The sequence below is a fragment of the Lactuca saligna genome, chromosome 4, assembly GCF_052625555.1.
Source record: "Lactuca saligna cultivar CGN05327 chromosome 4, ASM5262555v1, whole genome shotgun sequence".
Classification (NCBI taxonomy): Eukaryota; Viridiplantae; Streptophyta; class Magnoliopsida; order Asterales; family Asteraceae; genus Lactuca; species Lactuca saligna.
Window position 1 is genome coordinate 337651593 of NC_136420.1, and position 71355 is coordinate 337722947.

The following is a 71355-nucleotide window of genomic DNA, read 5'->3' on the forward strand; positions in this document are numbered from 1 at the left end:
AGGGGACTTCCGTCCCGACTGGGTAAACCTTCCGGTCCTACCACGTCAACCTTACGGTCAATTTTACAACGCCTTCCGGCCCATAACATAATGCCTTCCGGCCCATATCAAGCATATCATACATGGCACATATAACGATTAACTTATCACACATAATGCATATATCTCATCTCATATTCGACCTTCCGGTCACACAGTCAAACCCTTCCGGGTACACTATAGTGAGAAGACTCACCTCGTATATCTCGATAACTCGCGAACCCTGGAAATCACTCGTGCTCGAACCCCCGAGCTATAATCCTCCTATAACATCATATATCTCTAATTAATACTTGTACCACTAAGGTTGACCATCCTTATCAAGTCAACACTGGTCAACTCTGGTCAACAGTCAATGGTCAATTTGACCGGACTCGGCGAGTGCACTAGAGCGACTCGGCGAGTCTAAGCGTTTTCACCAACTCGCAAGGATTTCCCTTTGACACGTCGAGTACTCCCCTGACTCGACGAGTTCCACCTGGTCATGAATCGCAGGGCCACCGCGACTCAACTCGCCGAGTCGCAAGGACAACTTGGCGAGTTCCAGCTCAACTCAGTCCACCTGTCAATCCCTCTGTAACTCCCCGTGACTCACTGAGTCAACCATAACTCGGCAAGACCACTCACTAAGTGGTTAAGGACAATCTTCATGCTACTCGCCGAGTCTGTTCTTCAGACTCGGCGAGTCCATGCCATGCATCGACTCAAACTTGCTTCTGAGGTCAGATCCGCTCCATAAACTCATAGATCTGGCCCTCCTAAGCTCATTTATCACGTAAAGTCACAGTCTTGGCCACCATGCAACACATACAAGGTTCTTTTTGGAGAAATGAGTCAATGACCACTAATATGGCAACCCTAGCCTCCAACCCAAAAGGAAGGACATAAAGCATATCATTTGGGACTTTCTGGACCTGCTAAGGTCCAGATCTAGGTACCATATCTCCATGGGACCTCTCACACTTCAATTACAAAGCAAATAAGGCAAGAAGAAACCCTAGATTTGACCATATTAACATAAACACGGAAATAAGCTCTGAAAGATACCTCAAGAAGCTTCCCTTGGCGAAATGGAAGTAGATCCAAGCTCCCAAATCTTCTAGCTTGACTTTCCCCCTTCCTTTCTTGCAAAAACACACAAATTTGGTGAACAATAGCCTCTTATCTCATTCACAAGAGCTCTCAGTTGCTTTGGTGCTCTCAAGGATCAAGGTGGCCGCAATGAAGGGCCATAAGATCCTTTAAATAGAGCTTAGGACCGGAAAATTAGGGTTTCATCAAACAGCGCGGACTCGCCGAGTTCGAGCTCCAACTCGCCGAGTCCCCTCACAAAACACCAAAAATATGCGAATAAAAGATACCTGGAAATCCGGGCTGTTACCATTCTCCCCCACTAGAACTAGACTTCGCCCTCGAAGTCTCGCTCTGCAAATAGCTCCGGATGCTGCTCACGCATCTCACGCTCCGGCTCCCAGGTCATCTCTGAACCCTTCCGATGCTGCCACTGGACCAACACCAAGGGTACCTCCTTGTTCCTCAAAACCTTGATCTTCCTATCTCTGATGGCCACTGGTCTCTCGGCATAATTCAGGCTTGCATCTACCTGAATATCCTCTAATGGAACCACTACCGATTCGTCGGCTATACACTTCCTCAACTGCGACACATGAAAAGTGTCGTGAATCTGCCCCAACTCTGCTGGTAAATCCAAATGGTAGGCTACCCGGCCTACCCTCGCGATCACACGAAAAGGACCAATGTATCGGGGCCCCAACTTGCCCCTCTTCCTGAATCGAATCACTCCTTTCCAAGGAGAGACCTTCAGGAGTACAAGATCGCCAACCTGAAACTCAAGCTCGGACCGACGTTTGTCTGCATAACTCTTCTGTCGGCTCTGAGCGGTCAACAACCTCTACCTGACCTGCTGAATCTGCTCGGTCGTATGGAGTATGATCTCCGTGCTACCCATCACCCGCTGCCCCACCTCACCCCAACAGATGGGGGTGCGACACCTCCATCCATACAACAGCTCAAAGGGTAGCATACCAATGCTTGAATGATGGCTGTTGTTATACAAAAACTCTGCTAAAGGTAGATAGGTGTCCCAGCTCCCTCCGAAATCCAAAACGCATGCCCGAAGCATATCCTCAAGCGTCTGAATCGTCCTCACTCTGACCATCTGTCTGGGGATGATATGCGGTACTAAAATGCAGTCTAGTACCCAATTCCTCATGGAACTTCTTCCAGAACCTGGAAGTGAAACGCACATCACGATCAGAAACAATCGAGATCGGCACCCCATGCCGCGATACCACCTCCCCCACGTATAATTCCGCCAACTTCTCCGTAGAAGAGCTCTCGCTGATGGCCAGAAAATGAGCGCTCTTCATCAATCTATCTATGATCACCCAAATCGCATCGACTCCCCTTGCAGTCCGCGGCAATTTGGTGATAAAATCCATGGCAATCTGTTCCCACTTCCATTCGGGAATATCTAGCGGTTGCAATTTACCGTGTGGTCGCTGGTGCTCGGCCTTGACCTGCCGACAAGTCAAGCATCTCTCAATAAACCATGCAACATCCCTTTTCATACAGGGCCACCAACACTCCTTCCTTAGGTCCAAATACATTTTCGTAGCCCCGGGATGAATCGAGAATTTCGATCGATGCGCTTCCTCCATCAAAATAGCACGCGTACCACCCACAAACGGTACTTCAGGCTCTTGTGGTTCGTGTAGATGGTACACCGAACCCCATAAAGATAATGCCGCCAGATCTTGAGGGCAAACACCACAGCCCCCAATTCTATGTCGTGGGTGGGATATCTCGACTCATGAGGCTTCAACTGCCTCGAAGCATACGCTATCACATGACCCCTCTGCATAAGCACCGCCCCCAAACCCGATATAGATGCATCACAGTACACCACGAAATCCTCCATCCCTTCCGGGAGTGCGAGCACCGGAGCCTCGCACAATTTCTGACGAAGCGTCTTGAATGATGACTGCTGCTCCGGTCCCCGTGAGAACACAGCACCCTTCCGGGTCATCCTAGTAAGTGGCACAACAATCTTGGAGAAATCCTTGATAAACCTGCGATAATATCCAGCCAAACCCTGAAAACTCCTGATCTCAATGGGCGATCTCGGCACCTCCCACCTCAATACCGCCTCAATCTTAGCCGGGTCAACCAATATCCCTTTCTGGTTAACAAGATGCCCGAGGAACTGGACCTCTCGTAACCAGAAATCACACTTGGAGAATTTGGCATACAGCCTCTCCGATCTCAATACCCCAAGAATCTCCCTCAAATGTTCCTCATGATGATCCCTAGACCTCGAATACACCAAAATATCATCGATGAATACGATCACCGACCGATCCAGCATCGGCCGGCACACCCGGTTCATAAGATCCATGAACACTGCCGGGGCATTGGAGAGCCCAAAAGGCATCACCACAAACTCATAATGTCCATAACGAGTTCTGAAAGCAGTCTTCTGGATATCTTCCTCTCGAACCCTCATCTGATGATACCCCGACCTCAAGTCTATCTTGGAGAACCAAGATGCCCCCGGCAACTGATCGAACAGATCATCGATCCTAGGTAACGGATACCGGTTCTTAACCGTGAACTTGTTCAACTCCCAGTAATCGATATACATCCAGAGTGAACCATCCTTTTTCTTGACGAACAAAATCGGTGCTCCCCAAGGTGAGCTACTCGGTCGAATGAACCCCTTTCCTAACAGCTCCTGAAGCTACAAGGATAACTCCTGCATTTCCGATGGAGCAAGACGATACGGCACCTTGGCGATGGGTGCCACTCCCGGAACCAAATCGATACGAAACTCCACTTGCCTCTCCGGAGGCACACCCGGTAACTCTTCGGGGAACACATTCAAAAACTCGCATACAACAGGAACGTTATCAATCGAATTGGGCCTCCCCGCAGCCACTCGGGTATCCATCACGTAGGCTATGAATCCATTGCAGCCCCGCTGCAAACTCTGCCTTGCCCTGGCAGCCGAACAAAACGCCGACCCACATCGGGTCCCTTCACCATAAACCGTAAGCACTCCCCCACTAGGGTCTCAAATCGTCATCAGCTGTCTCTCACAGTCAATGACTGCCCCAAACTTACTCAACCAATCCATGCCCACGATAACGCAGACATCCTCCATAACTATAGGAACCAAGTCTATAGGGAACTTGACCCCAAAAATCTCGAGCACGCATCCTCGAATCACCTCAGTGGCGTATACTGCTTTCTCATTTGCTATAGAAACTCGCAGGGTTCGACTCATCACCTCCCGATCAATACCGTTGTGCTGGCTAAAAGCCAACGATACAAAATACCGACTCACACCCGAGTCAAATAATGCCAAAGCAGGTACAAAATTCACAAGAAAAGTACCTACGCATATCATAATATAAGCACGGTATCTCAGCATAAAGGTAAATACATGAAAGAATACATACCGGCTATGACATCAGGCGCCGCGCGGACCTCCTCCGCAATCAACTGGAAAGCTCTCCCACGAGCCTTCGGAGCCTCGGCCTTCACTGGCCGAATCTCGGTAACCCTGGCAGCAGGCGTAGATCCCTGGCGAAGCTGGGGGCACTCGGCCTTCTGATGGCTGGTCTGGTTGCAATGAAAGCAAATCATGAATCCCTTGGGGCAATCCCTAGCAATGTGCCACTCCTTGCCACACTTGTAGCAAGCACCCGATCGACATGCCCCCTCGTGACCCTTGCCGCACTTTCCGCAAGTGCGGCCCTTCTAAACTCCAGATCTCGAATCGGTGGACTTGGTCCGCTTGGCTGTCAGCTGAGACTGAGCCGACCGCCGATCCACCCGTTGAGACTCGGCCTCCTCCCTGGCCTGGGTCTCCAACTCGATCTCACGCTTCCTGGCATTCGCCTGAAGCTCAACAAAAGTCTGATATGACGAGTTCAATACGAACTCCCGGATATCCCTCTTCAGCACTCCCAAATACCGACTCATCCGAGCCTGCTCCGTGGACACCTGCTCGGCGCAGAACATCGCCCTCTCATGAAACTTCTGCGTGATCACCGTGACAGAATCATTACCCTGCTTGAGGGTCAAGAACTCCTGAACCAACCGTTCCCTCTCCACCTGGGGAACGTACTCGTCTCTGAACATAGCAGTAAACCTCTCCCAAGTCACAGCTGAAACCTCTGCCAGAGTGAAGTTCGCCGTCACGAACTTCCACCAATCCTTTGCTCCCAGGCGGAGCTGGTTCAAGGCGAACCGTACCCTCAGATGCTCCGGTTATGAACAAGTGTAGAAGCATCCCTCGATATCAGCAATCCATCTCATCGCAACGATCGGATCCTGCGTCCCGTCAAACTCAGGTGGTTTTCGTGTTGCTGAACTCCCGGAACAGTAACGAGTCACCTCCCTGTGGTTTGGTAGCGGCCATAGTTGCGGTAGTTGCAGCGGCTACGGCCTCAGTCCACGCGGCGTACCGCTCATCAAATGTCTCCATCAACGTGGTCTTAATAGACCCAAACATCTCCGGAATCTCAGCCCGGATCGCTGCAGCTACCTCCTTATGAATCATTTGACGAAGCTCCTCGTCAATCACACTACTCGTACCAGGTTTGTGGCGTGGTCCAACCATGATGTCTCCGAAATACAACATAAAAATATCAGAGACTCTATCGAGCATAATCGCACTCGATAATGCAGTCCTACTCAGTCTCCGATACCCAGGGATTCTTACTTGGGTTGCCCACTGACCCGGTGTCTTTAGTAGTATGGGCCCAATACTACCAACTACACCGCGTTAGGATTCACCCCAAGTCCTCCTCCCCAAACCCCGGATTCTGAGTACTCTATTCTTGCCATGCACTAATTACCCACTCGCTCTCAAAGCACCTCATAGAAGCAGGTTTCCCTAGACTAAGGCATCACAAATCAGGCCACTCTAGTCCTAATATGAATACCTAGTCTACTAGCATGTATATCATATCATATCATATCTCATAACACATATTGTAAGAGTATTTTGGGGATTTTACCGTTCGGGCGCTGGATGACCGTACACACTCCTTCTTCTTTAGTTGTTTCAAAAATCACTTATCAAATTTTATTGATTTATTAATTAAAATTTTCTCAAATCCCCGGTTTAAGTTCAGTTACGCCTAAAGGTGTACCCGAATCACTCAAATCAAGGCTATGATACCAACTTGTAACGACGTAAATTTTAAAACCAATTTTTCATTTTTACAAACATCAAAAACATCGAGTAATAATTTAGATTCCAATGTAAACAATATTGTCACGACCGATTACATAACAAAGATCACAAAAATAGTTTCCCCCGAGTGTGTGTACGATCACGCCGGCGCCTTCCCACGGTCCTCGCTAGTACCTAAAAACACATAACACAACAACTGTAAGCATAAATACTTAGTGAGTTCCCCAAAATACAACCTACGCACATATGCCTTTCCAGGCCCTGACCTTCCGGTCCATGTGTCTCAGGGGACTTCCGTCCCGACTGGGTAAACCTTCCGGTCCTACCACGAAAACCTTACGGTCCATTTTACAACGCCTTCCGGCCCATAACATAATGCCTTCCGGCCCATATCAAGCATATCATACATGGCACATATAACGATTAACTTATCACACATAATGCATATATCTCATCTCATATTCGACCTTCCGGTCACACAGTCAAACCCTTCCGGGTACACTATAGTGAGAAGACTCACCTCATATATCTCGATAACTCGCGAACCCTGGAAATTACTCGTGCTCGAACCCCCGATCTATAATCCTCCTATAACATCATATATCTCTAATTAATACTTGTACCACTAAGGTTGACCATCCCTATCAAGTCAACACTGGTCAACTCTGGTCAACAGTCAATGGTCAATTTGACCGGACTCGGCGAGTGCACTAGAGCGACTCAGCGAGTCTAAGCGTTTTCACCAACTCGCAAGGATTTCCCTTTGACACGTCAAGTACTCCCCTGACTCGACGAGTTCCACCTGGTCATGAATCGCAGGGCCACCGCGACTCAACTCGCCGAGTCGCAAGGACAACTCGGTGAGTTCCAGCTCAACTCAGTCCACCTGTCAATCCCTCTCTAACTCCCCGTGACTCACTGAGTCAACCATAACTCGGCAGGACCACTCACTAAGTGGTTAAGGACAATCTTCATGCTACTCGCCGAGTCTGTTCTTCAGACTCGGCGAGTCCATGCCATGCATCGATTGAAACTTGCTTATGAGGTCAGATCCGCTCCATAAACTCATAGATCTGGCCCTCCTAAGCTCATTTATCACGTAAAGTCACAGTCTTGGCCACCATGCAACACTTACAAGGTTCTTTTTGGAGAAATGACCACTAATATGGCAGCCCTAGCCTCCAACCCAAAAGGAAGGACATAAAGCATATCATTTGGGACTTTCTGGACCTGCTAAGGTCCAGATCTAGGTACCATATCTCCATGGGACCTCTCACACTTAAATTACAAAGCAAATAAGGCAAGAAGAAACCCTAGATTTGACCATATCAACATAAACACGGAAATTAGGTCTGAAAGATACCTCAAGAAGCTTCCCTTGGCGAAATGGAAGTAGATCCAAGCTCCCAACTCTTCTAGCTTGACTTTCCCCCTTCCTTTCTTGCAAAAACACACAAATTTGGTGAACAATAGCCTCTTATCTCACTCACAGGAGCTCTCAGCTGCTTTGGTGCTCTCAAGGATCAAGGTGGCCGCAATGAAGGGCTATAATATCCTTTAAATAGAGCTTAGGAATGGAAAATTAGGGTTTCATCAAACAGCACGGACTCGCCGAGTCCAGGCGCGAACCCGCGTCCAGAACCGCGACCCTACTCGGCGAGTTCGAGCTCCAACTCGCCGAGTCCCCTCACAAAACACCAAAAATATGCGAATAAAATATACTTGGAAAAATCCGGGCTGTTACAAGCCTTAATGTTCAAAACTTAGATCCAAGCTAAAAAAAGTGTCTTAAGCTATAAAGTTGCAAATTTTATGCTCTTGCATGCCTTAATGATACTCAAACCATGAATTAAGCCTTATATCCTTATATGATAGGATGTTGTAGTAGTGGTATGCTGGTTAGAGTGCTAGTAGACTATTCATCATCTACTAGAGTTCCATAGGGGTTGTATGGAGTCATATAAGATTGCCTGAGAACTCTTGATCTAGGTTTTCTTGTATGTTTCTTGTTTGGTTGTGGCTCTAGAGTAGGATCATCTATTTGGGTGGCTATCTTACCTATGCTTACTTATGGCTACACATTCATTGAGGTTAGCTGGTGGGGGGACAATGTGATGGGAGAGGACTAGTAGGCGGTAATGAGTTGTATGAGTGATGTTTACCTGTATCATGTAACTACTTGATCCATGATTGTTAGTATGTCGATATATTGAGGTAGTGGGTTGAGGCGATCCTGTTTTTTGCTATAAGCCAAGACTCCTGGTGCAGGTCGGCTGTAAGCCGTAGGCACGAAGGCTCCAGGAAAAGCGGTTGGGTTGAGACAATAGGCCAACAAACCCTGGGTATCCCTGTCCGATGACTGATTGGATCTGTTGCATGTTGGCGTTCCAGTCCGATAACTGGTTGGGCCTAGGCATTCCAGTCTGATGATTCTGGGCCATTATGCATGCTTGTATCTTTATCGTATGGAGAATTTTGGGGAAAAGTCACTAAACTTTGTGCTTACCTAGTTGTTTATGTTTTTTTTCTAGGTTTTATCGGTGGTCATGGGAAGACGAAGGCGGGACTGTACACGCTCATCAACAACACTGAGGATTCCGCGTTTCTTATATTACTTTGATTTTCAATAAATGAATTTTGGAATAAACAATTTTCTTAATAATGGAGTTATAATTAGGATGTTTTACTTTAATAAAATGAAAATTTTTGGTTGTGAAAACGGGACATTACAAAAACATGTGACTCCATGTAAAGAAAATTTTTCATCTTCATGTTCCGAAACATCTCAAATTAGGACGTTCGATGACAATTTTATTTGTTTCTTTAACGTACCTCAATGTGCTGTCGAATCTGAAGCAAAGGCAACTTACAATCAAGAAGACGAATTACTGAACCTCTTAATGATGTTGAAGTTTATGTCAAGGGGGAGATTGTTTCTTATTAAAATAATCATGTTTAGGGGGAGAGTGCTTCTTAATATGAATGATCAGAGTGGAGGAGGAGAGTGTTCCTACTCTTATTACTCCTACTGATGAAGATCAAGTTGTTTCGATTACACAATCTTGTGAAGGTGAACCAGTTTAATATGAAATACCAAATGATGATAGCTGGTAGGGGTGAGCGCAGTGCGGTTCGGTGCGGTTATTAGCCAAAACCTCACCACTAACCGCAAATGCGGTTAATCCATTTTTAAAACCGCTTGGTGCGGTTATTTTAGCAGTGCGGTTAGGCGGTTATTTTTGCGGTGCAGTTTTGTTTTGTTTTGTTTTGTTTTTTTTGTTGCGGTTATTAACCGCATGGATTTGGTGCGGTTCTTTTGTGTGGTTTTTAACCACAATTTAGAGCCCAAACAGTTTTAAAAGTTCAAACATATTACTTGTAATGATAAAAAAATACCATAAGGTATAAGACAATTAACTTAAATCACAAACAAACAATATCTTAAAAACGTAAAATCAATAGTAATTAACAATAAATATCTTAAGCTTGTCTAATTTCACCATTTTTCAAAGTTAAATATAACAAAAAACCAACTCTTTTGTCCTCTAGTATTTTATTTATCTTTCATCCATGAAACTTATCTTATTTTTAATATTTAACTAGATTCGTTACCCCCGCTTCGCGAGGGGCAGGGGGGTCGGTTGTAGTTTGTGTATAGTGTATCTCGTACTTGGTTAATGGAGCGGATGATTATATAACGGAGCTGGTTTAAAAGATGTTATTCATTTCAAACAGTGATAAAACATAAGAAGATTACATCATAAGCATCAAACGATATCATTCATTACTTAGTGTTTGATTACAAAAGTGTCCATTCATTAAGAGATAGGTATTGGACATTTGATTACAAAAGAGTTGGATTTGTTTCTTTATGGGACTTGGTGGTCGTTGATGATTTTCTTGCAGATCTCGGTTGCTGAAGCCATGTTCTCTTGCATTGCCTGGAAGATGTCGAGCATGATCACCGTGTCTTGATCCAGGTCGTTGATGAAGGTTTTGGTGACGACGACATGTCTATATGGCATTTCCTTTGGAGATTCGTTTATCATGTCTTGCCTTGTTTGGTTGATGAAGGCGAAAGTGTTTTGGACCGCAGCAAGTGCTTCCTGCATTGTGTCGAGTTGGTTTTGCAGTTTCTTCATGATGGTCTCCATCTTCTGTGATTCGTGTTTGGTGGAAGGATGATCAATATGGGGTGGTTTTTTTATAGTTGAGGATTTTGGTTGTTGGACTGCATTTATTGGAACTCATTAATAAGTTTTCTGATTTGTTATAGATATAGGATGACGACTACCGAAAATTTTCCTTTATTAGATGGATTTGATTGTTTGGCGCAGGTGTGATATTAAATGGGATCTATATGGGGAGATCTTTGACCAGTGGCGATATCCTTGTTTTGGAAAAGGGGAAATTTTGCTATTCAGAATTGATATATGTGCTTTATTCAGGAATTTTTTTTATATATTTATGGTTTTATCTATAGAATAATTTCGGGTAATATTCAAGTGTATTGAGTTATGTAATTTTTGTCTGATTTGGTATGATATTAAATATGTATATGTCATTGTATTCATAGTACTAGATATTGTCGGGTGCATGTTTGGAAACGTAATCTATCTTTAAATAACTATATATGGTTACTTGTTTTGTGAAATTATGAGTGTGTCGAGGTATGCAAACGATGTTTCTTTATTATTGTTTATATTAAATAGGATACTTGTTACTTTTGTTTACTACAAAGGGAAAATTAGTAACCGAATTACATAGGATACTTGTTACTATTGTTTACTACAAAGGGAAAGTTGGTATCTGAATGGGAAGTGGGACTTGACGGTCTTCTTTTTTGTTGGTTGTTATTTCGTGGTTTTTTTTCCAGAAATGTTGTTGTTGGTGGGCCTGTCATAGAAGAATTTAGAAGGTATTAGTAATGTTTTTTTTAGTTTGGTGTTTATTTTTGAAATCATAACATTTTCTTTTACCTGCCGGAGTAAAGTTCAGGGTGCGGACGGCAGGACGTGCGAAATCACTTGCCTCAGGTGTTTCATTATCCGATCGGATTCTTTTCGTCAGTGTTTGTGCGGGTGTTGTTGGAACGGGTGTCTCCGGTGGTGTAGTTGACTGTTGGATGTTGATTATTATGAAACGGATATTGTCAGGAGTTGATGCCCTCAGCATTTGGATACACATGGTGTTGGTTTGCTCCTTTTGGTCGGTCATGATTGAAGGCAAGGTGTTTCTGTTAGTCAGTGGGTTGTCGGATATGAATTATTCGAGCGATGATTTTAATAGCTTACGACATGATGTTTCAGACAATATTGCGGGTATGGTATCCGTTGTGCCGACTATTGTAACGGTTAGTTCGTATCTATACACATGAAGAATATGTAAATAGTATGATCATTGAATAGTGGTTTGTTTGTGTGATTTCGAAAATGCTTACATGTAGGCAGGCTTTTCTATTAGTCCATGTGCACTGCAATACCATTGGGGGCCTCTTCTGAAAATTGGATCTTTGCAGATTGGACATGTTGTTTGGTACCAAGTGTTTTGGAAGTGATATTCCTTGATTGAGGCGTTCACTATGAAAGTTTTTTCCTATAAATATAAGGTAACCGAAAGTGACAATCTTAAATGGACTGTATTAGTAAACACCAATAGTATTGTTATTGAATTACCAACAGCTCGGATTTGGTTTTCAGTTTTATTTGGTGTAAGGTTGTAGGCGACCCCGATAACGTAGGCATTGGCCTTGAGGGTCCTGTAAATATGTAATTCTATTGTTGTTGGTATACAATTTCATTGATATATATCGTATAAAAGTTTGGTAATTTATGTGACTAACAAATCTACGAAAGTTGTTGTCTCCGGTATATCAGGGTTGACATAATGATAGCTTCATTTTATTTACTTCTTCTTATAGTTTTTTAGCACATTCCATCTTATTTTAGTCAATCTTCATGCATATTTTCTCTTTTTGTCAGTTTTATCCTTCACCGAGTGCTTTCTAGTCTTTTGAGCTTAATTGCAGGATTTTCCGAAGACTATTTGTTATTGGAGGCTTAAAGGATGCGAGACTCATGGAGGCATATGATTTGCTTGCGGACTTGAAGTGGTGCGATTAGGCTAGGTGCTTGCGTAAAAGAAGAAATTAATTCGGATCTAATTTATGGGCAAAGATGATGATGAGACGGCGCGAAATCGAACTACAAGAAAATTTGAGGAGTATTGGGTCAATCATTAGAAGGCTTTGGAGTGGAAAATGGGTCTTAAAGATTTATGATTATGGGCTAAAGTTGAAGAAATGAAGATTGGGCTTAAATGCATGTTAAATGGCCCAAGTTTCACATTCAGCGTGACCCACGCGGTCCGCGTGAATTGTGTTGAGCTGTTTCTGGGTTTTGACTTGTTGACTCTATTTGTGGAAGTTTGGTGGGTAACTTTTGGTCTCTTTTTGAATCCGGAAATTAGCCCTCTTTAGCTGAGGATTGGAGGCTCATTTGAGGGGGGAGACTTGAAGAACATATTCCATTTTTCTCTCTAAGAAGCTTTGGGAAGATTTGAAGAATATTTGGAAGATTAGTGTAATTTCCTCTTATCTTGCATCTAAGACAATGTTTGGTATCTCTAATCCCTTTTGTTTTTGTTTAATCTTAGCTATGCTTGGCTAGATTTTCATTTGGTTGACGTGGATGTAGTTGCTTGCATGTTTTGGTTATTTTGAAGAACTCCATGAACTTGTGTTGAATATCTATGATTATATTTTCTATGAAAACTTCCTTCATGTTTATATATCTGTAGTCATGAATATTGATATATGAATGTTATCTTTGTTGGTTAAATTCTTGACTAAGTAATGGGTCTTCAATTTAACAAGCAACAATTAGTTTAAATGTTTGTTTTCATTTCATTTAGACTAAGAAAATATTTTCTCCATAGTGGTAATGGAAGCAATAGATTACTCTTTGGATTTGGTGACTCTTAAAACCCAATGCTAATTGATTTTCACAAAATTACATGCTTCATTAGTTTTGTGACTTTGATTTAGGAAATGTGTTATGAGCTTCTCTAGTCATTTTAATACAAAAGAAGAGTTGAGGCAAGTTATGCTTATAAATTGTTATAGCCAAATTAGATTATAAACACAAGTATTGCACCTTGGTATTCTCATTATTATTTAACCAAATGTTCAAGTAATGAAAGTCTAAAGTCAACCATTTTTCCCTTATTGATTTTACATCAAACTCTTATTTTTGTTGCAATTGTCTATTTAAATCATAGTTAATTCTAGTTTGTCTCAAGTATTTCAAAACATCAAAACCCCCATTTTTAATTTATTGTCATATTCCAAGTATTTTTACAAAGAGATTTTTCATAGAGTTATAAATTGAACCAATCTCCGTGGATTCGACCCCTTTACCACTATACATTATTTTAGTGTGTATTATTTAGGGTTATTATTTTTGTTGGCCTCGACAACCACCACATAGATATGCATTGCATGTGATGATCCGTGTCGTAGAACTCCTACACCGATGATATTTTGTAGTTAAGGGTATTAGGAGATGTGGTGTGATAGTGGTGATGCACATACACATATGCATATATATATATATATATATACACACACACACACACACACATACATATATATATATATATATAAGTTTGCAGAATATGATACCATAGGATTTTGACGATTTTAGGTTAGTCACCGCAACGACAATTGTTGCAGATAGGTGATTTAGGGAGGCACGGTCGAATTTCTGCGTATTTGTTATGTATTCCTTCCATAGATTAATCGCGAGTTCACTGTCACTAATAGAAAAAGAAATTGTATGTGGTTAGTTAGGGATGATGGAATTTATGAGTGTATTTTAGTGGTTAATATATATACCTTTCGTCACTTAGTATAAGCAATACAAATGGTTCTCCATTTGATTTTGTGCAATCCCTTATCTTCGAGAGAATGCCAATGAAGTCTGTTTGTAAGTAATTACATAAGCTGTTGTGAGGGTTAACAACTTTGAGAGTCTAGGAAATCAATGGAACAAAGCGTAGTAAGTAAATTTTTTAAGGATAGAAGTGGTTATTTATGGTGTAGAGTGTATCCCTGTATCCGTTGGTAAGTTATCAACTTCTGTCAGTTTTCATATCAAAGGAATATATTCAGCCAATTAGGAAAAAATTATAAATGTTGGTAATTTAGTAGTAAAAATAGGGTCAATATTCTATACAGGTAATGTGTAGTACATATTTCTATTTAAGTTATATGGATAACATAGAGAAAACTTGGATAGTATGGTGGTGCTTCTCCAAGTTCAATCAGTTGTGACTTTGATACAAAACAAAACCAGGTTTTTGGAATTGTGATTGTGTCTGGAATTCGCTGTATGCTGGACTTCAGACCAACGTCAATATAGATATCGTTTTCTAGAACCTTTTGATACCTGTCTAATTTGGGGCAACTATAGTCCGATATAATATAACATTGTGTAACATTGAAAACAGATTCAATGTAGGTCTGGTTTGTTCGCTGTCCAAGAATTTGGATTGCATCCGCCTGTAGAAAGATATTATCTTTATATTAAATTCAATAACATTGCTTGTGTTTTTGTTTTTGTATATGTGCATCATCTGTTAAGAAAACGTGTTTATTTGGGCAAGGTACCAGTTGGTTTTTCTATGTGAACTTACATATTTGTTGACAACCAGGTACCAAGTTTCGTATTGGCGGATATCGTGTTTCCATTTGCGTAGTATTCTAACCTGTAAGGGGCCTCCAATACCCTCAACTTTTAGTTCAGAAATTATCATCATTTGCTGTTTGTGTTTCTAATATAAAAAAAATATACATGTAAGGTCTATATTTTGAGTGCCAATATAAAATAGAAAAAAAAATAAGTTGGGATTCTGTAAATGAAATATTGTATATGAATAAAACGAAAAGCAGTAATCTTGTTTAAAAGCTGGACAGGGAGTGATACTGTAGACCTCTGATGAAGTAACTTTTTGTAGTAAATCTCTGTAAACAACATTTTTTGTTTCGTTTGATCTACAACAGTCAGCGTTGTTAAGCAGTATTCTTATCGAATTCGGTGATGTTGCTCGGGAGAGGGCAACATAAAGTTGGCCATGCGCAAAAACGGGCTGTGACAAATAGATTCCAATCTTACGTAGTGATTGACCCTGACTCTTATTAATGGTCATTGCGTAACAGACTTTAACTGGAAACTGTTTACGTGAGAAGACGAACGGTAAATCTGATGAATTGTGTATAAAGTTTATGCGTGGTATATACACACGTTTTCCGATCGAGGTGCTCGTTATGATTGTTGCTTCAATGACGGTCGGTAATAGTTGTGAAACAATCAATCTGGTACCGTTGCATAAACCTTCTTTATGAATTATGTTTCTTAAAAGCATTATTGGGCAGTCGATCTTAAGTAAAAGCTCATGGGGTGGGATTCCTGGGAAAGTTAGTTGGTTTAGATATTCGATTGGATAGAGGTATTCAAATCTGATGTGTGTTTTCCATTGGGTTGCATCGAGTCATTACTATTGTATACCCTTGCAAGTGTACTGACCAATTTCAGAACTTGACAGTTTATCTCGTCCGTTGCATCGTTTGTGGGACAAACTATTGCTCTTGCTGAAAGTTGTGATGCAGTCGGCTGATTAAGTGTGTCGTCCCCATACACAAAATCTATTAAGGTTTGTAATGAATTTGGCGATGGTGATATTAGGAGTGAAGGTGGGATCTGTATCCAGCTTGAGTCTCGTGGGTCATCCTTGTCAGGCACTCCAATATGGCCATCTCCAATATCCGGGATCCATGCGGCAAAGTCAGATAAATTCATTGAGGAGTGGGGTACTGTGTTAGATGGTTCAAGTCTCATGTTCGTATGCAGAAAATGAATTTTAAAATATGGTCATAAATACGAACTCGGTAGACTCAACCCTATAATTTCTGAATGTGTGCTTCTTGGTACAACGGGTAGATTTTGACGGAAATCACCACCAATAAGGACCAATATTCATCCAAATGGTTGTTCTTCACAGTCTAACACATCTATAAGTGAGCGGTCCAAATACTCAAAACATCTTCTATCACTCATTGGTGCTTCGTCCCATAGTATGAGTGTTGTTTGTTGTAAAAGATCGCCAAGGAAGGTACTTTTTTGATATCACATGATTTTTTGTTCTTTAAATCAATCAGTATTTTGATTGAATGTGCGGTTGTACCGGGCGGTAAAAGAAGCGATGCTATTCCGGACGCAACGACAGCCAAAGCGATATTACCAATAGATCTCAAATGGGAAAGAATGGTCGTCCATAGGAACGTTTTACCAGTCCCACCGTGCCCATAGACAAATATTAGTACATGTCTGTTGTTGTCAATGGAAGAGACAACATTGTTGTACACTAATCTTTGATGGTGATTTAGCTTTCGTATAAGGTTATTGTGTTGTTGCCGTAGCTGTTCCTTATCATAGCTCATCTCTTCCAATAAGAGACGATTTCGTAGAACACCAGTCACATCCAGTGACGGAACAGGAAGACCAAAGTCACTCATTGATTTGGATGGCACAGCGGACTGGAGCATGTCATATAAATCACGAAGTAATTGTTATTCAACAATCCCAGCCAAAGACGTGACTGTCTTGTCTGTTACCTTAGCACTTAGTGGATTGCTAACCTTACAGAAAATGAGTAGGTGACAGAAAAGCGAGCGTAGTTGTGATGCGGTAGCCCACATTGCAGCTTCTGTAAAACACGTTAACCACTCAACATCATCACCTATTAATTGAAGTGCATTACAGGCAACTCTAAAAGTTGGATACACAATTCCAGCTACAATACGCAAATCCTTAAAAGACGTACATCCTTTCTGGTGACACAACAACATCCGTAAATAGAACAGCTCTCCAGAGGTAGGGTGTACAAATACAAGGCGACCTACCATTTTTGATGATTCATAGACTCTCTAATCCCAGGATTTACTTGACTTATCCCATTTGTACTTTTTTGGATAATCCAGGTATGTCAAATCATGACCCTTAGTGTCCCTTGAATTGCTTTCGAACCAACCAAGGAGGGTAGTAGTGCTCGCATTAGGATTAGATAACACCTAAGGTATGGAACTGTCCCCATTAAAGACGATTTGTTGCATATTTTCTTCATGAATCGTAAGAACCTGAACCGGTGGATATCGACGATGTATGTGAAAATCTAATATCCGCCACGCTGCCTCATGTGGATAGATATACCGGCCATCCACATAATTTTGTACCTCATTTATTGGACGACAATCATGATTCGTCCCTCTCTGATGAATGGCAGTAGGCAATGAGGTAGATGCAATATCGGTATTTCCCTGTTTTTGGATGGTATATTTTACACGATTTGCACCTTTGGAAATGTACTTAAACAGATACTTAATCAACATGCTCCATCCACAATACTCAACATTTATATGTGCACGGAACCGTGAACATAGTCTTTTGTTGTATGGTACAATGTATCCATTATCAAGAATCTGTCCAAATTGAGTAGTGTGGTGTGCAGTTGGATTGCGTTTGTAATGTACGTATCCATCTGTGTCAAAAAAAGTTGCATCGAGAAACGGTTTAGGAAAGTGTTTATTACATTTTCCTTCCTTCATACATGCTGCCTTTTGGTTAAGTGGTCCGCATGGACCGTGGATCATACAAGTTGTTATGGTATTGTACAAATTTGACTCATTAACTGGATCCGGTAGCTCGGCAGTTATATAGTTATCAACGTCGCTTGCATTTTTTATACGGTCCTTTGTTGATACCCACAGTAATGTATGACAATGTGGAAGGCCTCTTTTTTGGAATTCAATAGTGTAAAGATCTGCAATAGTGTAGATTTAAAATAGATAATGAAATTTGGATATATATATATATATATATATATATATATATATATATACAAAGGAAAATGAAACAAATAATACATATCTGTAACAACAGATAAAAGGATAAGATATATATACAGATGTACATTTCAAACTAGTAACAAAACTGGTAAGCAGATAAAAACTGGTTTACGTATGAAATTTTGTTTAAAAAACCACCTGTTATATTTTTATAAATAAATGATAACAGGGATAATTTTCGAAGTACATACAACAAATTTAAATGGCTGAAGTAAACATAATCCGTTCAACATAAAGGTATATATGAGACAACAGATATTGAAAATCAAATACAATTTTGTTTACCTAACCAAATGAAAATAATGAAGAAAGCATAAACCACTCAATAGGAACATATGTTCCAGAATAAAATAGTGAAAAGTAAATAAAGTTTATTTCGATTAATAGCCATAAAACAATGATATTCCAAAAATACCCCTGCAGTATGTATGTGTGTTTCTGTGTTCTAATCTGTACATAAAGAAGAAGGTTATGGGATGAAATACGTAAGCTGACAACAGAAATGTATAATGGGTAGAGCGGGGAACAGAACATCTAATAATAAAAATGGATAACCAGGTTTTATGGAACAAACAAATAACACATAAAAAGGTAAGATATATATACACGTATAGGTTCGAAATTAGTTTTTAAACTGGTCAACAGATATATGTGAGTTCACGTATGAAATTTCGGGTAAAAAACCACGTCTTATATTAATCTGCTCAATAAGGAGGTATAAGGTATATTTAACAAAAAAAATGCAAAAGTAAATAACGTTTACTTCAGTTAAAAAGCATAAAAGACTCATATTCCAAAACTACCCCTGCAGTATGTATGTGTGTTTGTGTCTTTTAGTTTGTACCAAAAGAGGAAGGTTATGCAATGAAATGCGTGAGGTGATAACATAAATGTATAATAAATAGAGGGTGAAAAAAACATCTCTTTTAAAAAAAAAATTATAATACATATGACTGAAACAACATACAACAAATTTTAATTGTTGAATCCAACGGAATCTGCTCAATAACGAGCTATATATCATACAAAAAATATTGGAAATCATTTACTTACCTAACAAAATGAAAATGATAAAGAATGCAGAAACACGTCAATAAGAAGATATATTTAACAAAAAGAAAAACAAAAACTAAATAAGATTTCTTTCAGTGAAAAACCATAAAACAGTCATATTCGAAAATGGTAACGTGCATATTAGTACAGGCCTGTTAATCCAGAAGGGAACAACATATACGGGGAAAAAGTACAGGTGTTCAATGTAGATACATTTAAAATAAAAAAACCATGTGGTTTCCTCTGTGAGAAATAATATTATTACATTATAGAAATGTATTATTCTAATGACACACCTGCAGTGTGAATGTGGTTTTTTATGGTTGATGTACAAAAAATATCAGGATTCCAAGACAAATTATCAAATTAAAAATCCATAAAACAGAAGAGGTACATGTTATATGACTAATGGAAATGAAAGGAACAATAGGTTAAATACAGTTTCTCTGCTTAAGGAAACATACAACATTCACGAAATAATAACCATTGAAGTAAGCAACAAAAAGTACAATATAAAAGAAAATTAATAATTTTTTCATAAGACAGTGTTGTTAGAAATAAATCCTTGAACTGTATATATGTGTTTGTATGCTTCAGGTTGTAAATAAAGAAGAATTGCATGAGATAAAAAATGTGGGTTTATAACGGAATTAGACTGTGAGGATAGGGGCAATCAATCTGCCAGAAAAGAACCTTTTTATCATGTAAAATAACACGACACAGGGTTATTGAGAATTATTTTTTTATAAAATTAAATAATAGTACATTTAATAACTAAAAATATAGATTTCAATTATATATATATATATATATATATATATATATATATATATATATATATATATATATAAATTAACTACATAAGTCATAAAGATCCTGCAAACAGACGAATGTATTAATGATAAAGTAAATTTCATAATAAAGAAACAACGGGTATCAGGATATGTAACCATATGTAGTAAAAAAGAATTGAAAAAAAGGTAAACAGAATGTGTACAATGGAAATTATTGTGTGTAACAAAACGAATTTTATCTAGAAGATACCAATACATACAGAATCAGAATACAAAATCCAGATGGAAACATTAGTAAAAAAGAACTTAAAATAAGTTAAACAAAATGTGTACACTGGAAATTAATGAATATAATAAAACGAATTTTATATAAAAGATACTAATATATACAAAATCAGCATACAAATTCCAGATGGAAACATCACATACATAATTTTTTTTTTTTTGATAAAATACAAATAAAAGCGGATGTAATTAAAAAGAGTAGCCAAGTGGGGTACACACATGCTTCAACATCGCCAAAGGTTTTGTCCTCTTTAAGAAACTGGATGAATTCACAAACTTTTATATTGAACACTCGACTTATTATGTCTGCTCTACTATGCGTATCGGTTTGGTGATGTGTATCCATATACCGGGTGATCTTTGGCCATTTGACATTGCATATAAAGGTGATAAAGTACTGTGGATTCCCATACACTCTACATATGGATAAAGCGTCTAGATAATGACTGTACATGAAACGGGGACCTCCAGTGAATGATGCTGGCAAAAAAATCCGTTTTCCAATAGACCCTGCATCTCTATCACCCTTAGAAAGCGCATCGTACAGGCCACTCACATAATCCGAACGAAGATTTGATTGATGTCTGACAATGTAATCCAAACGACTTTCCTCTATACACGTATACACATCTACCAGATATTGCTGAAAGAGACGTGATGAGCTGATAATTGGAGACCATATATGCTGGCGGGCATGGATATGATATGCGTAATACATATTCACGGTTAGATTCTGAGCATTTGCACCTCTCTGATTCGCAAGCTTCAAACGGGGAGACCAACCTTCCTCACCAAAAGGGAACAAAAGCGGGTATTGCAGAGGCATGTACCTGGGATGTAGCTTACTGATACGTTGTGGATGACCCTGGTGCGAGTGAATAATTATGTCATATGTGGTAGATATTGTATCATCCCCAGTTACTATACATCCTAACGACCCAGGTAAAGGTAGGTCATATATACGATCCTGAATGTGATTGAATAATCAGACAACATACGATTCCAAATCCATTTCTTCAGCCATCTGCTTTGCATTCTTAAAGGTTCGAACATATTCATTACTTTCAGCTAAAACCCGGCTCAGATAGTTAATAACAGTTGAATCCAAAGTTGTTGGTCTGGGACCGTCAAAAGCCCTCAATCGATTTTCAACTTCGTGATCTATATCAACTAAGTAAAGTTGCAAAAACCTCGGTCCTTTTACAGGGTCAGGCGCGAAGGACCCAATTTTGTGACTGGTCTGTTCGGAGACCTTAAAAACATATGGGACACGACTATCATTCACGTCGTCATCTACATTAGCCCCAAAAAAAGTCATCGAAAACATACTATTGTAAGCCCTAACATCCTTTAATTTTTTTTGACTTTCATACAGGGCAATAAACTGAGACTGAAACCTAGAAGGATACGGAAGAACAACACTACCGCCTGTACAATAATGGGTATACCTTGGGTGAGCAACTGTCAACATATTAAGAGCCCTCTCTACGTACCAGAAAAACGCACCGCAATATTCACACACCCAACTACAATCACCACTATCAATGTACTCAGGAAGAACCGAAAGCCCATCGAAACGCCGACACTTCCAACGACGACCGATCTGAACGGCAGAAAACGACGCCGCACCAGCGTCACGGCTCCGCTTGGAGGAATCGGACATGATATATATACACGACAACACAACAGAAGTAAAGACATCAATCGAAGCACAGAACAGGAAAAATAATAAGAAGCGAGTACAAATCTTACCTTACAGAGAGAAAGACGAAGGACGATGAAAGAGATCTTTCGGCAGAAAGAAACACATACAGAGATGAAATAAGATGAGCAAAGAAAGAGAAACATCAATAAATTGACACGGCCGTTCTACAAAACCAAGAAACAAGCAGCCATAAGCCACGTTTGACAACACTATGAAATATTTACAAATCAACCCCTGAAAATGAAACACAATGGCAACATAATAAGTAAAGGGACCAAACTTGAATAAATTGTCAACAGTTTACTGTTGAAATTTATCACAAGTTTAATATATATATATATATATATATATATATATATATATATATATATATATATATATATATAAATGTATATAATATGTGCGGTGCGATTTTTTTTGTTGTTTTTGAAAACTAATAACCGCATCGCACCGTAAATTTACGGTTTTTGAAAAACAGAAAACTTCATCATCAGTTTTTATTGCGGTTTATGTGGTTTTTAGGGTTAATTTTAATTGCAGTGTGGTTTTTACTCACCCTAATAGCTGGTATTTTCCTTTTCATTTAAGGGGAGAATCATGTACACGTTGACATTTTACTATATGTACCTTGCATGAAACTGCTAGGGATGAAAAGTTAAAGACGTGAAAGTACAAGGGGGTAAAGTGAAACTGCTAACCTGCGAATATCAAAAGAAATTGCGAGAGATGGGTTTAGTAGAACCCTAGCAGGCTACAGATACAAAGTGTAGACGGTGAAGATCTGAGAAGAAGAACCGTCGAATCCATCTCATGGCGGTTTCAATCAGGCGTGTAATCATATCCTGTCGCAACATCTATCCTTTGATCGGAACATCTCGCCCGGTTTCTCACTTTGCAGCTTCTTCATATTTCTTGAGAGCTGCCTGTGATCTGCGTCCAGACCTTTCCAGTTCGCCGGCGATTGGTTTTCTATTCGAATCCCGCAGATCATTTGCTAAAGCACGGAAGAAATGTAATTCTCTATCTTTTTCTTCTAATCTATCTTGAATATGGAAAGCCCCTAACACGCATTTAAACAGAAGCTGGGGTAAGATGGATTATTGTTTTAAATGAATACGTGTTTAAGGTAAAATTCACACTGTTCAATGAAACGATCCTTTCACTGTTTAAACGAACGGAGTGGTCTCACTGAATTTCCCCCTTTCTATTTATGAATTACATCGCGATAAAGAACTGAGTACAATTGAACTCTAGAGTTGCTTTATATTTCCAGTCTATGCATGAAAATCCGACATTACCCCAACAGAACGATCACTTAACAAAGCTTTCAGGGGATGACGATGACAACGATGAACTTGGTGTTGCTAATGGTGATGCTGGCAGCAGAATTGAAATTGTGAATATTGGGCCAATTATTAAGTCAACCGCTATCTCTGAGATGGAGGCAGCAATTGATGCAGTATCAAATGAACTCAGCAAATTGCGCACAGGAAGGGCATCGGCAGGTGCTTATAGTTTCTTGATTTTGCTAAAAGCTTGTTCCTGATTACTCTATTTATCTTTCCTTATTTTTCCAATTTGTGTGTAGGAATGCTTGACCATATCATAGTAGAAACTGGTGGTGTGAAGATGCCTTTGAATCGGATGGCTGTTGTTTCAGTTTTAGACCCTAAAACTCTGTCAGTTACTCCATATAATCCAAATGTAATAGTTTCTATCCCTACCTAATCTGCATTTGCAGGATGTAGTTGCCAATATCCGATATTATGAACAATTAGACTGTGAAAGACAACTTAAATTCAGTGAATGCATTGTATTCTGACAGTGCACTTAAATTATCCAGGCCCTGAAAGAACTAGAGAAAGCCATTGTTTCTTCACCATTGGGTTTGAACCCTAAGCCAGATGGTGAACGCCTGATTACAGCTATTCCTCCGTAAGACACTAAAATCTCAGCTCAAAATTTTTTACTTATGTTGTATCTTGGCTACTAATAAAGTATATTTTGTATTTTTTCATCTTTGCAATAAGCAGCATGACCAAAGAGCATATGCAGGTGAGATTATTTCCTGTATTTTAAAAACCGATTTAGCAATTTATGTGACATTAATGTTTATGACTTACTCCAGGCTGTGTGCAAAGTGGTAGCAAAGTCTTGTGAAGATGCCAAACAAAGAGTTAGAAGAGCTCGCCAAAAGGTATAGGAAAATGTTGTATCTTGGTTATTACAATGTATCCTTTTGTGCCGAATATATTAAAAAAAAATATATGATAATACTTGTTTTACAGGCTTTTGACTCGATAAAGAAATCACTGCCTAAAAAATCAGAAGGGAAAAATAAAGGGAAAGATAAGGAGAATATTAAAGCGAAAACGGTTTCAGGGTTCTCAACAGATGATGCAAAACGATTGGAAAAAGAAGTAACACTAAATAAATACATTTACTCTAATTAAATATATTGGTTGATTTTTTGTTCATGTTTTCAGGTTGAAGAGTTGACTAAAAAGTTTACCAAGTCGGCTGAAGATATATGCAAAGCTAAGGAAAAGGAAAGCTGAGAAACACACTTTTGAGGAAATTCCCACATAATTTAAGGATGGAAGCATAAATTTAGGGTGTTCAATGCAAAGGATAGTTTTGGACTTTTTTTGTATATGTTACACATCTTCATTTGTGCTATACTATTGGATATTTGGTGTGTCGAAGGGTTTGAGAGCATTATATAACATGTACGTGCTACGAATAAACAAAAGGTGTAGAAGAATGAAAACTGAAAAAACAAACACAAAGGAATAAGGTAAAATGTAAAATACTTGTATGGTCAAATATGTAATAAAAGAATATATGGAAAAATAAAAAGACAAACTTTTAATAAAAAAAAAAAAAACAATGTTTTGAGGCTTGACCGAATAGAAAGTCTTATTAAGCAAACAAGTCAACTAACATGTCGGTTTAAGCGTTGTGCACAAAATTAATAAATAAAATGCATGTAAATTTTACAAATTTTTATTTTTGGGATAAATGCAACAAGCAGATGGGTACGATAAGTACATGATAATTTAGCCCATTACAAAGAAGCCCACACGTCTAAAACAAACAGAAGCAGTACAGGCTTACAGGAAAATTTAGTCCATTAGAAAACTGACTCGCAGTCGCACACAGTTGAAGTGGAGTGGATTGCACGCAATTACTTTACTCGCGACCCGAGCCGAGAAAAACATCTACTGTACTAACCCGATTGATTATCAGAATACCAGGCGAGTTTACCCACAGACACAGAGACACCAACCAACAACAATGGCTTCACCCACCACAGATGAAAAGCAAAGTTAGGGTTCTTGTAATTGCATTTTAATACCGATTTTCGACTTGTATACGCATTTGCAAGTATAATTGAGAAAACAGTTGGATATATATAATTAACCATGTGGTTTTGTATTTTGTAACAGGTCCTGCTAAGAGAGTTGCCGTTGTTGGTGCCGGTGTCAGGTATGATAATTTATACTGAATGTAGAAAATTCTGTTGCTCATTTACTATATTAAGTAATTCTGTTGATGTTTCTACTGAATTTCAATATCTTTATCGGTGTAATAATCTGTTTAAGAAACCAAAAGCATTAGTGAAATTCGCATCGTAACATGAACTAATTAGTTTATGTTTTTCAGTGGGCTTGCTGCTGCCTATAAGTTAAAGGTACACGGATTGAATGTGACTGTATTTGAAGCTGATGGGAGAGCAGGAGGGAAACTAAGAAGCATTTCACAAGATGGTTTGATTTGGGATGAGGGTGCCAATACTATGGTATGTATCTCTTACTACTGCAATATTTGTATCAATCTTAGCAATTGGTGATGCTTACCTTACATTTTACCTCATATCATACAGACTGAAAGTGAGGCAGATGTCAGCAGTTTGCTTGATGATCTTGGGCTTCGAGATAAACAACAGTTTGTAAGTGAATATATATAGTAGCTGTCATACTTGTCTGTTATAATGACTATTTCCATTTTATACCTTGATTGAGGTCATGTGTGTATATATATTCTGAGTCCTACTCCTTCCATATGTTTCCTATTGCAGCCACTTTCACAGCACAAGCGTTATATTGTAAGAAATGGACAACCTGTACTGGTATGAATCATGAAATGTGAATGTCTCCAAACCTGTACTTGATTTCATATCCTTTATTTGTGACTATAACTCATGATTGATTGCAGATACCTTCTAACCCAATTGCACTAATCCAAAGCAGTTTTCTTTCCACTCAATCAAAGGTGCGTTAGTCGCATGTCAGATCTTGTTCTGGTCCTACATTCTCATATTATCTTCTTAATGATGCACAATTAATGATTCAAGACAACTCTTTATATATCCTATTTATTGATTCGTGTCAGAAGTTGAAGATTTATGATGACAAAGTTTATTGGGTTTGTTGCAGTTCCAAATTCTTCTAGAGCCAATTTTGTGGAAGAAAAATACATCCGACCCTCAAGAAAGGTAATATATATATATATATATATATATATATATATACACACACATACATACATACATACATACATACATACATACATACATTTCATCCGCTTCAAGCGGTTATATTAATCATAAATGAGCCTTTTAAGTTGTTAAACATGTCCTTTTGCAGTGTTGCAGGATTCTTTCAGCGACATTTTGGGAAGGAGGTATTTGTATACATACATTTCTGTTTTAATTGTTTAAAAGATTCTTATTGTTTTTGTTATGAACTGATTTGTAATAACAGATTCAATAACATAAAAAACCACCCAAATGATTCTAATATTGATTGGAGACACTCTATAATACCCAAAAGATTACAAGAACTAAAGATAGGTTAGCTGATTCCGTGATAGCTACTCTCCAAGAGGAAATAATTCCAGATTTCACAGAAAGGATTGATGGATCCCTCACTCTCCCTATCCACTACCCTCTTATACTATCTGACATAACAAACTAATAATATAAAATACCCAAAATACCCCTAATTCTCCTTGCACTAGTAAGATGATCTTTATTTGTTAATTTCCCAAACTACCCCTATCTATAATAACATGATGTATTGGATGCATAACAGTTTTCTCTTTCTCTTATAGTTATTAATGTTTAATAATGTAAGGTTGTTGAGTATCTGATTGACCCTGTTGTAGCGGGAACAAGTGCTGCAGATCCCGAATCACTTTCTGTGAGTAACTATATCCCTATTGCTGTAAAGTTTTTGAGGAAATACATATATACATATCTAGTTTTGACATAAAACCACATTCCCTTGTCCACACAGATGCGTCATGCATTTCCTGAGCTATGGGAACTAGAGAAAAAGTATGTTTCTTTCTTTTTTTCTTCCAAGACTATCTATCTATCTATCTATCTATCTATCATCAGTTGAATGAATGAATACTGATGTTGATGACACTTAGGTTTGGTTCCATCATTTCTGGAGCTGTTCAATCCATGTTCACTTCCAGAAGTGGGAAAAAGAGTCCTCCTTCAAACAGCAAGGGTAGGCGTGCACGTGCTTCTTTTTCATTTTTGGGGGGAATGCAGGTGAGATGGAATGCAGTTGGTTGAATCTATCAGTGAGACATCTGCTTGGTAATTTATTTTGGTTTCTTGATTCATTCTTACACAGACACTCACGAATGCACTGTGTAAAGAGGTTGGAGAAGGTGAGCTTAATCTCCAATCCAAAGTGCTTGAAATGTCGTATAGCTGTGATGATGGGTCAAGAGTTGGGAACTGGTCAATTTATTGTGGTCCAGATGAAGAAAACAAACACCAATCTTTTGATGCTGTAATCATGACAGTGAGTAAACAGTCGATTTATTGGTTATTAAGTTGTAGGTAGGTGACTGCAGATTTAGAACATGTTTATGAAATTAGGCTCCACTTGGCAATGTGAAAGAAATGAAGATTACAAAAAGAGGGAATCCTTTTCTGCTCAATTTCATACCAGAGGTATGTAATATGTGAAAGAAATGGATTTTTTTTTTTTTTTTTTTTTTTAGCAGAAAGTGTTGAGATTTTTTAAATAAAAAACCAGGTGAGTTATATGCCAGTTTCGGTCGTAATTTCGACGTTCAAAAAGGAGAACGTGAAGCGGGCAGTTGAAGGATTTGGAGTTCTTGTTCCTGGCAAGGAGCAGGAAAATGGGTTAAAGACATTAGGTAACTAAAGATTAAATGATAATTCTTATTATTATATAAAATAATAAATAAAAAATGTGTGCAGGCACTCTTTTTTGTTCCATGATGTTTCCAGATCGTGCCCCTCAGGACTTGTATCTTTATACCACTTTTGTTGGAGGGAGTCGAAATCCACAACTGGCCAAAGCCTCCAGGTATTTTAATAAAAACTGTTTGAATGTTTGTTAAATATGATGCACATAAGCCATATCCAGTAATATTGGTATTGGATGAGATGTATATATATATTGATTTTGTGTGTACTGTACTGCAATGATAGGGATGAGCTGAAGCAGATAGTAACTTCCGACCTCAGACAGTTGCTTGGTGCAGAGGGAGAGCCAAATTTTTTGACGTATGTATGTTTTATTATTATTACTTATTGTTGTTTTAACATTAACATGTAGGGTTTTTGTACACCTACACCTACACCTACACCAATTTATGATGAGTTTTTTTTTTTTTTTTATTCCTTTGAACCTGTGTTTATGATACGTGAGTGGAATTGCAATGCAGACACTATTACTGGAGCAAGGCATTTCCGCTGTATGGGCACAACTATGGTTTGGTTATAGATGCAATTCAGAAGATGGAAAAAGAGCTACCTGGATACTTTTATGCAGGTAACTTTGTTATTTATCATTACATATTTTAAATATATTACTAATAATAATATAAAAGAAAGTGGGTTGGTTGAAATGTTGAATGCGACTGACTAACAGGTAACCACAAAGGAGGGATCTCTGTTGGGAAAGCCATATCATCTGGATGCAAAGCGGCTGAATCCGTGATTTCATATTTGGATTCTTATTCAGTTGACAGTTAAGATAGAGGCTGTATTAATTATTAACCACTCCACCTTTAAAAACTAATTAATTATTAATTACAATTTACAAACAACGCCTTCACTTTCACTTTTCATTCACAAGTCAACATTATGAATTATGATTGTCCTGTCCCGGAAAGATAAAGCCCCATATTGTCTCCAAATCTATATCGCTATATATCAAAACCCAAAGTTTTCCGTTACAAGGATCAGCTTTTTCTTTTTCTTTTCCTTTTTCTCCTTTTGTCTTTGTTTTTCTTTTTGGATGATATTTCTATGATCAATAATATATCATTGAAAACAATTCGTTACACTGAGATTCAACCTAAATACACAACAAACTCCAGTTGCTAATCTTCTTGTATTGCAAAACTAATTTTTTTAAAACTATATTCATAGTATTTTATTCAGATTTTTTAGAATTACGCTTATATAATCAATCATTTAATTATTTAAACTTATTTTACTAAAAAAAATCTTGCTTTTGCTTTGGTTATTGAGTAATATACAAAAAACTACTCCCGAATCTAATATGTGATTGACTGATATTGGATAAGTTTGTACCTAGTTTAGAGCCCATGAGAGCTGAAACTATAATTAGAATATTTTATTAGAATTAAAATATTCCCAACTGAAGATAATAAGTTTTATGAGGTAGATGGAAGTAGTAATTAAGTTATTAGGCATAAGGAAAAATCACATCACATAATAAACGATACGACACATATCTTAGTCCCTATACGAAATTATGAAGTCTATCGTTACTAAAATCTTTTTAATTTACATGTCATGTTTAGTTTCATTTCTTTTAAGTTTTAAGCGTTGGTCGTTTACGTACTTTGTTTTTTTTTTTTTTTTGTTACTTGTTGGTCTACATATCGTATAAGTGGTTTTGTATCTTTGAAAACAAACATGTAATCATACAATATTGAATATTAGATGGATTCACCATATTCCATTTTTGTGAAGACGATTCACCACCCAATACAACCAAAAGACAATTTTTTCAAGATAAAGACAAGAAGGAGCATGCAAGGAAGTGAAATGTGTTTTTGGAGTTCTAAAGTCGAAATAACACATAGTTGAACATGCGGCACGATCTTATCGGTTAAAACTCTACGATATATTATGTATGCATGTATCATAATACATAACATGAAGATTGAAGATAAATGACGAAATATTGCGAAGTATTTAGCTATAGATTCTAGATACGTGCAATTTCAATCAGAGACAATTGAATATTTACATAGTCGTTGATATTCAAGACGCATGAAAACGGAATTAACTTCGAGAAGACTTGACAGATTTAGGGAAAAAATGTATTTTTATTTATTTTTAAATGTTATTTATTTTTTGTCTTAAAATCAGGACTATCGTATTTTTTTCTCGCGTAATGTTGGTTTTAGTTTTTAAATGTTATGTTTATTTTAAGATTTATTTAAATAACATGTTTTATTATATTATATTTATTTTTATAATTAGTAAAAAAATCAAAAAAAAGAAATAAATAAGAAATGAATTGAAAATAAAATAGAAAAAAAATAAAACTGATGACATGGAAAATAATAATTATTTTAACATGTTGCCTATTATAAATAAATAACATGAAATATGAGTGACATTTTTTTTGATATGATAACACCCGTAACACGTTAACTTATGTATTCATCAAGATAATAATATACGGATATTAAGGGACAAAACAAAATAAAGAAGAGGGTATACCCTATACTATAGGACTATAATCAATTCATGTATGAGTTATTGAAGTTGTTGTGTGCGGGTCACCCATACTTAAAGCTAATATCACTCTAGTCCTTTGGAATTCAATAAGGGTCCCCTACCCTACATACAAAACTTTTAACATAATGGAGTACTTTTCCAACCATTTCTCATTTTGTAAAGTAAATTTGTTATCGATCTTTCTTATTATATTTGTAATTTAGTTAAATCAGAACTAAAAATACTCTACTTATTTTGAGATGAATAAGGGATATCTATTTACTTGTCACGTTAAAAGTAAAATAAGTGATTATTTATAAAATAATGACAAGTGTGACAAATAGGAGAAAAATCATGCAAGCTTCAAATAGGTCACGATAATGGATGCTATTATGATATACAGTTTGTAAAATCTATAAGAAAACTATCTTTTGTATATAAAAAGGTTAACGCGAATAGTAACAATATTCATTCATATAATTATATATAATAGCATTTTTTTATTGCAACCTTATAATAAAAATTATTTTTTATTAAACTATTATACTTTATGACACTCTATTTTTACTTTTTATCGTAACATGAAAAAAGTAAAAATATAATGTTATAATTAACATATCAATAAAAAGATCTAATACTTCTTGTATACTCTATATACAGAAACTAACATTTATATACATAATTACGCATAGATTATTTGTAGCGGATAATGAACAAAATCCTCATAACTATATCCAATGAAACGTGTCACTTGAGACAGGAACAAAAAACACAATGATTGTGCATATCGAGTTTCGTATCTGTCTTGAAACAAAACCAGCCTCTTATTCTTAAATCAAATCAGGATCCGAATGCTGTCGTCACTCGACCACACCCGACCCCCACAAATACAATCCTTTCTTTCTCTTCTTCTTCTTCTTCTTCTTCTACTTCTTCAATGGCAGCAGCTTTCCACTGAATGCTTTTGCAGTTTCTTCTTCTTCTTTGTGTTCGTTCAACTACCCCCATTACTCATCTCTCTTTCTCTCTCTCTCTCTCTCTCTCTCTCTCTCTCTCTTGCTTTTATTTCCAACACCCATTTCTCCCTTTTTCTTTTACTCACTAAAGGACCCTTCAACACCTTGCATTCAACAAAACTTTATCACCCTTTCATTTCTTTCTTTCTTTACACGTTTTGCATAATTCATGCTTAATGCTTTGTGTTGGGTATGTATTTAGTTACCCCCATTTCTTAGGCTAATTATGATCCATTTTCAAGATTCTTGAAGGTGTTTTTGAATTCTTTTATGAAACGGGTCACTACATTTTGATTCAGTTTCAGGATTCTTGAATTCCTTTAAGAAATTAATATGTTGTTCCGCTTCTTTCACATAATCTTCATTTCATGGGGTCTCATGACCTCAAACACCCACGCATTAGAAGCCACTCAATTTCAACTTCTTCTTCAGCTAAGAAAGCATTTGGAGTACCCAATTCAGTTAAACAATTGGGAAAATTACACTGGTGATTTTTGTTACTTTCCTTCAACTCTTCATGTCACCATCAGATGTGAAAACAACTCTCTTACCCAGATCAAAATCATGGGAGATAAAGATAAGCTTTCAAATGTCACTCTCTTTCATGGGTTTGCAATTCAAAATCAAACATTATCCGACTCTTTCTCCATTGATTCTTTTGTTGTTACATTAGGTAGATTATCGACATTGAAGGTTCTTAGCTTAGTATCCTTGGGAATTTGGGGAAGACTTTCTGATAAAATCCATCGACTCCATTCACTTGAAGTCTTGGATATGAGCTCAAATTTTTTGTTTGGTTCTGTCCCAAATGAGATTTCAAGATTACAAAAGCTTCATACTTTAACATTAGATGGAAATTTCTTCAATGAATCTATCCCTGACTGGTTCCATTCCTTATCAAATCTTACCATTTTGAGCTTAAAGAACAACAAATTAACGGGTCGTTTTCCTTCTTCAATTACCAAGATCACAACAATTACAGATTTGTCTCTTTCACACAATCAACTTTCTGGTAAATTACCCGATTTAACTACTTCATCTAATCTACGTTTACTAGATTTGAGGGAAAATCATCTAGATTCTGAACTCCCATTGTTGCCTAAAGGAGTGATTACAGTTCTTCTAAGCAATAACTCGTTTTCGGGTAACATTCCTGCGGAATTTGGAAAACTTAACCACCTTCATCATCTCGACCTGTCATCCAACTCACTGATCGGAACACCCCCATCTGCTGTGTTCGTTTTGCCAAACATCACCTATCTCAATCTAGCATCCAATAAGCTAAGTGGGTCTCTTCCGAATTCAATCAACTGTGGAAACAAATTAGGGTTTGTTGATATTTCTAGCAATAGGTTTACGGGTAAACTTCCTTCTTGTTTGGACACACTATCTAGTAATAAGCGAGTTGTGAATTTCACTGGGAATTGCTTGCTTGTGGGCAATGGAAACCTAGAATCTGATTGCAAAAGACACATGACAAAGAAACCATATTGGGGTAAAGTTTTATGGATTTTAATTGTTGTCATTTGTTCGGTGATCTGCTTGGTATCATTCGGGATCGTGCTCATAATCTTTCGCAAAAGATATCATTCAAGACAGACAGTCACGCTACACCACACGATATCAAAAGAAACCGAAGACATCGCGCCAACAGGGATCATATCCGAAGTTGGGACACAAGTCGCTCCTTCATGTCGAGTCTTTTCCATGGAAGAATTAGCAGAGGCTACAGAAAACTTTGATCAATCGGCATTTATGGGTGAAGGGTCTATCGGAAAGGTATGTTTTTTAGGCTTTGTTTCGTTTCATGTATACCCATCAACTAACGATTAAATTAATTGACTCTTTTACAGCTTTACAGGGGAAGGTTAGAAAATGGAGGCTATGTTGCTATACGATCGCTATCATTATTCAAAAGATCTTCAATTCGGAACTTGAAAGTCCGATTGGATTTGCTTTCAAAGCTTCGACACCCACATTTAGTTAGCTTCTTGGGGTATTGCATTCACGATGGTGGAGTAGAAGATTCGAATTCTAGCAGAATCTTCCTGGTGTACGAGTACATTCCTAATGGAAACTTCCGAGCTTTTCTCTCAGGTAAAGGTAAAAGGTTGGTAATTACTAATTCTCAAATCATCAAAATAACTTGATTTAATCCTGCAGAAAATGGTCCAGAAAGAGTCCTGAAATGGCCAGATCGATTAGCAGTTCTTATAGGTGTGGCGAAAGCTGTACACTTTCTGCATACAGGAGTGATCCCTGCTTCTTCAAGTAATCGTCTGAAGACAAACAACATATTGCTTGATGATTATCAGATTGCAAAGCTGAGTGACTATGGAATGTCAGTCATCACTGGAGAGCTAGAACAGTTTGAGGTGTGTATCATCTTTCAAAATCTCGTGTTACCAGATTTGTGTTCTAAACTAAATTAAATTTTGTGATATAGGCAAAGGGAGGAGATGGACCCAAATCATGGTAACCAACTTTTCTAAAGATTTCTCTTTTTGATTGGTTTTACACAAATATAAAAAATATAATATATCAAGTTGGGTTGTGTTGTGTTTGTTGCAGGCGTTTAAAGAAGTTGGCAGACGATGTATATGATTTTGGTTTCATTCTACTTGAAGCGCTTGTTGGGCCTATAGTAAGCGGAAAAGGGGAAGCATTTTTGCTAAATGAAATGGTACAGTCATATATATATATATATATATATATATATATATATATATATATATATATATATATATATATATATATATATATATATATATATATATATATATATATATATATATATATTATAGTGTGACTCTGTGATGATTTGATGTAATTTGTGAAGAAATTGTTTGTTGAATTTTGAACAGAAATCATTTGGAAGCCAGGATGGAAGGCAGAGGATTGTGGATCCGATGGTGTTAACAACATGCTCTCAGGAGTCTTTATCGATTGTGATATCCATCACAAACAAGTGCATATCACCAGAACCAACAAACAGGCCGTCATTTGAGGATGTGTTGTGGAACTTGCAGTATGCAGCTCAAGTACAGTCAACGGCTGATCTTGACCAGAAATCAGAAGGTGCATCACAGTGTTGATTGTTTTTACCAGCATCTGCATCTGCATCTGCGTTTTGTTGTAAAATCAGAAACACGATTGATTTTTGATCAAGAAGAAGAAATAGGAGACCCAAACTTGAAGTATTTATTTTATACTAAGCTAGAGCCCTGCTAATTTACCTTAAGAAATTTAATTACTGATTAAAAAGAATTTTTTAAGTCTTAACAACTAATTATCATAAAATCTGGTTTACAAATCAACATCCCCTCGAATTCCTATTTTCCACTTCAGCTTGATGAAGGCATCATCCTTCAATATTTAAGTGTAAAGGTTCCATGATTTATTTCTTATATAAAACCCACTATATGCATACAAGGATAACTATGGAAATATGCTAATCATAATCCTAACAAATATATAACAAGATTTCTAAGATCATGACCAATTAATTAGGCTATTAGTCCATTGCAGTCGAAGCGGGAGGATGTTGGATTAAAGACCGGGTCGAAAGTCTTTGAAAAGTGGGTGAACTTAATTTTTCTCATGCAAAACACTTTTATTTGAGCCAACTTGGTCATACAATAAGGACTAGTAATGCATGATATGATTAATCCCAAGACCGATATGTAACGTTATAAGTGTTAGGATGCAGTGCCATCAACCACAAAGTTATATAGACCGACAAGGACCAAACCAGACCAAGCTACTATGCAAAGTGGTTCACACAATTATGAAGGGAAATATGGTGCAATCCGCACCAGGCCTATCCTAATCCCATACGGTTAAACAATAAAGTTTGGTTTTTAAGTTTATTGTTGCATTATTAATGCCTTATTCGACTTGGATGAATTCCATACATACTACACCAGAAAGATCTCGGATAATCCATAAAACAACAGGGGACCAATTCCCAACCCAACCCTAGGGTTGTGACTTCTTTGCTACGTGTATGGGTCATGTGCTTTCAGTAGTACGGGCCTATACTACCTTCCACACCTACCCATATTTGTCTCAAGTATCACAACAACACCCTAACCATATACAAACATAGCAAGCACTCAATCCTCAATCCTAGAGGAATACTGAATATCTCATAACTGGCCTTCCGGCCTCTCACGACCCACCTATCCATGAAACTTCCACCAATCCTGCAACACTAGTGTATGCTAGTCATACATAACGTTGGACCCCATAGACTTTCGAATATCCAATCCTACCTTAAGCTCCCAATCAAACAAGAACAGAAAATAAGTCCAAATCCAACATTCTTACGCTATAAGATCTTAATTATGTATAAGTGTGATGCATACACAAGTAACTACAGTAATGATGTCAATTTCATATAAGGAAAACCCTAGGCTAGCAGGCATCATGTAATCCGACAATTCTATCATGTAATTCCTGAAGATCCCTAGCCTAGTACTAGCATGCTGTTCTAACATATCACATAATCGAAATAACTGCATGGTATTTTGGGGTCTACTTACTGGCTCTGGCTGATCGTACACTTTGCATCCTCCTTTCTTATTTTGAAAACCATTAAGATCATTTTGAAAACATTTTCCTTAGTTTAAGATTGGATTCACACGAGTGTTCCTCCAATTCACTCAAACCAATGCTCTGATACCAACTTGTAACATCCATAAAAATTCAATCCAATTTAAAACTTTTTAAATTTCCAAAATACCATTAATTATTACAAAGTGTATTCAAAATAGTTTAAGCATCAGAGTTCCCAGAAATCTCAATCATGAGTCGAGGAAGTGTACGGTCATGTCTTCACCTTCCCGCGGTTATCCGCTGAACCTGAAACAATAAACTGAAGTTGTAAACCCGAAAGCTTAGTGAGTTACCACCAAAATACCCATACACACAACAATAAACATATAATAACAAACAACATACTATGAGTCCAATCATCCATCGGGATAGGATACCTCATGCCGTCAACCATCGGGTTGGAATGCCCACATACTACGAGTCCAATCATCATCGGGATGGAATACTCTCGGCCCACAACCATCGGGCTGGAATGACCACACACACTACATATATAACAACTACTATGGGTCCAATCATCCATCGGGATGGAATACCCAGGCCCCTCAACCATCGGGATGGAATGCCAACATACTATGGGTCCAATCAACCATCGGGTTGGAATACCCCAGGCCCCTCAACCATCGGGTTGGAATACCAACATACTATGGGTCCCATCAACCATCAGGTTGGAATTCCAACATACTATAACCAATCAAACGTGTGCACCTATATCAGATAATCATATAACAATCTATAAGACAACATACTAGGGTCCTGTCATCCTTGGGATGGAATACCCTCAACTACATATCAATCATGTGCACATAGCAGGTAATCTCCTACCAGCATATAGACAGCCAGACCAACTATAGGTCACCAAGCATAACCACATCCGATCTACCAGGATACCAATCTAACAGATCATACTAGCATATAACCATCCTATCTACCAAAATACCGGGCTAACATATCACAATACTAACAATAACAATTAACAAATCAAAGGGCCGACCTTGGTGCCTTAGACCCTTGAGCATAGTGAGGATAACTCACTCGCAAGTAGTGCTGAAATACTGCAAATCTTTGGCTGTTGTCCTACCGGGAATCCCGAACTATCACATAAAAATAAATACTAGGTTAATACCCAATATTACTCCATTGGTTAAGTGTCCTCATAACTTATCAAGTCCATTCCTTTTTATTGGGCCAAGCCCATAACCTTGATAGACTTTATGCAAGGCCCAATTTACTAAATTGGGCCCAACTTCCTTATTGGGCTTAACCCCATGATCCACTATCACTAAAATCGCCCTAACACAATCTACTCAGAAAGTACAGCAAGGCCCAAACCTTCTGACCCAAAAAGTAGCCCACACCCAAGGCCCAAATCACTAAAAGTCCATAGAAGACATATGTTGGGCGTATGCGAGTCTCGCTTTGACTGGAAGACGGGTCATTGACTTAGTACGCTAGGTGTACAGAACCTTACGTTGGGCATAAGTAGGGTTTCACCAAAACCTTAATAAGTGCTTAATGGCTTAAGCACTTAAGCCCGAACTCCAGATCCAATGACCAAATGTGCCTAGGACTCATAAAGTCTAGAACTTTATCACTTTGGACGTATAGAAAGCTCTTAATACAAGGTCTTAATCCATTAAGACCCTTCTACATTATGCATGGGACATCTTAAGCCATTGGGACCTCATTTTTATCACTTGAGACCTCTTCAAGGTCCAGAAAGGACAACTTATCTCGTCCAAAAATGCATCATGCACCATATTGGGCTTTTTAGGACAAGAAAGTGTTCCATAATGCTAGAAAGGCTAGATCTATGACCTACACGCATAAAGTTTGAAGCTTTTTACCTCCTGGAGCTTCTAGGGCACAACACAATCTCAGATCTACAAGATAATCTCCTTCACCAACAATTTGTTGCAATGGCTTCACCTTCAAGAGCTCAAAATACCCACCAACTCACTCTCACACACAAGAACTAGGGTTTGAGGACGTTTCTAGAAGATGGAGGCTGAGAAGGAGGATAGAAAATGAGCCATAAGGATGTTTATATAGCCCCCAACCCATGATATTAGGGTTTTCATCCTTTATGAGTACGCCCAGCGTACATAAGTGTACACCTAACGTACTAGGGCGCACCCTAGTACGCTCAACGTACCCTTATGTATGTGCATCGTACTCCTCCTGGTCCCAAAATTACAATTTAGCCCTTAGGCTCTTCATGGCTTTACCCTTCCATCCCCAGGGACTTCAAATGACAAAACTTGGGATGTTACAAAATATAGAGAAGCTGAGACTTGTAGAAACAACTAGAACACCAGGTCCTACAAAAACATCTAGCTCCATAGAAAATCATGATGAAGAACATTCAGATAACACAAGGGAAAAGCAAACCAAAGCTCCACCGAAAAGATTTGATGACTTTGTTGTAAAGCTGCCTCCCTCGATAGACCATGCACGTCCTACTAGCCATCAAGCTTCTTCGACGGTACACTCACTTCCTAATTATATTTCTTATGATAAGTTCACTAACATTCACTAATCCTTTCTTGCTACCATCAGCTCAAATGATGAACCAAAGTCCTTTAAACAGGGCAATGGGCTATTCAAAAAGAAAATTGGATAACAACAATGAAAAATAAGATTAAAGCACTTGAAGACAATGGTACATGGACCCTTGAAAAGTTGTCAAAAGAAAAACGTGTCATTGGATCAAAGCGGGTATATAAGATAAAATATAAGCCAAATAGTAAAATCGAAAGGTACAAAGTGTGACTTGCCGCAAAGGTTTTTACGCATATGAAAGGTGTTAATTATCATGACATGTTTAAACCGGTTGTAAATTTGGTAACCGTTAGAGCCTTGCTCACTAATACCACTGCTACAAAGAAAGATTGTATTGTACACCAACTGGATATCAACAATGCGTTTCTTTATGGAGACCTTCAGGAAGAGGTTGCAACGCCTGTGTTTTCGGGCTTGTCATTAATGTTGATATAATAGTCTAGGTTAACCTTTGTAACCTGTTTTGAATTAATAGAAGTGTATTATTTGAGTATTATGTGTTTTGTGCTTAACTATGTGACTTAATTGAATTAAGAATACAAATAAGCATCAAAATGAAATGTTATATAAGCTCGATATCTATGGATAATGTTGTATTAGTTGAAATGAGGTTTCCGAATATATAAAGAACGCCGAAATCCGAGTTATAACGAAGAAGTTATGACCTGTCGAAGTTTCGCGACAGAACCAGCAACGCTGAACGACGTAAAAAGTGAAATTTACGTTGGAGCGATATTTAGCCTTAGTAATCTAAACGAAAGTCGTAGAGTTTGTTAAACTGAGCGCGTTCATAAAAAGAACGCCCAAATCTGACTTCGTATGAGGAAGTTATGATTTTCTGAAGTTTCGACTTAGCAGCATGCAGCCCGAATACTCGATTCGAGATCGAGTGATTGTCGGTTGAAACAATCTAAACGAGAATCAAAGATCTCGTTGATAGTAGCGCACTGGTGAAAATACAGACAAAAACGAACGTCAGATAAAGAAGTTATGATTTTATAACGGAGTTTTCCTGTCCCGACCTACTAAAAATAAATAATAAAAATAAGTTCAAAATTTGCCGACGGAGTCTAAACGAAAGTTGTAGAGCGTAGTCTCACCAACGTGTGGATATAAAGAACGTCAAAAACGGAGTTCATATGAAGAAGATATGAATTTTCGAATTTTATTAAATAATTAAAATTAAAATTTAATTATTAAATCCGACATTATCCGAAGGGTAGTCACCGGACTTATCCGGGTTACGCCCAGTGTAGGGCTGTACGCCCAGCGTACAGCGAAACATGACACGCCTCGCACTCGAGTTCTTCAGATATGTAAGCAGTGACTATTTCGGAGGCAGTACGCCCCGCGTAAGGTAGTACACCCAGCGTACTGCGAGGCCTCAACCTCCTATAAAAGGGTTGCGAGGGCAGCCGACTCCATTTGCCAAATTCTCTTCTCTCTCTCCCGTTTTGCATCGATTTTCGTGCAAGAAATATCCCGAAGCCCTGGTATCAACCCCGAGCCCCGAAGCAAGTTCCGAAGCCCCGAAGATCCCGAGAAGTGCAATTCCTGAGCCGAAGCTCTGCTAGCGAGAAGCCCGGTTTTTGTGAAGATCTTCCAGATCTACTGAAGAGTACTACTTCTACAAGTCGTAGTGATGCCCGATCATCTTCTGATTAAGTGAGTGTGTAGTTACCTTCTTCTAACGCATAATTATGACGTGTTTTATACGAAATACGTGTTATCTGTATATTTAGTTGTTATATGCGTGAATGTATATTCACTTTCTTCTATCTCATAGATCCGATTTATTCTCTATGAAATATGTGTTATGTGTGTGTGCCTCATCTATTATGTGGAATATGTATTGATTGAACATGCTATACAGGTTTTAAACTATGTATAAAAATATATATTTTTATCTACTAATATGTTGGGTAGAACATGGGTAGATAGTTGATGTGTGATAAACAGATGAGAGGCCTCGATGTTGTTGTTGTTGACCTAGTCATCTAGCGAAGTATGGATGATGACCACAGACTCTTTCTAGACAGTCTTGTGGAACGCTAGCAGGTTCATAACCTGTAGGTGTTATGAACGATGTGTTCACGGGTGTACTCTATCCCCTTCATGGTTGCCTTTAGGATATCTATTGTTGAGGAAACCCCTTAGCAATAATGTCCGTCCCGATGAAAATCCTAGATTTGGTCCCTTGAGATAGATGTTGTTTTAGGGACATAAAGTGAGGATAACGGGAATGGGTAATCGGGTTATTGTTGGTTGGTGAAATTAAATATAATTTATTTACTATGGGTTGAAAACCCTATATGCACACCAGGCTCCCAAGCCTGACCCACTCAGTTTTATTTGTATTACAGGAAGTGGCGCAAGGGCATAAGATGGATGAATCATCGAGTTGTTTTGTTTACAAGTCTGTATATGTATATATTTGTTGAATGACTTGTAATGTTATCGTTCATGCTTTATGGTCTGTATTGGAACATGACATCCCGAGTTTTGATTATATAATGAAAATGCATCTCTTGATGAAATGCTTTGATAAATACTATCTTATCATATTTTGTTTTTGGGAACAAATTCCGCAACTCTTTTAAATCAGAAGGCTTTACTCTGAAATTATTTTAAAAAGCATAAATGAAATCGGTCTTTTCTGACCGAGATTTTGGGGATGTCATAGTTGGTATCAGAGCATTAGTTTAAGCGAACTAGGAATTTGTTGGATTTCTAAATTTGTTGGATTTTAGACTTAAACTTAGAATGCTAAGTGGAGATTGTGAGATGTGTGTCTATTAAATTTTATACACGAGCACTAGTTTATTTTAGGAAAGTTGCCTGAAATGATTTTATGTGCTAAATGTTATATGTTGCCATATATGATATTATTTGTTCGGATCTATGGTCTGTTGCCAACCGGATCTGGAAACCTTATGTGTGTAGGATTCTAAGCGTATGTCTACGGCATTAGAACTAACATGTAAACGTTTCGGAGTAATAAGGATGATTTGAATATCTATCGTGAATGAGGATCTAATTTCACCTTATTCGGTGTGTAGATCAAAAATGGTAAGAACCAGAAGTGGCGTTGGAAACACAGATGAAAACAGGAATCAACCGCCAGTGATTGAGCAAGCACCTGTTGTAGCAGCAACATTAGAACCAATAACGATTGTTGGGGTGCAAGCCATGATTCGGGCTATGTTAGCCGAACAAAGGGATGAGATGCGACAGATGTTGCATGATAATAGGGATGAACCTATCATACCTATTGAGGAACCTGAATTGATTCTCGAGCAATCGGAGGAAGGGAACAATAGTCGCATTATGAGTCAAGTTGGGACTCAAGGAGAACGAAGGAATGACCCGGAAAGGAGAAACAACAAGGATGGGCGAATGTACAAGAATTTCTTGGGCGCCAAGCCGCCAAGTCTTTCTGGAAGCCCAAAGCCTGTTGAGATAATTGATTGGATCTCTGAAATGGAGATGGTATTTGAAAGTTGCGACTGTAGCAACAAACAGAAGACTGTTTTCACAGTTACACAACTGAAGACTGGAGTCTTGAGTTGGTGGAAGTTGTTGGCAGATACTATGCCACGAGGGGAAGCCCTGCAAACATCATGGGGGGAGTTCTTGGAACAGTTAAGGGTGCAATATTGTTCAGAGATAGATCTGATTGATCTGAACAATGAGTTCCAAAATTTATAGAATGGGAGGATAAGCATAGATGACTATGCTACTGCGTTCACTGAGAAAATGAAGTTATTTCCGTACCTAGTGCCAACGGAACTCTCCAAGATTGAGAGGTTCGCTAATGGACTGCCTGCCGACTTTGTCCCGAAAGTCAAGATGGTAACCACTCTGAAAATAGCTGTTCGAGCAACTAAGAATGTGGAGGCCAAGCAGAAGGAAAATGGTCTGGAGAGGATAGAGGTTGGTGAAAAGAGGAAGTTCGATGGGACTTCAGGGTCCAACAAAAAAAACAAGTTCTCGAAGTCTGGTTCGAGGGGAGGTGGAGGCGAAGCGAAATGGTGCAAACAATGTAAGAAGAAGCATCATGGAAAATGTGAGGTAGTGGCCACATGCTTCAAATGTGGAAAGCCAATGCACTATGCCAATGAATGCACCCTCTCTAAGAAAGTTTGCTATGGTTGTGGTGAGGAGGGACACATGTCGAGGGACTTCCCGAAGAAGGAGGCAGCTAGACCCAACATTCCGCCAAAGCCGAAGGCGAGATCATTCCAGATGACACTGGAAGCTGCTAAAGATGAAGCTGATGTCGCTTCAGGTACCTTTCTCGTAAACAAATTGTCTGCCCAAATTTTATTTGATTCTGGAGCCAACTACTCCTTTATTTCGCATGAATTTGGTAGAAAACTAGCTTTGCCTGTTGATAGACTAGATAATGACTTATTAGTCGAAGTTGCTAGTGGCAAGTTTGTACTTGTTAGCCATCGTATGAAAAACATCTTAATTGACTTGAATGGGAATAAATTCCATGAGGAATTATTGCCTATTGAACTAAACGGTTTCGACATCGTACTTAGAATGGATTGGCTTAGCGCCAATGACGCCGAAATATTGTGCAAGAAGAAGATAGTCAAAGTAAACCTGCCTGGGAAAGAGTCATTTATGGTGTATGGAGATAAACGCAGAGTAAATTCTGGAATCATTTCATTGATGAAAGCCAAAAAGTGTTTGGCCAAAGGATGTACATCGTATCTAGCATTCGTGATCGATGCTAAGAAGGAGAAAAAGGCGATGCAAAGCATTCATGTCGTATGTGATTATCCGGAAGTATTTCCCGAAGATCTTCCCGGATTACCGCCTGATAGACAAGTGGAATTTAGAATAGACTTGTTACCAGGGACGACGCCAATAGCAAAAGCACCTTACCGATTAGCACTGATGGAGATGAAGGAGCTGATGATGCAACTTCTGGAGTTATTGAACAAAGGTTTCATTAGACCTAGTTCATCACCTTGGGGAGCTCCGATGTTATTCGTGAAGATGAAAGATGGAAGTATGAGAATGTGCATCGATTACAGAGAGCTGAACAAGGCAACAATAAAGAATAGATATCTGTTGGCAAGGATTGATGACCTGTTCGATCAACTTCAAGGTTCGAGCTATTTCTCGAAGATCGATCTTAGGTCAGGATATCATCAGCTGAAAGTAAAAGAGCAGGATATAGCGAAGACTGCATTCATAACACGATATGGGCACTACGAGTTTTTAGTTATGTCGTTTGGACTAATCAATGCTCCAACAACATTCATGGATTTAATGAACAGGGTTCGTAATTCGTTCCTAGATAAATCTGTGATAGTGTTCATAGATGATATTCTGATTTATTCAAGAAGCCAAGAGGAGCATGGCAGACACTTGCAAGAAGTGTTAGAAGTTTTGAAGAAGGAGAAGTTGTATGTAAAGTTCTCCAAATGTGATTTTTGGATTTGAGAAGTCCAATTCTTGGGTTACGTGGTCAACCAAGAAAGGATAATGGTTGATCCAGCAAAGATTGAGTCCGTGATGAAGTGGGAACAACCAAAAAGTCCCACGGAGATCCAAAGCTTTTTGGGATTAGCCGGATATTACCGAAGGTTTATCCAAGGCTTTTTTTCGATCGCTGGCCCATTAACAACTTTGACCCACAAAGGAGCTACTTATGCTTGGAACGATAAGCATAAAGAAGCATTCGAGAAGCTAAAGAAGAAACTATGTGAGGCACCGATACTTTCTCTACCCGATGGAGTTGAAGACTTCGCTGTTTATAGCGATGCGTCTGGTGTTGGACTGGGTTGTGATTTGACCCAAAGAGATAAGGTGATCGCATATGCGTCTCGACAATTGAAAGAGCATGAAAGGAACTACCCGACTCATGATTTGGAGTTGGCAGCGGTAGTTTTCTCTTTGAAAATATGGAAGCATTACCTCTATGGCACGAAGTGCAAACTTTTCACTGATCATAAGAGTCTTCAATTTCTATTTGGTCGGAAGGAATTGAATATGAGGCAACGACGCTGGCTAGAATTACTTAAGGACTACGACTGTGAGATACTTTACCACCCTGGTAAAGCAAATGTTGTTGTTGATGCTCTCAGTCGGAAAGTCAATCTTGAAAGAAAAAGGCCAAGAGCGTTGAGAATTGAAGTTGTCTCGACCATTATGGAAAGTATAAAGAAGCTCAAGAGGAAGCTTCTGATAAGAATGACCTAAAGGAGGAACGTTTGGGCAAAACGTTAGTGTTAGGTATAATCAGTCATGGACTGAAGGTGTTCCAAGATCGGATTTGGATACCTAAGACAGGAGGAGTCAGAGATCTGCTGATGGAAGAAGCTCACAAGACCAAGTACTCGATTCATCCTGGTAGCACTAAAATGTATAGGGACTTGAAACCCTACTACTGGTGGCTGACGATGAAGCTTGATGTTGCAAAGCATGTGGCTGAGTGTGTGACTTGTGCGAGAGTCAAGACACAACATTAGAAACCGTACGAGATTTTAGAACCATTGCATGTGCCTATGGGTAAGTGGGAAGACATTGCTATGGATTTTGTCACTAAACTGCCCAGAACAAAGAATGGTCACGACATGATTTGGGTGGTCGTTGATCAATTCACTAAGAGTGCGCATTTTATAGCAGCCAAGGAGAAATGGTCTATGGAAAAGCTTGCGAATTCTTACGTTGTAACAACGTGAATTTTCAAAACATTTTTTTTTTCATTTTTGCAAACATCAAAACCATCGTTTAATATTCTGAAACCACATGTGTAACAATGTTATTATAACAAAATACATCCCATGATCGTAAAACAGTTCCTTCTTCAGTGTGTACAAATCACGCCGGCGCCTTCCCACGGTCCTCGCTAGTACCTGAAATACATAACACAACAACTGTAAGCATAAATGCTTAGTGAGTTCCCCAAAATACTACTTACGCACATACGCCTTTCCAGGCCCTGACCTTCCGGTCCATGTGTCTCAGGGGACTTCCGTCCCGACTCGGTAAACCTTCCGGCCCTACATGCGACAACCTTACAGTCCACATCACAACGCCTTCCGGCCCATAACATATATGCCTTCCCGCCCATAACATAATGTCTTCCGGCCCATATCAAGCATCGCATACATAGCACATACAAACGATTAACTTATCATATACAGCGCATACAACTCATAACATATCCGACCTTCCGGTCACACAATAAAAGCCCCTTATAGTAAGAAAACTCACCTCGTGGAAAGTCTAGAATCTCGCGTACTCGCTATCTCCAAATCTCAATGAAGAGTCACCCTCGCCTAATCATAACAAATATCATTTTAATTAATATAGACTTCCACAACTAGACTTTACCCCTTATCATGATTCCTCAGAGGGTAAAAGACCATTTTACCCTTCCTTGACTCAAAGTCTACATGTTAACTAAAACCCTAAAAGTAAACAAAAGTCAACATTCCAGTACGCGGGGCGTACATCGCCAACCTAGAAGTCGGGGTCTCCACCCAGTACGCTGCGCGTACTGGGAGTTACGCCCAGTGTAACCTTCAGTTCTAAACACTCTTCATTTCTGGTCTTAATCGGTTAAGTCATTACTTCAACTTCTAGATCTAGCTTTATTTAAGCATCCTTACCCATAAAGTCGAAACCTTTAAGCCTTGGCATGGCTGTAAAGGCTCTTACACTCCTTAACACCTTTCCATTACAACTCAAGGATATAGATCTCATGCATGGCCAAACATTCACGACCAAGATTACATTTTTATGAGTCTACAACTCAAATAGACCAGAAATATGATGGATCTAAGCTAATGGAGACCATTTGCTCATAAAGTCTCCACCTTTGGGACCAAAACCCTAGAAAATGGTCCATAAAGTATACCACAAGAACTACAAGTCAAGATCCGAACTTTTTACCTTAGAATGAAGCTCCAACCTTTGCAAAGCCTGGGTCTACACTTGAACTACAACTTCTAGCCTTCCCAATGGATTCTTCTTCTCCTTTGCTACCTTGAAATCACACCACCAAGCTTAGAACACACACAAATGGGCTAGGAACGAAGGAACACTCTCTTAGGGTTTCTTTCTGAGGGATGGTGGCTGGGGAATCAAGCCATCACATTTCTTTTATAGCCAACCACAACAATTAGGGTTTTTGTGTCTGGACCGGTTACGCCCAGCGTACCCGAGGGTGAACGCGTTCAAATGAAGCGCGCGAGTATGTGCAGCGTACTCCTTGTACGCCCAGCATACTCGCCCAACATGCAACCCTAAAATGACACAATTTAAAGATGAAGGGCTAAATAAAAGGGTACCTCGATTTCGGGCTGTTACATACATGAAGGAAATTGTGAGGCTTCACGGTGTTCCGTTAACGATTGTATCGGATCGTGATAGCCGTTTCACCTCGAGGTTTTGGAAAAGTATACAAGAGGAAATGGGTACCAAGTTGTGTTTAAGTACAACTTACCATCTGCAGACTGATGGTCAGAGCGAACGGACGATACAAACACTTGAAGATATGCTGAGAGCATGTACCTTGGAATTTCTAGGTAACTGGGATGAACATTTACCTTTGGTAGAATTTTCTTACAATAACAGTTTCCACTCGAGCATAAAGATGGCACCTTATCAAGCTTTGTACGGACAGAAGTGTCATACGCCGTCTTGTTGGCTTGAGGCTGGGGAAAAGCAGTTTATGGGACCGGAGATAGTCCATCAAACTGCTGAAAAGTTGAAAATAATTAGGGAAAGAATGTTAGCAGCTCAGGATCGTCAAAAGAGCTATGCTGACAACAAAGGAAGACCGATGACTTTTGAAGTTGGAGATTCGGTTTTGCTTAAAGTCTCGCCGTGGAAGGGACTTATAAGATTTGGTAAAAGGGGAAAATTAAGTACAAGGTTTATTGGACCGTTTAAAGTTCTTCAGAGGATTGGGAACCAAGCTTACAAGCTCGAACTACCAGAAGAACTGAATGGAATTCATAACACTTTCCATGTGTGTTATTTGAGAAAGTTCACGGTAGACGTTCCCGACATGATTCCACTTTCGGAGTTGAGAATCGATGAGAACAAAAGGTTGATTGAAGAACCAGAGGCCATCGTTGACCGAAAGACTAAGAAATTGCAACACAATATGGTCGAATTAGTTCTTGTCCGATGGAAACACACTAATGGGCCGAATCTCACCTGGGAGACGGAGAGTGACATGATGAGTCGCCACCCGCATTTGTTCGTTGATGTGTGATTCCGAGGACGGAATCATTCTAAGGTGGAGAGAATTGTAACGCCTGTGTTTATGGGCTTGTCATTAATGTTGATATAATAGTCTAGGGTAACCTTTGTAACCCGTTTTGAAATAATAGAAGTGTATTATTTGAGTATTATGTGTTTTGTGCTTAACTATGTGACTTAATTGAATTGAGAATAAAAATAAGCATCAAAATGAAATGTTATATAAGCTCGATATCTACGGATAATGTTGTAGTAGTTGAAATGAGGTTTCCGAATATATAAAGAATGCCGAAATCCGAGTTATAACGAAGAAGTTATGACCTGTCGAAGTTTCGCGACAGAACCAGCAACGCTGAACGACGTAAAAAGTGAAATTTACGTTGGAGCGATATTTAGCCTTAGTAATCTAAACGAAAGTCGTAGAGTTTGTTAAACTGAGAGCGTTCATAAAAAGAACGCCCAAATCTGACTTCGTATGAGGAAGTTATGATTTTCTGAAGTTTCGACTTAGCAGCATGCAGCCCGAATACTCGATTCGAGATCGAGTGATTGTCGGTTGAAACAATCTAAATGAGAATCGAAGATCTCGTTGATAGTAGCGCATTGGTGAAAAGACAGACGAAAACGAACGTCGGATGAAGAAGTTATGATTTTATAACGGAGTTTTCTTGTCCCGGCCTACTAAAAATAAATAATAAAAATAAGTTCAAAATTTGCCGACGGAGTCTAAACGGAAGTTGTAGAGTGTAGTCTCACCAACGCGTGGATATAAAGAACGTCGAAAACGGAGTTTGTATGAAGAAGATATGAATTTTCAAAGTTTATTAAATAATTAAAATTAAAATTTAATTATTAAATCCGACATTATCTGAAGGGGAGTCACCGGACTTATCCGGGTTACCCCAGTGTAGGGCTGTACGCCCAGCGTACAGCGAAACATGACACGCCTCACACTCGATTTCTTAGGATATGTAAGCAATGACGATTTCGGAGGCAGTACGCCCCGCGTAAGGCAGTACACCCAGCGTACTGCGAGGCCTCAACCTCCTATAAAAGTGTTGCGAGGGCAACCGACTCCATTTGCCAAATTCTCTTCTCTATTTCTCATGTTTTGCATCGATTTACGTGCAAGAAATATCCCGAAGCCCCGGTATCAACCCTAAGCCCCGAAGCAAGTTCCGAAGCCCCGAAGATCCCGAGAAGTGCAATTCCCGAGCTGAAGCTCTGCTAGCGAGAAGCCTGGTTTTTGTGAAGATCTTCCAGATCTACTGAAGAGTACTACTTCTACAAGTCGTAGTGTTGTCCGATCATCTTATGATCAAGTGAGTGTGTAGTTACCTTCTTCTAACGCATAATTATGAATTGTTTTATACGAAATACGTGTTATCTGTATATTTAGTTGTTATATGCATGAATGTATATTCACTTTCTTCTATCTCATAGATCCGATTTATTCTCTATGAAATATGTGTTATGTGTGTGTGCCTCATCTGTTATGTGGAATATGTATTGATTGAACATGCTATACAGGTTTTAAACTATGTATAAAAATATATATTTTTATCTACCAATATGTTGGGTAGAACATGGGTAGATAGTTGATGTGTGATAAACAGATGAGAGGCCTCGATGTTGTTGTTGTTGACCTAGTCATCTAGCAGAGTATGGATGAAGACCACAGACTCTTTCTAGACAGTCTTGTGGAACGCTAGCAGGTTCATAACCTGTAGGTGTTGTGAACGATGTCTTCACGGGTGTACTCTATCCCCTTCATGGTTGCCTTTAGGATATCTATTGTTGAGGAAACCCCTTAGCAATAATGTCCGTCCCGATGAAAATCCTAGATTTGGTCCCTTGAGATAGATGTTGTTTTAGGGACATAAAGTGAGGATAACGGGAATGGGTAATCGGGTTATTGTTGGTTGGTGAAATTAAATATAATTTATTTACTATGGGTTGAAAACCCTATATGCTCACCAGGCTCCCAAGCCTGATCCACTCAGTTTTATTTGTATCACAGGAAGTGGCGCAAGGACATAAGATGGATGAATCATCGAGTTGTTTTGTTTACAAGTCTGTATATGTATATATTTGTTGAATGACTTGTAATGTTATCGTTCATGCTTTATGTTCTGTATCGGAACATGACATCTCGAGTTTTGATTATATAATAAAAATGCATCTCTTGATGAAATGCTTTGATAAATACTATCTTATCATATTTTGTTTTTGGGAACAAATTCCGCAACTCTTTTAAATCAAAAGGATTTACTCTGAAATTATTTTAAAAAGCATAAATGAAATCGGTCTTTTCTGGCCGAGATTTTAGGGATGTCACAGAGTTCTATATGAAGATTTCAGATGGTTTTTCGAACAAAGAAGATACATGAGTATGTAGGTTTTGGAAATCACTATATGGTCTTTTTCAAAAATCGTGAAGCTGGTACCAAAGGTTCACAATGGGGCTTATCAGTCTTGGTTTTCGGCAGTCAAAGCATTTCGAAATGAATTGTTATTTTGTTCGAGAAAGAATGGTACGAGAAGAGATTAAGACTTATAACGTTGACATAAAGGCACAAATTGCATCTCTTTACCAAAACTTTGGGCAAGGATCACATACGTTTTTTACTTGAAAAGTTGGGCATTCGAGATCTACATGCTCCAACTCGAGGGAGAGTAAAATAAAGATTTATTATTAGTCTTTATCTTATATTACGCTAGTCTTTATCTTTAGTTTGAACTTTCCTTCGTTCCCTAAATTTTTAGTCTCCTGGTTAGGATCAGGAAATAAGTTTTTCTATAACCTATTTATTCCCGTTATAGGTTGAATGAAACTAAGTGTTGAATTGTTAATTTCTTTAGTATGGGGCGTAAGCACGCAAAAAATTCTTACCCCGCCCTCTACTACTATCTTGTGACACCCCCAAATTCGCGTTCATTTTAAAAATTTTATGTATTCTTATTTAAAAATCAGAGTATCCATTTTAAAGAATAATATTGTGGAATTTGTTCCTAGAAAACATGATAAATGTATTATCAATGCATTTCCAAAGAAATGTATTTTGTTTATATTAAAACATTGGGATGTCATCATCAATACTGAAACATAAGCATAAACAAAGCTTACATTCATTTACACTAATGATTTACATCTCCTTTAATCTCTCAATGTAAAGTATCTTTGTATCGACACCTATGATACAATAAACTAAGTGGGTCAGATTGGGAAACCTGGTGAGTACATATGGTTTTCAACCTACAATAATATAATTATTATGTTTAATCATAAAACAATTAATCCAACTTTTCATTCCCATTATCTTCTTTATTCTTAAGGAGCTACCCTAATAATCATCTATCATTCATTTATTCATTCCTAAGGATTGTCTAAGGAATAGGCACGAAGTCTATTGCTACCAGGGTTTATCTAACAAGCACTATGTACATAGTTGCCAATGTTATCTATTACACACAACTGCTAATATTATCCTTTAGGCGCAGCTAACAGGATTTGGAGAACACATAATTTAAAAACATCTATAGGTTGTGGCGCAGCTGCTAATATTCATCTATAGGGCACTAAATCCGTAGCTGCCAACGTCCATTCATAAGGCACTAAGTCCATAGATTCTAGGGTTTTTATTGTACATCTGGTGAATACATCGTTCACAACACCTATAGATTGCGAGCCTGCTAGCGTTCCACTGGACTGTCTAGAATAATCTGTGGTCGTCATCTATACTCTGGTAGATGACTGGGCGATCGCTTGGGTCAAGTCTTCTCATCATCTTTCACATCTCATCATCTATATAATCTTTCATCTCTCATCTTTCATCTACCCTTCTTTACCCAATATATTTATAGGTATAAAAATACATATACGATTTAAATCAAGTAAAACGTGTATATTTTGTTCATTTAGCATAGATATCAAGAACACAAATAATATGCACACATAGCACGCAATTTATATTAAATACTTCATATCTATGTGTAAGATGAAAGTAACTATGCACTCACTTGTTAAAGCGATGACTCCAAACTCGGGCAGCGCTTCGCTTCTAACAATTTTATTTTCCTTCGACGAAACCTAGTATCATTACCATTAGATTTTAGTATAACATTTATTGCGACTAATTATTAGTCTAGATTTACGAGCGATATTATTTTATAAGTGTTAAACAATACTTTTCAACTACTATGTGCAGACATGGGTCATACATGAAACAACGGAGGGCATGACCATTTTGACATTTAAGTTGTTTTGAAATCCAACAACCCTATGCGGTCCTTCAAACCAGATTCCTTGTACCGTGAGCAATTAAAATGTATTATAATAGCACTTTGTATTTTATAATACTTAGCTCATATATTTCTTATAGGTTCATAATAACGATAATGAACTTAAGCATAAGTTATACTTAAAGTAGGGTAAGCATAACTCACTTACAAGGGGGTTTAGCGAAGAACCGGACTCTGCGCGGGCAGAACTTCTGAGCCGAAAGCTCTTCTTCTTATAGCCTTCTGGTGCTCCAGAACTTGCCTCTAACACTTGGGAAGTGCTAGGGAAGGGGAAGGGTTAAGAAGGATGTTTGAGAGAGAAATAATGGGAAATGTGTGAAGAAGAATGAAGAAAAACACTTCTATTTATAGGCTGGGAGGCTGCGCATATGCGGGGTGTACTTCAGAGTACGTTGGGCGTACTTGGTACGTGGGGCGTCTGAAGACCTACGCTGCGCGTACGAGGGGCAGGTGTCACCATCGCATGAGAAGCCGTGGAGAGGAAGGGAGGGTTCGGATCAAGCCACGTGTCAGCCTCGCATCAACCATAATTTAATAAACTTCTAAATTCCGTAACTTTCGCATACGAGCTTCGTTTTCGACGTTCTTTATATCCACGTGTAGGTATCGACGGGATCTACAACTTTCATTTAGACTATGTCGGATAATTTTAACTTTATCTTTAAAGTTATATTTTAACAGACTTAGACAGATAAAGTCCATTAAAATTTCATAACTTTTTCATCTGACGTCCGTTTTCGTCTGTCTTTATATCGTTGAGTTCTTATTAACGAGATATTCAATTCTCGTTTAGATTGTGTCGGCTAAAAATCGATCGATCTAAAATTTGAATTTCGGACTGTACACTGCTATGCCAAATCTTAGAATAATTATAACTTTTTCATAAGAAATCAGATTTGGACGTTCTTTTTACGTACGTTCTCGATTCAATGTCCACTACGATTTTGGTTTAGATTTCTAATGTTAAAAAATAGTTTATCAAAAATTCACTTTTTACGTTACGTGCTGTCGTGTCGGTTTAACCGTAAAACTTCGATGAGTCATAACTTCTTCGTTATAACTCGGATTTCAACGTTTTTTATATGTACGAAACCATTGTGTCATATACTATAACTTAGTTGAGATTATTTATTTTAAATAAACTTCTATCAAAAAATCGTTTTTTAATACTTATTACCTCTAAATTAATTAACCCGAATCTATAGGTGTTAGATATCTTGATCATCATGGTCCTATTAAAACATCTTCTAACTTGTCTCACGTTAATTTTATTTTGCTTATAGATGTCCGTTAATTCAAGTAACAAGAAGATGAGGTTAGATCTAAGCTTTGTTTTTTTGGCCAAAAAGTACCTTAAATTAAGCGAGAGGTTTCATAAAATTTTAAAATTAACTGAAACATAAGTAGTCGAATGCTATTAATTTGTATAAGAAAGATTTAAAGCAAAATCAAAATTGTACAGGAAATAAATTCTAAATATACAAAAACGCCTCTCTCCTGTTCGTTGGTAAGAGAAAAGTGTGGTGGTACTTTGATATCAATTTTGGTGAGGTTATTGAGGATGTTTGCCTCTCAAGAGTAGTGGGTGAAGTTGTCTATGTCGCCGTTTTACGAAGTTTCTTCCTTATTAGTTTAATTGCTTAATTGTTTAAACAATTATTCATTTTCACGAGTTGTTTCTTTTAGAAAAAAAATCATATACTAATTTCTTATTCATTTTAAAAGGCAAAGCATTTTTGAAAATAACGAGTTCATATTAGGGTGTTTATGTATATTTTTGAAAATTGATCTACTTAGTAAAACAATAAATTTATTCTTTTTTTGCTATGTATCATTCCATTAGGTTTTTTAGTCAGGCTATTGATTTTTTATTTTAAATTTTAAAATTTTCATTCTATTTACATTAAATTAATAATATTAAAATTAAATTAAAATAGAGTTAATACAAATTATAAAAAAGATATAATTTTATGTATTTATTAAAATCAATGATTATAATTTTATATAACTAAAAAAATATCTCTTAATTAATAGTTTATTTAAAATAATTGATTAATAATTTTAAATTTTTAATATGAAAATTTAATTAATTTTGTAATCGTAGTACCATGGATTATATAACTAGTTATCTAATATAAAATTTGAAAGTTGTAAAAAAAATTCTTATATTTTAACTAAACAATATCTATTCTGTTATATTTTATTATAAAGTCGTTTACAAATTTTGACCGGTTCTTTGGATAATAACTTAGATCCTTTTTTTTAAACTTAAAAAAAAAGGTAAGATTTCCTTTAGAATGATTAATTCATGCATCCCTACTTACTCTTAGATCCATATTTTTCTTTTAAACAAATATTAGAATATTATGTCTTTTATACAATAATCATAAAATGTTATTTGAAAAAAGACAATATTATTTTAATAATTTTTCAAAAAAAAAGTACCGTATGAAAATCTATCACGTAAAAAAGAAAAAGAAAATAATTTTTTTATTTAAGTTATAGAAAAATAACCTTACCCAAACAGCATGTGAAAATGATATGTTTTCCTTAAAAACAACTATTTATTTCATTAGTAATTCAAATAATTCCAATTATTAAACATTGAAACGACTACTCTTTTAATTGTTATATAATTTTAAAATTTAAGTATAAGTACATTCAATTATTTCCATATTCCATAACCATCTATTTTAGTTAATTATCTAAAGGACATAGCTTCTTTTAGTTGACGTGGCAATTAAAATTATCAAATTTAGTTTATTCTTTAATTTATGGATTTCTTTTAGTAGTTCAAAAAAATATCATTGATTTTTAATCATAAAAATTAAGTTGTCGCAAATTTGTATTTTCTGATTTTTAATCCAAACGACGGACATATATTTTCCGGCGACCGGGACACATTTGAGCGGGAACTGAGAGTGGAAAACAGCAAATTTGTCAGTCGGCGAGTACGTTCATGCTCACGCGCCCACCACCACCAAATTCATACCAACCTTCGTCACACCGACACTTGGTTGTTAACTTCTTTGCAGTCGTTAGAGCGTGTATACACCTTCCGCTTTACTCGAGTAAACCTTACTCATACATTATTAAACGTCCTTCAACTACTCTGTTGTCACTCCTCCATGTTCCATGTTCATGCATACTACCACCTTCTAGTTTAGTCATATAATCACATGACTCCCTTATCTTCACATCTTTATTAGTTAACACCAATTTAAAAAAGTAAATTACGAATTTGGATAAAAAGTGGCAACTTCCCAATAATATAGCTCTTAATAACTTGTATTCTAAATTTGTTTTTTTCAGTTAATAATTTAATATAATAGGTAATCAAAAAACAAAATATTATTATTATTATAATTATTATATACCATCTAATTTTTTTCATGATAATTAGTATAAGATCCTACTTTTTTGGGGTTTAATCTACTATTTTATCAAAAAAAACTACGGTTTTAACTTTTTTTTTTGGTGATATCAAGTATTAAAAAGAGTGTTTGGAAGATGTAGAATTATTTTAACAATTATTTTGTTAAAAAAATTTGAGAATTCAAAACAGTAGACTTAAAAAAAAAACATATTTTTTTCCTTACGGTTTGGAAAACCGTAGCTAAAACGAAAGGAAACCGTATGTTTTAAAAAACTTAAGGATTTGTATCTTAGAAATGAAATTTTTTTGTTTTACAAAACACGAAACAATAAACGAATTGACGAAACAGTAGATGGATTACCACAAAAGAGTAGTCGACGTTTGTGACCGTACTCAACTATAGGTTGACTATTTTTTTGTGGGTTATTTTTGGTTAAGAGGCTTTTTTTTTTTTTTTTTTTTTTGGCTATTATTTGATAAATAATTAGCAATTATGGCTAGATTTGTATTTTCTTCTTGGTCCAAATCCTTTTTGCCAAAGAAAGGAGTTTGAAGGACCGAAACGAAAACATTGCTTTTGTTGAATTCTTGTTCGTTTGGTTACAAAAACAGTCCCTCGTTTTTTAAATTTTCATCTCTAACTCACAAACTCACATCACATCCTCTCTCTTCCCCCATCTGCCCATAACCAAGTGTCTCTTCCAGACAATATTTATTACTTCGAGTTCACACTTCACCCACTTTTGGTACGCTTGATTTCATGTAAGTTCTGAAAATCCTTGCAATTTTCTCCATGAGCTTCATTTTTATTCGCTAATGGCATCCTTGATTCCTCTTATTCTTCTATTTTCGGTTGATCTACACAATTACTTTTGTTTATTTATGGCATTTGATGGTTATATGGTGGTAAGGGCTTCTTTCGTTAATCGGGTTCCCTAGCTGGAGCTGTTGTTATTCTCATTGTTTTGGTCAAAATTTCCTATTAATAGTTCATGAACTTCAGCAACAAGCTCAACTTAGAATTCACTATCTATAATCAATGGCGGCGTCTATACCCCATTAAGCCCCTTCCCGTTCGGGTTGTAATCTATTGCATATTCGGTTTTGTTGTTAGCTAAACTTTTTTATGCTTATGTGCTGTAGGTTAAAGGTTACTGTGGTTCCATAGCTTTTTTCGGGCATTCACGCAACTTATTTGGTACAAGAGCAGAAATAAAAAATGGTATCGGGAATGAAGGCCAAAAACAGGAAAAGCCCATCTGTACAACTCGATTATGTCATCACTATTATAGAGATTAAACCATGGCCTCCATCTCAGTCATTAAGATCACTTCGTTCTGCTTTGATTCAGTGGGAACATGGTGACAAGAATTCAGGGACTACTAAAGCAGTTACCCCTGTACTTGTTCCTGGTGCTAGTGTTGGTGATGGTAAAATTGAATTCAATGAATCGTTTAAGCTTCACTTGACATTGATGAGAGATATGTCGATCAAGGCTGGGGACAGTGACACTTTCTTAAAGAACTGTGTGGAGTTGAATATGTATGAACCACGAAGGGACAAAATAGGGCAGTTGTTGGCGACTGCTGTTGTGGATTTTGCAGAGTATGGTGTTGTGAAAGATGGTTTGATTGTTAGTGTACCCATGAACTGCAAGAGGACTTTCAGTAATACGAGTCAGCCTATGCTTTTTCTAAAAATTCAAGCATTTGAGAAGAACAATCGTGTGAGATCTTCATCTGGGGATAGTTTAGTCAGAGAAGGATCAACGGAGATGAATGAAGAAACCGAGAGTGTCTCAATTACTGATGATGATGTATCCTCCTCAAATGGGAGTTCAAACCCTCACAAAGAGGTACTTTATGTTGCTTCCTTTTTTCTATTGGCAATATATTCCCTCCATTCAGTTTTAATCTTGTGTTATATTCAGACTAAGCTTAAAACCCAAAATCAATATGAAATTTCTTTCTTAGAGGGTGTTTGGATTTGTGTTTTTGAAAGTGATTATTTTGACTTGAATAATAAGAATAAGATAGTTAGAAAATCAGTTGAACAAAGCTAGGTGTAGGTAGGTGTTGTGCATTTATTAGAAAAATCATTCTTCTTACAACTTTCTACTTGCTTCTACAAATCTGATTAGTTTGAGCCTAAACAATCAGAATTGTAATTTACCCAAACAATCGAAACTGATTATTATAATTTCAAGCCTTAGTAATCAGTTTAAACACACATGAAGGAATTTTGAATTGCTTTAAAAAAGTGAAATGTATCGCATTGATTTTACTGGTTAAATAACATGGTGGCAGTCAATTGCAGAAGGAAGCTGAGGACAAATGTGGAAGCATGGATAGAGTAGTTAGCAATCAAGAAATCTTGGTTCAAGATAAAAGTAAAACCATTGCTGCTGAACAAAAAGATGAAGAATTAAACACCAATATGAGGAGTGGTAAAGTGGATGATCAGACATCATCAAATATAGATGAAAGTCAAACCATGGGGGATCTTGAGTCTAACATTTTAAGTTGTGATAGATTAAAAAAAGTGAAATCCGGACATTCCCTGTTGGATTCAGGATCTTGGAAGAGTAGTAGTGGGAAAGATGGTTTTCATGGTGGCAATGAAAGGAAAGATATCAACAAGTTACAACAATTACAGCGCAGGGTACAGAATCTTGAAAGCGAGCTTAAAGAAGCTGCTGCTATTGAAGTTGGTCTTTACTCAATAGTAGCAGAACATGGAAGTTCTATGAATAAAGTTCATGCGCCAGCTAGGCGTCTTTCTAGGCTATACCTTCATGCATACAAACAGATTTCACAAAGAGCAAGTTCAGCAAAAAGTATTGTTTCCGGATTGATTTTGGTTGCAAAAGCTTGTGGAAACGATGTCCCAAGGTAGGTAGTTACTTTAACAAATTACCATGATGACGATGATGATATATAATTAATCTTGTTTATGTTTTAGGTTGACTTTCTGGTTGTCAAACTGTGTGGTATTGAGAGCGATAATATATGATGCTTTCGAGCAAGATCACATGAGCAAAAAGAAGAAAGAATCTTGTAGAAACGAATGGGAGAAGCCTTGTCAATTCACTTGTTCCATAGAAAAAGTTGAATCTTGGATCTTTTCACGAATCATTGAGTCAGTCTGGTGGCAGGTTTGTTGCATAATAATAATAGTAGTAGTGGAGTATTAAATATTGTGTAAGACTATAAGTATGTGGTTGCAGACGCTTACTCCATATATGCAATCAACGGCTGCAAGGGCTATTGTTAGAATTGTAGATTCAGAATGTAGTAAAAAAACATCACGTGAGCAAGAACAAGCAAACTTCTCAATGGAGCTATGGAAGACTGCTTTCATGGATGCCTGTGAAAGGATTTGTCCTGTTCGAGCTGCTGGACATGATTGTGGCTGCTTGCCTGTGCTTTCGAGATTGGTAGCTTTTCATCTATCTGATTACGTGATATGTAAGAGCTTTTTTTTTTTTTTTAATAGTTTGTTTTTTGGTTACCAGGTAATGGAAGGGTGCATGGGGAGATTAGATGTGGCTATGTTTAATGCTATTCTTCGGGAATCTGCTGATGAGGCTCCAACTGATCCTGTATCAGACCCAATCAGTGATGCAAGAGTTCTTCCTGTTTCATCAGGGAAACCAAGCTTTGGGGCTGGTGCACAGCTCAAAAATGCAGTAAGTCTCTTTCTGTATACATATAAATAAATTATGTCAACCAAAACTCTGAAATGTTGTTGTTTTTTTGGCAATTGTTAAGATTGGAAATTGGTCGAGGTGGCTGACTGATTTATTTGGTATCGATGATGATTCGTTTAAATCTTTTCATCTCCTGAATGCATTGAGTGACCTGATGATGCTTCCTAAGGATATGCTGTTAGATAGCAGGATCAGAAAAGAGGTTTCTAAAATTGGGCTCTTTTCTTTTATAGTAGTTTGTTTAGTTACTCACATTTGATTTTGATTTTGATTTTTTTTTTTGAAGGTATGTCCGAGTTTTGGTGCAGCATTAATAAAGGGGATACTTGATAGTTTTGTCCCAGATGAGTTTTGTCCAGATGCTATTCCTGAAGCTGTGGTAGAAGCCCTAGATTCAGAGGTCAGTAGAGCTACAGTATAATTATGTAACACAGAATCAAAGATATGTTTGTGTAATAAGTAATAACATATGGCATTGAGACTGAGTGGGTGTTTTATACTAATAAATAAAATAGGATTTGGTGGTGGAGGGTGGTGAAGATTGTGTGAGCAGTGTCCCATGTGCAGCTGGTCCGGTTGTTTATCATCCACCATCTGCATCATCAATAATAAAATGTATTTTTGGTGGAAGTAAAAAACACTTGGGTCGCAGTGGATCATCAGTCTTGAGAAAGTCAAACACAAGCGATGATGAACTTGATGAGCTGAGTTCCCCTTTCACTGCTATCAATATCATTGATGCTGATGCTGCTAGCCCTAGCCCTAGCCCTAGATGGAGATCAAATGATGGTACCATTCGGTATCAACTACTTAAACAGGTATGGATGAATAGTGAATAAACTCTGCAATATTATAATTGTAAATACTTATACTTACTTGCAAATAAGTCAAACTGAGTGATTATATTTTGTTTTGTTATCGGGTGGGTCTAACACCATTTTTCTCTAGTGTGTATCTTATTTGCAAATGTGTAATGTTCAGTGCACTATTCCATTGTTGGCTTTTGGATGTAAAACTAAGCCAACCTCATAAAATACTGCCAAACCCCAACAAACTCATTCTCCATTTTTCTGGAAAAAGAAAAAACGGTTTCTTAATTTTCAACGTAAACAAGTAAAAGCCACAGGTTATCTAAAACATAAATCTATTTTTGCGTAAAAAGAATCACATCTAAATGAACTCATTTGTATTATATCAAAATATTAAATAATAATAATAATAATAATAACGTTTTATCCAGGAGAGTAAACTTGCTCTTAATATGTTCATTTGGTTGGACAAAGTATTACTTAGTGATCTGAGGCTTTTAGTTTAATGGTATCAAATGTTTGTAAAAGATAAACCTCACCAATAAGTACAGTGTTCAAGTCTTGTGGACGAAACACATAGTTTATGGATAGTGGAAGTAGGTTCAGGCTTCGTGGTATATATTATTCTGACTAAAGTATTTGTCCATTAACATGAGTTACCAAAAAACAAGTTATCTCATGATTTGCATGCTTTTTTTCACTATTATTAAAATGATTAATTTGTGATAAAGATTTAAAAACTGATTGTTGGTGAAATATGGATCTCGTAACTTGCCATTTAAATGAACAACTCTTATGTGTATTTTAAACTTCAAATTTTATGGCTAAATACAAGAAATAACAATATACTTAATCAATTTGTTATTATAGTATTGTATGTAGTGTTGAAAATTTTAAAACTTGAACAATGTCACGCAAACAATTAAAATAAGAATGTCACTGAGTGTAGTGTTGAGAGACCATCATCTAATACCCAAAACAAACTATAACAACATCCTCAACAACAAACAAAGAGGTAATCAAACTTACACGTTGATGATGAACCCCTTTGGCATATTTGAAATCGTTCCTTATCATGGTTTTTTTTTTCATAAAAAATGGTAAACTACGATGACTTTCTTATACTTTGCCCTTTTATAAAAATAATAAAACATCCATCTAACCCTTTGTAACTGGGAAGGGACCAAAAAGAAAACCAGCTATTCTAACATTTTGAAAAAATCATTGAAACAAAAATGGCCTTTATTATATGTAAAATAAATATTAAGTACCATTGCTTTTTTGCAAAACTTGGAGAAACTATGATGGCTTTCTTTTCATTTTCCCATAAAAAAACAATTTTGTAAATTTTAGTGGAAGTACCAAGTCAAGCCCCAAAATTTCGTGACATCATATAAGAGACAACCGGTGGCCAAACCAAAATTAAATTGATTGAAGATGTCTCTAGAATAGATCCAAGATACATCTACCTAATTTGACCAGATTAAGCATGATAAATGCCATCTACCGAGTCTCTCTCACTCAAAGGAAAGGTTACAAAAACAGATGACACATTTGACATCAAAACGTAAATAAATAAATAATGCAAACTTGATTGATTATGTGACAAAATTGATAAAGCCAATGCTTCACAGTGTCATGTCTGAAACTACATTACACAATACATAAACTCTATAACGGATAAAACAAAATTATTCTCTTGAAAAATGGAACTCTGGGTATATATAAGCCAACACCAAACTATATTATATTACACTCGTAATGTATCTCTATATTGTTTTTTTGCCGGTGATAAGTAAAATGTGGTTAAAAAACCAAACAAACAAACTGCAAGAATTAATTAATTAATTATAGACTCAACTTGTGTGAAGAAGAGGTGAGAGCATTCATATGTTGAAGATGTAAAGCAGCCAAAAGTCCTTGCCATGTTTCTCCAGGTGCACCAGCTACATTGAAGTTTAAAAGCTTCTTTTGTTTCTTGTAGTATTCTTCCAAATCCAATGGCTTCTTCTGCAAATAAGATCATCAACATCAGCCAACATATAAAAAAAAAAAAAAAAAGACTACAAGTTTCAAGATGATATGATTCTTCATTGAGAGTTTACATAGATTGGTAAGAGTACCATTGAATTGCGCCCATTGACACTGAGAATATCTTGGTAAGAAGAAGCACATGCTTCATGTCCAACATCACCATGCTTCTTTTGCAGACAATCTTCTGTGCATTTGAAATTTAAGACCAAATCTATATCCGCAACTTCGTCAAGAATCTCCTGTTAACATAACAGGTATAAAATTTTCAGCATTAATACCAACACACAGATTAGCAAAATCCAAGCTTACAGCTTGCATTCTTGTTCGAGGAATTCCATCCAAAATGAACCCAGTTTCACCCTTGTAGAAACCTTCTTCCAACCTCTTTGATAGCAGACCAAAAATCACTTCCTCTGGCACAAGCTTGCCCTGATTCACAGCATCAGCAATCTAAATTTACAAAAACAGAGACAAGTAAACCAAACTGTCCAAGAAAAAAAGGTGATGACTAAATGGATTTCATGAAAACTACCAGTAAAATTGAATCGAAGCGAAACAATTTTTCAATCAATTTCCATAATTTGATCAAGCATAAATTACTAACGAAGAACAGATCTAGACAATCAAACAGGAGCTAATGTTCGATATGATTTTTCGAAACGCCTAAAGGTAATTAAGCAAACCTGTTTATAAAGAGAAGAGCGAGGGTGGAGCTCTTGACGAACGAGGGTTCCCATGGAAATATGAGGTACTTTGAGGAGTTGTGATAACTTCTCCGCGTACATTTGCCTATTCGTCGATGGATCGCCCATTACAACCCACTGAACGCCCCTACCCGACACCGATCCCAGGGAGTCCTCCATCTCCGAGGGGCTCTCGTTGTAATCATAATCGTCATCGTAATCGTACTGGAGCTGAGCCGCCGATCCATAGAAACGGCGTTTGATCTGACCTAAGCGGAGTCGCGCAAGAGGAGCAACAGCCACTCTCAGGCGACATACCATGGCCATGGCGGCTGATGAGGGTTTTACCAACGGACGGAAAATTCAGGGTTTTGAAGTGAAGGAAATAGGGCAACTGAAATGGGAAGACTAAAAAGCAAAAGGCAGGGAGATCACAGGACAAGCTTAGTTTTAACTACACCCCTTAAGTTCTACGTAATTGTTAAATACCGCCATGTTTTCATGTTTAATATCTTTCTAAAGAGAAATACACTCAAATCGTGAAAAAAAAAAAAATTGAGTTTGTCTAGTATTTCAAAAAAATAAGATATAATACAAGGGTTAATATGGGTTTTATTACTTGATCTAGTCATTTTACTTGGTCGTGGAAAAAAATAAAAATTACATTCTTGATATGAGCACAAAACGTCATTAGAAAAAAAAAAAATGGTATTGTTTCCAAAAACCTAACTTAAAATGACTAATGTCTAAAGTTTGAAGCCCTTATTTTTAAGTTTTTGTAACCCATAAATTCTTAGATAAAGAACTCTAGCAATGCATAAATGCATTGACTATATGTAAAAATATACCCAAATTGACTTATAAGCTACAAGTAGTGGGCTTTTGTAATGAGAAAATATGTTTGCTTGGGTTAATTCTAAAATAAGAACAAAAGGATGATGAGATACATTTACAGATAGAATGTCAGCAATTGGAGTTTGAGAAACAACTTTTCATATGAGTAAACTTTATAAAAGGAAAATTTGTAAACAGTTTAGAGAGTGAAGTGTAGTTTAAGAAAAGAGGAAGGTAGATGTGAAAATACCAAAACAAAAGGGAACAATAATGAAACAAGCTAAGACAAAGTCAATTGGCCTGCTTTTTGATAGAAATGACACGTGGAAGTTGACGAGTGGTAGTCTTGTAATTAGCGGAATCCACACGCACAGGAAGTTGTGGTTCACACGAGCGACATCTGGATACCAATCAACGCGGACAACTAGACAACTAGATATTTGAGTCTAACATGTAAGCATCCCTCATACTTTTATTTCTATTTCGACGAAGAGGGTAATTTAATTTAAAAATAAAATTTTGATTTTTTTATTTTTAAATAAAAAAATGGTTGATAATATAAAAAAGATTTTTAAAATAACTTCTTATTAGCCTTTCATCCGAATAATTTATGATTCTCAACTTTTAAAACCTTTTTATAATTTTTTTCCAAGACAATATATATATATATATATATATATATATATATATATATATATATATATATATATATATATATATATATATATATTAAAAAATAATTTATTGACTTGTTGATTTTTTTTCACCATAAAAACTAATCCAAACATTTATATAAAAAACTCATATTCTTATCACCATAAGTTAATAAGTTATTTTACTTAAAAGTTGTTTTGAAGTTTAAAATGAAATTTCAAATACCTTCGAAAAAAACAATGACTTATTTGTATATATTTATATATTTAAGTTTTTCCTTGTATGTTTTTCTAGTAACATATTTTTGAAATCCAAATTCGACCATGAGATTGTCTTAATTTTGATGATAAAAAAGTTAATATATATCAATGGAAGGCAAACGGGCAACAAACTGCGTCACTAGTCATTTCTGGATGGCAAAGTTAATTCTTTTGAAAATATATGTCGATCTAAGAGATATCTGTTGTACTCTATTGAGGACCTCCATCGTCTCTGGTGAGAGAAAACCAAAGGTATTAAATGCGAAACGTATAAACACATGTTGATTTTCAGTGCATGTATTCTCGTGCTTTGCCACTTTGCACATGACGACTTCAAAGTGGCATGCCTCGCTGTGAAACCCCCCTCCTTAAACCGATGAGAGGGGATACCCTAGTAAGATCCACACAAGCGTGCTTCCCTCCTACCCATCCAAAGACCAAAATATAAATCGGTCTGTGTATGGATCTTCTATCCAGTGGGTCCGTCAAAAAGTTCATAGGCGTTTCTTTCTTCACGAAAATACTAGCACGCTGAAAAGCATCAAAGAGAACATCCCTAACAACATCATGTTGGTACTTGAAACCAAGGAGCTCTCTATAATGAAGTGCATGTTCCCTAAAGGTGTCCAAACATGCCTTGCAGCAATTTGGGCAAATCTCGTCAATCGGGAATAGAAGAATCATGAGGCGATAACAAATGATAGTTCGGTATTCCACCTAAGGCATATGCTAGCTGATGCCATCAATAATGATAGTTAGCAGAAAATTCGAAGCATGAGGTGCCCACAGACACTCAAAAACTACTTGTTGTCTAACAGTCATGTCCAAGTCGACTTCCATATCTTTGACGATTTTGCTAAAAAGGGCACACGCCAATGCCTTTTGGGATTTAGGGGGTGTCCTTAATAGTGAAACCGCTACAGTCGAATCCCGTAATCATATCATGAAGACAAGTCAAAGCACAAAGGTAATTAGAGTCCATACTGATAGAATATATTGGAATATTTAGAATATATGTAAATATGTACTAGATTGGTTTGTATTTTGAAAGTTATCTTCTTTCCTATTAGTTTAGGATTTCCTGTAACAAACTATTGTATATATTCTGGTAATTGTATAGAACAAGCGACAAGGGGGATTAACCTTACTTTTATGGTATCAGAGCTACGGGTGGCAGATTCAATCCCTCACCACTTTCTGTCAAGCATCATCTTCTTTTCATGATGACTGGCTCTATTGCATCTTCTTCTAATCCTTTTGTTATGTCTTCTTTCCATTCGACCCTAGCCATCTCCAACATCAAGACTCATATCTCCATTGTTCTTGAGATGGAAAAATGCAACATGGGCAAAATTGTTCAAGATTCACTGTCGATCTCACCGGGTAATTGATCATATTATTACTCCAAATAATGCAAAGGTCCTAACAACTCCTGAAGAAAAAGAATCGTGGTCCACTTTAGATGCAACTGTCCTACAATGGATCTACGCCACTATTTCTAGCGATCTGTTGCACACCATCATTGAACCTGACTTGACTGCTATGAAATCTTGGGATCGACTACGTGATACCTTTCAAGATAATGAACACTCGCGAGCTGTCACTCTTGAGCAGGAGTTTTCGCACACCACTATGGCTAGTTTTCCTAATGCCTCTACATATTGCCAACGTTTGAAAATTCTATCTAGTCAACTCAAGAATGTGGGTGCACCAGTCTCTGAGAATAGACTTGTTCTTCAGATGGTGTTTGACCTAACTAATGAATACAATGGTATTGGTACCCTTATTTGTCAAAGTAAACCTATCCATCCTTTTTATCAGGCTCGTTCCATGCTAATTCTCGAAGAAGCTGGTCTCAATAAGAAACTGGTTGTCACTGGAGCTGATAAGGTCACCAACACCACTAATGATCCTCCTCATAGTGGCATTAATTCTGAACAATACACCACCAGTCCTAAGAAAAACCATTGACGGATAAACTTGATTGGACGTATGTGAGGTAAACAGAGTGGTGGACAAGGCAATGATCGTGGTGGTAGGTCCGGGAATAACTGTCGCTGTCATAACCATGGTGGACAACAAACACCTTCGTTAGCATGGTCACCTAGACACCAGCAATAGACGGGTCAACATTCTCAGACAGGTCAAGGATACCCATGGCCCTACATTTCATGGGTTGTCCCTCTATCTCCATAAACAACTTTGCCTTACGCAAGGCCTAATGGACCACACGTGCATCAACAATCACAAGGCCTTCTTGGCTCACGTCCTTCTCAAGTATTTTCTGATATGTCTACTCTCATGCCAACTGATATTGAAGTTGTTATGCAAACTCTTAGCCTTAACTCCCTGATGGAAACTGGTATATGGATACAGAGGCTACCTCCCACATGACCTCAACATCAGGTACTTTATTGCCTTATTATAATTCTCACAACCATCATAATATCATCGTTGGTAATGGGCAAACAATTCCAATTCGTGGACTTGGCCATACTCGGTTATCTTATTCTCTTCCTCCCTTATCTTTGAACAATGTTCTGCATGCTCCTAGGCTTCTTAAAAACCGGGTGTCTATTAGAAAATTTACTTCTGATAACTCTGTAAATATGGAATTTGATCCTTTTAGGTTTTTTTGTGAAGGATCTCAAGAAGGGGGTGCATCTCATGAGATGTGATAGTCGGGGCACTCTTTATCCCATAACATCCACCAAGTCTCCAGTTAATTCGTTTTCCACGTTTACTGCAATTTCTCCTTCTTTATGGCACAACCGTTTAGGTCATCCGGGAGCACCTATGTTTGATTCCCTTAGGCATAATAAGTTTATTTCGTGTAATAGACTTTCTAATTCATATTTTTGTCATTCTTGCCCTCTTGGGAAACATATTCGTTTGCCTTTTGTTGCTTCTACTTCAAATACATTAATGCCTTTTGATATTATTCATTGTGATCTTTGGACATCACCACTAGCAAGTTCATTGGGACAGAAATATTATTTACTTGTGTTGGATGATTTTACTAATTTCTTGTGGACATTCCCGTTAACTTATAAATCTCAGGTCTACTCTGTATTTCTTCAGTTTAGAGCACTGATACAGACTCATTTTCAAAGAGACATTAAAAATATTCAATGTGAAAATGGTGGGGAATTTGATAATGGTCGATTTCGGGATTTCTGTCATCAAATGGGGATATCTTTATGATTCTCATGTCGTCATACTTCCTCTCAGAATGGTAAGGTGGAGCGTAAGATATAGTCCATCAATAATATGGTTCACACCTTACTTACTCCTGCCTCTTTACCACCATCGTGTTGGCATCATGCCCTCGATATGACCACATACCTTCTCAAAATTCTCCCATCAAAACTACTCAAATATCAGTCACCTCGTAAGATCTTATACCAATGTGATCCATCATTCTCTCACATTCGATTTTTTGGGTGTTTGTGCTTTCCTTTATTTCTGTCTTCTACTATCAATAAGCTTCAAGCCCGATCAACTCCATGTGTTTTCTTTGGATTCCCATCTAATCATCGTGGGTATAAGTGTCTCGATCTATCCATAAAGAAAATTATCATCAGTCGTCATGTGATTTTTGACGAACATATATTCCTGTATTCTCGGGTCCCCCACCCTCTGCATATCCGTATGTTTTCTGGGATGATGGTCTCTCACCATATATTCTCCATTACTTACGCAACACATCTACAACCAACGTTGTGCCATCGATCATACCTTCTAGTTCGACACCAACTACTGCACCGACCCCAACATCGTCTGTTGAATCTCCTGGTTTGACTTCTGTTGGGACGTCTTTGCAGGTTCCCTCCTCGATAGTACCATGTTCCACCATGGTTACTTGAATTCAATGGGGAATTGTCAAACCAAATAATAAGTATGTGTTGCTTACTCAAAATGCTTGCTCCCCATTGCCTCGTAATCCTATATTAGCCTTACAAGACCCAAATTTAAAACAAGCAATGAATGAGGAATTTGAGGCTCTTATTAAAAATAAAACATGGGACTTAGTGCCTTGACTACCGAATGTTAATGTTATCTGATCTATTTGGATTTTCACTCACAAAGAAAACTATGATGGTACTTTTGCTCGGTATAAGGCTCGCCTTGTTGGTGATAGCAAGACCCAACAAGTGGGTATGGACCGGATACTATTTGTACCGTTCTTAGTATCGCTTTATCAAAATCATGGTTCATTCATCAACTTGATGTCAACAGTGCATTTTTGCATGGTGAATTGAGTGAAACGGTCTATATGCATCAACTTCTTGGTTTTCGTGACACCACTTATCCTAATCATGTGTTTCTATTATGCAAGTCATTGTATGGACTTAAACAGCCCCCCCCCCCCCCCCCCGTTCGTGGTATAAAAGATTTGCGGACTATGTTTTAACCATCGATTTTTTACATAGCAAATCCGATCATTCACTCGTTATTTATCGTCGCGGATGCGACATGGCATATATTTTATTATGTGTAGATGATATCGTTTTAACGGCTTCATCAGATGCGTTACATGCTTCAATTATCTCAATGCTTAGCTCCGAGTTTCCTATGAAAAATTTGGGACCTTTGCATTATTTTTTGGGTATTGCGGTTGAATAACATAAAGAGGGTATGTTCTTATCTCAGAGAAAGTATGCTCCTGAGATTATTCAATTTGTTGGGATGACCTCGTGTAAACCATCCTCAAATCCAGTTGATACCAACCCGAAGCTAAGTGCTTCTGAGAGCACACCATGTTCGGACTCTACACAATATTGTAGCTTGGCTGGGGCACTACAATACTTAACCTTTACACAACCCAAAATTACATATGTTGTACAACAAGTGTGCTTAATCATGCATGCACCTCGAGAAAGACACGTGCATGCTCTTAAACAGATTTTGCAGTGCGTTCAAGGCATTCTTCATTATGGGTTACATTTATGTCTGTCGTCCGCCTCCAGTCTTTTGTCATATACAAATGCATACTGGGTCGGGTGTCCGGATACCCATCGTTCCACTTCTGGATACCACATCTTTTTCGGGGATAATTTGGTTTCTTTGTCAGCCAAGCGACAACTTACTCTCTCACGGTCAAGTGCCGAGGTGAAGTATCAGGGCGTGACAAATGTGGTGTCGGAGTCATGTTGGTTATGTAATTTGCTTATGGAGTTGCATTGTTGTAACCCCCCGATTCTCAGGTATTGATTTTGATATAATATTTTTCTTGATTTCAAGGTCTACGAGATGATTTGGTTGCCCCACTCGTCGAGTAGCAGCGAGTTGGTCCATGTGTTTAAGTGACCTACTCACCGAGTCCAATAAAGGACTCGACGAGTAGGAGCTGGTGGATGAAACCCTAATTTCCGGGGTTTTGCACCCTATTTAAAGGATCATTGGCCTCCCCAGCCTCCCCTTTACAGCCTCTTGTCATTCCAAAACCCTAATTCGTGTGTGTGTGTGTGTATGCTACATTGGTGTGTTTAATCTTGGAGGAAGGATTTTGGTGAGAAGAGCTTGGGGAATAAGTGATTAGAAGCAAGGAACTCATGGGAATCAGAGATCTACTTCATTAGGCACCCTTTTGAAGGTAGTAAGCTGTTATCTTGGCCTTATTTCATCTTAGATCTCATTCGGGTGGATTTTTGGAAGCTTTTCTTGTATTTGAGCTAAGATTTGAAGTTGCAACTTCTGATCTGAGCTCTCCTGGGTCTCTAGGTCCATAAATTTGTTAGCTTTGTCAAGCATGGACCTTCCCTCAAGTGTGAGACTTCTTTACAAGCTTAGTTTGGTCATTTTAAGACTTTAGAGCTTTGCATGCACGTAAAGTTTGAAACTTTACGTGATAAACATGCCTTGGGAAGCTGGATCTAAAATTTGGAGCCTTAGCATGGCTTAAAAAGCATCTGTATGGATGAAGGACTGAAGGGACTCAGTGAGTCGCATGGTCGACTCGGCGAGTCCGATGAAGATTGTCGTGGGCTCGACGAGTTAGATGAGTGACTCGGCGAGTCGGCTAGGGTTTTCCCAACCTTTGGACACATATGAACTTGGTGAGTTGCAAGGGGAAACTCGACTAGTCGGCCAAGGAGTTTATGACCATAAACCTTAGGAACTCGACGAGTCACTCTAGTGACTCGGCGAGTTGGCGAGTTATGCAAAGAACTCGGCGAGTAGATGAGGATACTCAACGAGTTGAGGTCAACATGGACTGTTGACCCTGACCGATGACTTTGACTTTGACCATGGGTTGACCAGTGGACTTCTAGGGACATTTTTGGGAAATTGGAAATTTACAAGTATGGTTCTATGGTGAATATAAGTGGTGGAGTTTGTGTCGGTAACCCGAGAGCTTGAGTTTATCTTCGAGTCGACAGTGTGAGGTGAGTTATCCTCACTATACTAAAGGGTCTAATGCACCAAGGACGGCCCATTGGATA

General features: G+C 37.6%; 6 protein-coding genes across 10 annotated transcripts; 4 read left to right on the forward strand and 2 right to left on the reverse strand.

The window, feature by feature from the left end:
* Window positions 1-17393: 17393 nt before the first annotated feature.
* Window positions 17394-21185, reverse strand: LOC145040989 (uncharacterized). The gene is made up of 2 exons (XM_078988865.1): window positions 20579-21185; window positions 17394-18142 (listed from the first exon to the last, which is right to left on the reverse strand). The coding sequence occupies exons 1-2, from the start codon at window positions 21183-21185 to the stop codon at window positions 17394-17396; spliced, it is 1356 nt and encodes a 451-aa protein (XP_078844991.1).
* Window positions 21186-22790: 1605 nt separating this feature from the next.
* LOC145044241 (Ribosome recycling factor) lies at window positions 22791-24764 on the forward strand. Of its 2 annotated transcripts, none has more exons than XM_078993113.1 (8): window positions 22791-23076; window positions 23396-23569; window positions 23653-23768; window positions 23908-23999; window positions 24098-24119; window positions 24193-24261; window positions 24353-24484; window positions 24551-24764. In XM_078993113.1, exons 1-8 carry the CDS (start codon window positions 22875-22877, stop codon window positions 24620-24622), a joined length of 879 nt encoding a protein of 292 aa, XP_078849239.1. In that variant the 5' UTR covers window positions 22791-22874; the 3' UTR covers window positions 24623-24764. The 2 variants fall into 2 exon arrangements, with proteins under 2 accessions (XP_078849239.1, XP_078849240.1); XM_078993114.1 differs by having other exon boundaries at window positions 22944-23076; window positions 23338-23569.
* Window positions 24765-25228: 464 nt separating this feature from the next.
* On the forward strand, window positions 25229-29182 carry HEMG2 (Flavin containing amine oxidoreductase family). 2 transcript variants are annotated; one of them, XM_078993112.1, is made up of 18 exons: window positions 25229-25392; window positions 25514-25553; window positions 25731-25866; window positions 25951-26016; window positions 26146-26196; window positions 26283-26339; window positions 26504-26562; window positions 26714-26750; window positions 27203-27268; window positions 27365-27405; window positions 27504-27630; window positions 27716-27889; window positions 27967-28041; window positions 28127-28250; window positions 28315-28423; window positions 28549-28627; window positions 28785-28891; window positions 28991-29182. In XM_078993112.1, the coding sequence occupies exons 1-18, from the start codon at window positions 25362-25364 to the stop codon at window positions 28992-28994; spliced, it is 1383 nt and encodes a 460-aa protein (XP_078849238.1). In that variant the 5' UTR covers window positions 25229-25361; the 3' UTR covers window positions 28995-29182. The 2 variants fall into 2 exon arrangements, with proteins under 2 accessions (XP_078849238.1, XP_078849237.1); XM_078993111.1 differs by having other exon boundaries at window positions 25233-25392; window positions 28549-28623.
* A 2441-nt stretch (window positions 29183-31623) lies between these two features.
* LOC145044242 (putative inactive leucine-rich repeat receptor-like protein kinase At3g03770) lies at window positions 31624-35035 on the forward strand. Its single transcript, XM_078993115.1, has 6 exons — window positions 31624-33614; window positions 33689-33932; window positions 33999-34210; window positions 34282-34310; window positions 34407-34518; window positions 34700-35035. Exons 1-6 carry the CDS (start codon window positions 32169-32171, stop codon window positions 34928-34930), a joined length of 2274 nt encoding a protein of 757 aa, XP_078849241.1. The 5' UTR covers window positions 31624-32168; the 3' UTR covers window positions 34931-35035.
* A 21538-nt stretch (window positions 35036-56573) lies between these two features.
* LOC145044243 (EEIG1/EHBP1 protein amino-terminal domain protein) lies at window positions 56574-60553 on the forward strand. 2 transcript variants are annotated; one of them, XM_078993116.1, is made up of 9 exons: window positions 56574-56688; window positions 57070-57781; window positions 58243-58817; window positions 58888-59080; window positions 59153-59362; window positions 59441-59614; window positions 59697-59837; window positions 59922-60035; window positions 60151-60553. In XM_078993116.1, the coding sequence occupies exons 2-9, from the start codon at window positions 57146-57148 to the stop codon at window positions 60472-60474; spliced, it is 2367 nt and encodes a 788-aa protein (XP_078849242.1). In that variant the 5' UTR covers window positions 56574-56688; window positions 57070-57145; the 3' UTR covers window positions 60475-60553. The 2 variants fall into 2 exon arrangements, with proteins under 2 accessions (XP_078849242.1, XP_078849244.1); XM_078993118.1 differs by lacking the exon at window positions 56574-56688 and adding an exon at window positions 56734-56832.
* A 1459-nt stretch (window positions 60554-62012) lies between these two features.
* Window positions 62013-63560, reverse strand: LOC145044244 (P-loop containing nucleoside triphosphate hydrolases superfamily protein). Of its 2 annotated transcripts, none has more exons than XM_078993120.1 (4): window positions 63162-63560; window positions 62788-62907; window positions 62568-62717; window positions 62013-62454 (listed from the first exon to the last, which is right to left on the reverse strand). In XM_078993120.1, exons 1-4 carry the CDS (start codon window positions 63486-63488, stop codon window positions 62293-62295), a joined length of 759 nt encoding a protein of 252 aa, XP_078849246.1. In that variant the 5' UTR covers window positions 63489-63560; the 3' UTR covers window positions 62013-62292. The 2 variants fall into 2 exon arrangements, with proteins under 2 accessions (XP_078849246.1, XP_078849245.1); XM_078993119.1 differs by having other exon boundaries at window positions 62788-62928; window positions 63162-63557.
* Window positions 63561-71355: the final 7795 nt, after the last annotated feature.

Excerpts from the sequence above, each read along its gene's own strand:
- LOC145040989 (XM_078988865.1), bottom strand. The coding sequence starts at position 21,185 with ATGCCTCTGCAATACCCGCTTTTGTTCCCTTTTGGTGAGGAAGGTTGG. Across the intron at positions 18,143-20,578 it reads CTTTGGCGATGTTGAAGCAT|ATCTTTACACTATTGAATTC; the intron begins GTGTGTACCCCA and ends ACACTATTGCAG.
- LOC145044241 (XM_078993113.1), top strand. The coding sequence starts at position 22,875 with ATGGCGGTTTCAATCAGGCGTGTAATCATATCCTGTCGCAACATCTAT. Across the intron at positions 23,077-23,395 it reads TGCTAAAGCACGGAAGAAAT|GGGATGACGATGACAACGAT; the intron begins GTAATTCTCTAT and ends CAAAGCTTTCAG. Across the intron at positions 23,769-23,907 it reads TTACTCCATATAATCCAAAT|GCCCTGAAAGAACTAGAGAA; the intron begins GTAATAGTTTCT and ends TAAATTATCCAG.
- HEMG2 (XM_078993111.1), top strand. The coding sequence starts at position 25,362 with ATGGCTTCACCCACCACAGATGAAAAGCAAA. Across the intron at positions 26,017-26,145 it reads TTCGAGATAAACAACAGTTT|CCACTTTCACAGCACAAGCG; the intron begins GTAAGTGAATAT and ends TTCCTATTGCAG. Across the intron at positions 28,251-28,314 it reads AAATGGGTTAAAGACATTAG|GCACTCTTTTTTGTTCCATG; the intron begins GTAACTAAAGAT and ends AAATGTGTGCAG.
- LOC145044242 (XM_078993115.1), top strand. The coding sequence starts at position 32,169 with ATGTTGTTCCGCTTCTTTCACATAATCTTCATTTCATGGGGTCTCATG. Across the intron at positions 33,933-33,998 it reads CTTCCGAGCTTTTCTCTCAG|AAAATGGTCCAGAAAGAGTC; the intron begins GTAAAGGTAAAA and ends TTAATCCTGCAG. Across the intron at positions 34,519-34,699 it reads CATTTTTGCTAAATGAAATG|AAATCATTTGGAAGCCAGGA; the intron begins GTACAGTCATAT and ends AATTTTGAACAG.
- LOC145044243 (XM_078993116.1), top strand. The coding sequence starts at position 57,146 with ATGGTATCGGGAATGAAGGCCAAAAACAGGAAAAGCCCATCTGTACAA. Across the intron at positions 59,081-59,152 it reads TTGAGTCAGTCTGGTGGCAG|ACGCTTACTCCATATATGCA; the intron begins GTTTGTTGCATA and ends ATGTGGTTGCAG. Across the intron at positions 59,838-59,921 it reads ATAGCAGGATCAGAAAAGAG|GTATGTCCGAGTTTTGGTGC; the intron begins GTTTCTAAAATT and ends TTTTTTTTGAAG.
- LOC145044244 (XM_078993119.1), bottom strand. The coding sequence starts at position 63,488 with ATGGCCATGGTATGTCGCCTGAGAGTGGCTGTTGCTCCTCTTGCGCGA. Across the intron at positions 62,929-63,161 it reads GCTCTTCTCTTTATAAACAG|ATTGCTGATGCTGTGAATCA; the intron begins GTTTGCTTAATT and ends TTGTAAATTTAG. Across the intron at positions 62,718-62,787 it reads CTCGAACAAGAATGCAAGCT|GAGATTCTTGACGAAGTTGC; the intron begins GTAAGCTTGGAT and ends TTATGTTAACAG.